This window comes from Nelumbo nucifera, chromosome 5 (assembly GCF_055504915.1).
Source record: "Nelumbo nucifera cultivar China Antique chromosome 5, China Antique-T2T, whole genome shotgun sequence".
In the NCBI taxonomy this organism is placed as follows: Eukaryota; Viridiplantae; Streptophyta; class Magnoliopsida; order Proteales; family Nelumbonaceae; genus Nelumbo; species Nelumbo nucifera.
Window position 1 is genome coordinate 50,212,218 of NC_142653.1, and position 72,083 is coordinate 50,284,300.

General features: G+C 40.1%; 1 protein-coding gene, 1 non-coding gene and 1 pseudogene across 3 annotated transcripts; 2 read left to right on the top strand and 1 right to left on the bottom strand.

The window, feature by feature from the left end:
* Nucleotides 1–3,027: 3,027 nt before the first annotated feature.
* Nucleotides 3,028–3,134, top strand: LOC148791601 (small nucleolar RNA R71). Its single transcript, XR_016076839.1, has one exon. It is a non-coding gene; the product is annotated as a small nucleolar RNA R71 (small nucleolar RNA).
* Nucleotides 3,135–9,195: 6,061 nt separating this feature from the next.
* Nucleotides 9,196–23,895, bottom strand: LOC104588734 (mitogen-activated protein kinase kinase kinase 1-like). Of its 2 annotated transcripts, XM_010246796.3 has the most exons (8): nt 22,361–23,894; nt 21,083–21,164; nt 20,646–20,708; nt 17,669–17,826; nt 15,167–15,239; nt 14,981–15,040; nt 12,707–12,811; nt 9,196–9,882 (listed from the first exon to the last, which is right to left on the bottom strand). In XM_010246796.3, exons 1-8 carry the CDS (start codon nt 23,773–23,775, stop codon nt 9,667–9,669), a joined length of 2,172 nt encoding a protein of 723 aa, XP_010245098.1. In that variant the 5' UTR covers nt 23,776–23,894; the 3' UTR covers nt 9,196–9,666. The 2 variants fall into 2 exon arrangements, with proteins under 2 accessions (XP_010245098.1, XP_010245099.1); XM_010246797.3 differs by lacking the exons at nt 14,981–15,040; nt 15,167–15,239 and having other exon boundaries at nt 22,361–23,895.
* A 26,640-nt stretch (nt 23,896–50,535) lies between these two features.
* LOC148791602 (kunitz trypsin inhibitor 5-like) lies at nt 50,536–51,257 on the top strand (annotated as a pseudogene).
* The last annotated feature ends 20,826 nt before the right edge of the window (nt 51,258–72,083 follow it).

Here is a 72,083-nt window from a genome sequence, read left to right on the forward strand (position 1 = left end):
AAGATGGTCTTGGATTTTTCTCAACAGGGTATTGGTTCTCCCGCATGCCTTGACCAGTATTCATGATCCTTCCCTTCGTCCACTTCTTTTCCTCTTTAACTTGGCAGAGAATAATCTTAAATCGCCAATCCTCATGTCCCCAAGTGAGATCGACAATCAAGGGAAACAAGCATCTCTTCGCATGAATAATTTAGGGCTAGAGTAAGCCCTCCTTGTTTTCATAATCACATGCAGCAAGATTCAAAAAATACCCTCTCATGGTTTTTCAAAACAAAGCAAGGAATATTATTACCATAAGCTTGCTTATGTGTCACATCTCCACCACTTATCATGAGTGCAATGCATCAAAAGGTGAATTAGGGTTTGGGATCTAGGGATGAGTGCATTTTATGCTCCATCTCACACTAGCTCTTTTCTTCTCTCGGTGTGAGTGCATTTTATGCTCCATCTCACACGAGTTTTTTTTTTTTTTTTTGGATAACACGTTCCAATACATGAACTCATTATCGTGGTCTTAACATGCCTAATAAAACGAGTTCTAAAATAATCAACCCATGTTTGTCCGTTAGAAACCAAATGCTCACAAGGGTCAAATCTGTATTGCATCTTGCCCATTGATCATTCAAACTACTGAGATGCCTTCCACAGCCAGAAATTTCAGCTAGATTTGCCTGCATCCTTTCTTATCTATCCTGCATAAGCACATGATTCAAGGTGGTTTGCAATTATTCAAAAACAAGTCTCTAAGGAGCAGAAATTTCAAAAGGAAAGGTTAAAAAGTGATGATCAAAGCATACTAGAGTTCAAAAATTTTATCAACCCCTTAATCCTCCCCCACACTTAAGATATACATTGTCCTCAATGTATGGAATATGCATAACAAGAACAAGGAGAGAGATTTAAGAGGACTTCCCTGAATGCCTCGTTGAGAGCCTACAGATGTGAGATACGAGCAGAGAAGAAAAACACACTCATAAAAAAAACTAAACAAACAAATAACTAAACTTAATGGGTTGCCTCCCATAAGCGCTCGTTTTAAGTCATGAGCTTGACTTTTACCTTTCCTTCATGGCGGTTTCAAGGAGAGAATGGACCCATGGTGGATGGGTTGTTCTCCTTCGATGTAATGCTTCCACCCCTGTCTATTTACCTTGAATGTACTCCCATCATCATTATGTATTTCAATCGCTCCATGAGAGAATACTTTAGCCCCTTTAAAGGGTCCACCCCACTTAGTTTTTAACTTCCGATGTTTCCCCCTTTCATCCTTCATAGGTGGGTTTAAACCTGGAATAGGGACCTGCATAATAGATGGGAGGGGTTTTGTGTGAGATGGAAGTAAAGATGTATTATGAATTGTAATTTCAAAAGAATCTGGCTCAGAAGTCAAATTTCGCAATTCTGATTTTAGTACAAAGTTCTGCTCTGCTTGTTGCAATTGATTAGGACTATTGTTAAGTGCAACTTTTAGCGTGTCTTCTGATTTAGATGTGTCTACTTCGGCTGCACCAACATCAATGCTATCAATTGCATAAATTTCATGTTCAATTGTGTTGGGATGTTCCATGGTTTTAAATACATTGAACACCACTTCTTCACCATTGATTCTAAGGGTAAGTAGACCTTTTCGCACATCAACTAAAGCATCACCAATAACAAGAAAAGGTCTCCCTAGAATCAACGACAGTGTCCTATCTTCCTCCATATCCAACACAACGAAATCAGCAGGAATAATAAAATTGCTCACTTTGACCAAAACATCTACTATTCCCCTAGGATATTTAATGCTTCTATCAGCTAATTGCAGGATAATAGTTGTAGATGTTAGTTCATGCAGTCCAAGTTTTTCAAAAATAGAATAAGGCATTAAATTTATACTAGCACCTAAATCACATAAAGCTTTTTCAAATTCAGTATTCCCTATGGTGCAAGGTATAGAAAAACTCCCTGGATCCTTAAGCTTTGGGGGCAATTTCTTTTGAAGAATTGTTGAACATTCTTCGTTTAGTTTTACCATCTCACCATCCTCCCACTTTCTTTTGTTGGACATTACCTTTTTCAGAAATTTGGCATATTTCGGCATCTGTGAGAAAACATCAAGAAGAAGAAGGTTAATATGAATCTTTTTGAAAACTTCTAAAAATTTTTCAAATTGCTTATCTAATTTAGCTTTCAAGACTCTTCTTGGGTAGGGAATAGGAAGTTTAATTTCATGTAAATTCAGTTTAGGGGTACTTCCCTCATTCTCCTTTTGTAGATCGGCCACTTCAGCTTCCTTGTCCTTTCTTTGAATTTCGCCAACTGTTTTCCCACTTCTTAAAGTTATGGCGTTTACTTGCTCTCTAGGGTTCCTTTCTGTGTCGCTGGGTAGCCTTCCCTCTTTCCTTTCTGATAACATGCTTACAATTTGCCCCACTTGAACCTCTAAGTTTTTAATCGATGCTTCTTGCTCTTAGAACCTTGCTTCAGTGGCATTAATGAACTTAGAGATCATTTCCTCCAGATTGTTCTTTTTTTCTTGTGGGGGCGGCTGTGGTTGGAAACCCATAGGTGCTTTTTGCTGATTGTTACTCCATGAAAAGTTCGGATGATTCCTCCACCCTAGGTTGTATGTATTTGAATATGGGTTATAGTTTGCCTGCCAGCATGAGAGATAAAATTAGCATTCTCATGAGAAATAAAATGACTATTTATTTGACAATCAGAATTGGCATGTCCTATTTGACCACATAAATCGCATGAGATGCTAGATGGTGTACTAATGGCTACAATACTAAAATTATCCAGTCTCTATTCAAATTAGCTATTTGCGCAGATAGGGCTGCAAAGGAATCAATGTGGTGTACTCCCCTCTGATTGGTTTGGTCATTGCTCCACTGGTAGCTGTTTGATGCCATCTCCTCCACTAGGTCATATGCTTCCTCTGGAGTTTTCCTCATGATTGTACCACCTGCGGCTGCATCAATAAAGGATATATTAGAGGGGGTAATACCATTATAAAAAGTCTGTATTTGTCGCCAAATTGGTATCCCATGGTGAGGACACTTCCTAAGCATCTCCTTAAATCTTTCCCATGCTTCATACAAGGATTCCCTCTCAAATTGAGCAAAAGTAGTAATATCATTAATTAGCCTTGCTGTTTTGGAGGGTGGGAAGTATTTAGCCAAAAATTTCTAGGTTAGATCATTCCAAGTGGTGATACTTCCTACAGGGAGTGAGTTGAGCCAATCTTTAGCTCTATCACGCAATGAAAGAGGAAATAATCTAAGCCTAATTGCATCATCACTAACTCCATTGTGTTTAAATGTATCACATATTTCAAGGAAGTTAACAATGTGTGCATTAAGGTCATTACTTGGTAACCCACTAAACTGAATACTAGTTTGGATCATTTGAATTATTGCAGGCTTTATTTCAAAATTATTGGCATGGATGGTAGGCTTGCAAATGCTGGATGTCACCCCATCAATGTTTGGACAAGCATAGTCCAAGAGGGTGTGATTTCCTTCTTCCATCTCTCATTCTATCTCTATGGCTGGTTCGCAAATAACAACTTCTTCTCTTGCTTTTCCTTTGTTGGCCCTTTGTAACAAGCGAAGGGTCATTTCAATCTCAGGATCGAATTCTGCTAATCCTTCCTGTCTAGTGCGTGTCATGCACTAGTAAATCTGAACCAGCAGAATTCGAACAAATAAATAAAAATAATAACAAAAATAAAAACAAATAAAAATAAAATAATAACAGAAATAAAAGGTCCATATTAATCAAGGTTAACAAATTCTAATATTATTTTAGGATTAAATCCCCGGCAACGGCACCAAAAACTTGATAGCTATAAATATATAACCCTAGCAAGTGCACTAGTTATCAAGTAGTATAAAATATCGTTCCCACGGGGATTTAACAAATTAAGTATTAGAACCACATTCTTCCCTAATTATTTGGGCAACCGAAATTCAGAATTGAACAAGGACTATTGAGAATAAAAATTAGCATAAGAAAATAAAAGCGAAGGTGATCACTAATCGAATCTGCAAAGGATGGAATCGCTAGGGCTTTTGGTCTACCTAACCAATGCAATGAATATTTATGGGTTCAATTTACCAAGATTAGTTGTCATTCTCATAAGCTGAAGTCTTTCCAATTTTATTTAATATTCTCTCTTGAGATATAATAAACCTACGGCCATCAGGTAGCCCTTCGATCTCTCGAGTAGAACTTTCAAGATGGAAGTGCATTAAGTCCAAGAAGACGATGAAATTTAAATGAATCATGTATATATATCTCTATATACCATTCAATTCACACTATGAATTATTCATTCGATTATGTGAATTCCTCTCTCGATTCATTCACATAACTCAAATCAATTAAGAGGTGGTCAAGCTCTTAATTGCATTAAGCACAATAATTCATAGACTATATGAAAATCACAATCTTGGATAAATCATAAAGATAAAAATATATTCATTAACATAATTAAGCTTTCCTCAGCCCTAGCAAGAAACAAATCAGTTCATGATAAGAGAATTAAAACAAACAAAGGGAAAGAAAGAACTCTTGAATTCGCCCATGGTGCTGAGATCTCCTCTTCTTGCCGCCACCTTCTTCTTGAAGTTTCTTGAATTCTTGAACCTTTCTTGAACCCTTCTTGACTGATTGCTCCTTGCTTCTTGATTCAAATCAGGAAGTGAGTGATTGAGTGATGCCCTTAGCTGGTCCGCCCCCTCCTTTATATAGATTGAAGGGGAGGGGGGTGGTCTCTTACTTCCTCTTGAAGTTAATCTTACAAGAATGGAAAGTCCTATCCTAATTCTAATCTTATCTCTTTATCTAATGAACTCAATCCCTTTATCTCTCTAAGATTACATCAAGAATTTAGATCTGGAAGGATTCTTCTTAGTTTCTTGTTCTTGGATTCGTAATAGACCTCTTCTGCGAATTGGGCTTTAGCCAAGCTTTTCTGCGAGTTGGGCTTCAGCTGCAGATTGGGCCTTCCTACGAAATTGCCCCGACTTCGGGCCCGGATTTGACTTCGATGCAGGCCGAATCAGTAAAAGCCCAAAATACGAAAGTTGTGGAGTTTTCTCTTATCTTTCTAGTGGGTCTTGAATTAGTATATTCGGAGTTCGGAGACGCGAGTTAGGCCTAGATCACTGAATGATGTCGAAATTGTGAAAAATCATCTGATTTGTCTTTCTTTGCTCTCGATGCTTTCTTTCATGCCCTGAACATAAATATAAGTCCAATTATGTACTAATTTAGTATAAAAGACAGAGTAATTGGGGATAAAAATATGATAAATTCTCCTCTCATCACTACTTTTGCGAAAAATGCCTCTTTTTGGCCTCAAATTGCAATTTTAATATTTTCATAAATAAAAAATTAAAAACTGAGTTAAGAAAACATAAATTAAATATAAAAATACATATAACATAATATAACATATTTATACATTATTTATTGATAAAATAGATATTTATAGACACACACACACACACACATATATATATATATATATATATATATATATATATATATACACACACTTTAAATACAAGTGGGACAGTCTGACCCGTTTGACCCAGACAATTGAATTGGTGACCCACGACCGAGAGGCAAAAACAACCTTTGTGTTGCGACAAATATCCCCTGGTCCGTTAAGTCAGATGATGGAAGGTGTTAAATTACCAAAATGCCTCGCTAAACTTTCTGATCAATTTTTTTTTTCTTTTCCATTTTCTCTTAAAACCTAACTGACCCGAAAACATAGAAGTTGATAAAAATCATTAGTAAGGAAAAAATCTTCCGTAAATTAATTAAAAAGGAACACTGTTTCTTTGCTTATTGTTTTAAGAATTTGCAGGTATCTGTATCTCTGAGCAAGCACGACTGGCCATTCAGTACTCAGTAGATGGAGTTTGCCTTTTCTTCTTGTCTCGCTTCCTTAGCTTTTCCAAACTAAAACCTTTTAATCTTAATTACGTTTGTATCCTCAGTTAAGTGACACAAGAGCTCTGTTGGTTTTCGATTTCTGTGGTTTTTCAGTAGACGAGCATCGCTTTCCCACCTTGGTGTTGTCGCTTGTTTTTGACGGGCTCCCTACTTGATATCTCAATGCCCCATCTTTCTTTTTGTTTAGATAACAAAAAAAAGGTTTTTCAGTAGACAAGCATCGCTTTCCCACCTTGGTTTTCGATTTCTTTTTTGTAGACTATTGGTACTGGCTAAATGAATCAGAAATCCATTCCCAACCAGTTCGTTCAATTAATATATCAAGGAAATTTGAATACAATTCAATGTTAGAACATCTGACAAGAGAACTTTCATTTTTCATTTTGTTTTTGTTTATGTCACTAAAATTGCCCCCGCTTCAATCACGTATTGTATAAGAGACGTAATGTGTTGATTTAACAATGACTATATATCATTCAAAATAATAATGCCAACCAATTGCAATCTCAGCCAAGAACAAAACCTTGAATATAAGCTTTGGATTCAATAAGGATGATGAAGAAGATGACGACTGGGGTGAACCTAATTTATACTCTCCACGTAACTCTGCAGACAACTTGGACAGAAGTTGGGAAGCATATCGTTAGCTTCTTTTAAGTAAGGTTTTAATAAACGATTTGGAATCGGGAATTATTTTGGCCATCAGTTTTCTGGATTGACAGTAATGGATAGTCTGTTCTAACTGAAAAAAATAAAAAAATAATTAAAATAAGAAAACTGTCAAAAATTATTAAACGGGTCAACAGTTTGATCATTTGGATCATCTGGTTGCTAATTAAACCAATGATATTTAGCTGAAGACTGATTTGAGGGTGAAACGGAACCAGTTATCTGAAACGGTCCAACCATCTAGATCAATTGCGGTTCGAAAACACTGCCTTTAAAAATTTTCTTCCTCACCAACACGTCTCCTTTAACACATTGAGCAGTGATCCAAAATACAAAGCAAATACTGTGCATGCGATTGTTATGACAGTGTATAGCATGCTAAAATCAGGTGTAGCAAGAATCACAAGCAAGATTTCTGTATAAGACAGAAGTGGATTCTTTTCCTAGAAATTTGACAATAGGACTGACTTTCTTGAGTTGTCTTTCAGATAATGCATGCTTGCTCGGAAGTCAGGAAATCTAACAACTGATGGAATGTCAAATCCTTGATTAGTAGTATCCGGAGGATATTCATTGATGTGTAAAAATCCTTGTCAAATTCAATTGTTAATGTAGCCACTACATACATTCAAAGCATATTCAGATACATCTCCTAAAACTGCAAGCATTTTTTATACTCTTTATATTTCTACTACTCCAAACCTATTTGGGCCCATTTAAAATCTAATAAATGTTCAACCCAAACGGGCACAAGTAGCATTTATACCTTTCTTGATACAAACCAGAATAGATTAGCATAAATTTAATCTACTGAAAACACAAATATCTTTATAAAATTTGGGGTACAAGTAGCCCCAAATATCTTTATGAAATTTCTACAAGTCTATTGATAACATAAAAAAATGTGATTTTGAATATAAGAAATGTAGATCAATATAAATTTAAACATTCCAGAAAAAAAGAAATCACAAGATATTATAAAAAATTTAAAAAATTAATCAATTTTTGTTATATTTTTTTAAATTTTGAAAAATCTTCAAAAATAATTTACGATTCACACTTGTTTCTTGCAATTTTTTGTAAATCTAACACTCTAGAAATGAGGTTTAGAGTTTTACAAACCAGAATAATCTCTACGGCTCTACCTCTTAGTCATCTGGTTCAAGTGTCTCACTATTCCAGCAGTTCTTTTTTTAAGTTGGAGTAGGATAGCTTTACCAATGGTTTAGTAACCAAGTTAGAGATTGACACGGTAGACGAGGCCCGCAACTATTTATTGGTTATAAAATAGACCGAAACCAAACCAATTCCGATTAGACTCAATCATAATTGACATATGTAGTTACCTATATGATATTACTTCGTTCTTGGTAATATAACCTTAAAATAATATTAAATAATAAACTGTTTATATGTTGACAAAGCATAAATGTTTTTAATCAAGATTCTCTTATATATTGTCTATAAACTTAGCCCTTATAGGCACATAAACATAATAAAAATTACAAAAAAAAAAAAAAACAAAAACAAAGAGACCTTAATAAAATTAATTACGTAATCCATTCGGGTCTTAATACTCGTCAAAAAAAAAAAAAATCGGGTCTTAATACATTCGAAACAGCAAAACACGGTTGCACTTCAATTATAGTAGGATACAACTCAATTTCGTCGGTTCGGTTTTCGCAAATAGACCCAATCCATTGCCAGCTCTATTCCACTGTACCAACCCCCGCCGACATCCAGATCAGACCTATTCATGAACTGCGTATGAGTTGAGTTAGCTACTTAGCTTTCGACAATATTTGAATGGCCTCTGCCCAAATCAATGTAAATTGTTCATCAACCGAGCCCGAAGCCCACCAGGTTAGCTTGGTAGCGAAAATATATGATACTGGAAAGATACGAAACCATAAAATCCATTTGTATATTTATCAAATTAAAAAAAAAAAAGCTATTATAAAAAATTCTGGATATGCAATTTATACTCACCCTATTATTATTATGGAAGAAAATGGATCAAATTCGAATCAAATCAAGTAATATCTAAATTCAATTTGATATCTAACGGATATTGAAAATCAATGTTTAAATTTAACTAAATATTTGAATATTCAATTTAAATTTGACCAATTAATTATTTTAGATAATTAATAAATATATAAATTATTTATGTAACTTAATTATTATATAAATAAATAAAATTAAATACTTAAATATTCTATAATTTATATATAAGAATTAAATTTGAATATTTATCCGATCGAATCAAATTATCCAAATTTGATTCGCTTATGTCAGATCTCAAATTCAAAATCCAATTTTCGAAGCCGCTGACAGCCCTAATTGCTACTTGAATACAACAGTTAAATGACCAAATCAATGGGTTTGTTGGAATTTGACAGCTTTTGGATGAGTATGACCAACTCATTTTCTCCTTCAGGTGATGGGTTGAACGCTCCCACCGTCTGGGTTAAAGACGGGTTAAAAACAATGAATTCGGTTTTTGCATTCCCCCGATGGATAATCATAGGCACTCTCACCTTCACGGCAATATCACAAGATAGAAGCATATTAAGGAATTCTTGTGAAATATTTGATAGTGGTAGAATATATATACACATCCGACTTCCAATTTATACAACCAATCTTTACAAATTTCATCTTTTCTCAAATCCACCTAACTCTATCAAGCTGGAAAATAAAATAGCAATCACAAATACCGAACAAATCACTTCCAATAAATAATTAACCCCAAAAAGAAAATGAAAATACAGATACCTCTCCAATGCAAAAATTTCCCAAGGAAAAACAATACATAAAAAATGAAGGCGCTCAACCATCTAGTTTTCCAGATTATTTACTGGATTCCACTTTCACATTTCCTTGCGGCATCCATCTGAGCCAAGTGAAACACCACAGGCAAGCCTTGCACTGTTTGAGGCTTTGAGCAGTACATTTCAAGGTCTGGGAATGTAAACATCCACCTTTATCTCCGGTAACTGCTACCAGAATAAGATTAAGTATCTATGTCATTGTACTTCACTAAGGCCGTCTAGCACTGGGATGCAAAGGAGATGGAGGGATAGAGGAAGCTAGAAGTGGTCTCTTCACAAATTGATGTTCTAAAAGCTCAGAAGCAGTGGGACGGTGATTTGGGTTAACTTGTAAGCACCGGAAGATGAAATCCCGTGCATCTGGAGATAGAGAATCAGGTACAGGTGGGAGTATACCTCTGCCGATTCTAAATAGTGCTTGCATCTGTGGTCAAAGGCAAAGAAATGGCTGTCAGAATACCAAACCAAGACATGAAGGAGCAGCACACCATTTCTATTAATGGGACAAGATATTAATTCCCCCATAAGCACTCAACATATAGACTTGGCTAAAAGATGTTCAATAACACATGGAATTAACATGGAACAGCTATAACAAAACCAGAAACAATGGTTAGTGTAACCTGTCAGCCTTTGGTAGAGATGCAACTTAGGTTAAGACCAATCGGGCATCTAGCTTTAGGAAGCCATTGAGACTTGCCAAAGGAGTCCCTATTTCTTTCTTTTTTTTTTCGATTGGCAAGTCCCTGATTCTCACCTTGGCACTCAAGTGGAGAAACATTAGTAAGATGCTCACCTTCAAAGTTAAAAGGCACATAGCAGGCCAAAAATTGTTACTCTCCCACATGCAGACACACAACATGCATGGACTTTTTTTTTACATTTCAAAAATCAATAAATCACCAGTAACTTGGCCTAACCAACTTGATTCAACCAGATTATAATTCAAGCCAACACTTGATTCAACCAGTTTGGAATGAGCCGAGTTAATCACAAGAATTCAAGTCGATGGCATTCCAAGATGGAGTTCTTTGGGTTTTAGAATATCTCCCACTACAGAAAAGCAACTCATTAGGAACTTTTCACATTATCAAAGCTGATACCAAGTCCACCTGACAACAGAAATACAACTGAATTTTTAACTGAACTAAAGTTTTACTTTCTTAGGGAAAATAATTAGGTTGCACAATGATCTCAGAATTCTTATATGTGAATTATAACAAGAATTCATCTCAGATTCCTAAAAGAAATCGAGTAAAGATGAGAAGATGGGGGAAACTATATGCAATTAAAGAACTGTTGGAAGGACATTAGTGTATAGGTGGGGATTTTGAAGTAGTTAGATTTTCCCATGAAACCAAAAAATCCAGTCATCAAATAACCACTACCACGATAAACTTCATTCAGTTTATTAGTGACTGAATTGAATGAGATCCCTATGCAATTTTCAAGAAAACCCTATATGCTCACAATTGGATAGGCTTTTGTCACTGTAGATTGGGAAGAACATTGGGAGGAGTCAACATTCTAGAGTTCTGCCTCTTCTTCCCATATTCTGTAGGAAGTTGATTTTTGACAACTGCAATCATTCAAATTAGATTTAACTAGGCTACAAGCAGTCTTTTTTATTTAAATGTTATCTGTTTCACAAGAAAGGATGAAGATGTCACGATAAAAGTGGAGAGGCAAAGAGGAGAAAGAGAGGAAGAAATAGTACAGAAGGAACAGAATAGGTAAGAGATTCAAGACCTATAAACTCCCTTTCTTGGTCTAAAAGCTCCATATATTGGGTTTTCCACCTTGCCTAGGCCTAGCTAAGCCGTCACTGATTTTACATCAAGTTCCCCATGAAGCCTCTCCCCAAAACATTTTAGATCTATTTACCCCTTGCCTAGCTAAACCATCAGCCAAGCTGTTGGCACTTCTAGGGAGCAGGGACCCACTGGAATCTGACCTCCAGTTCTTCCACAAATGACTCAATTATCCTTTATGTGTATCTGTACTTCCACCTCAATTTTTAAATAGAAATATAGGTTTACCCCCAACTTAAGAAGATGACCCATAAGTTAGTTACTTTCCTCTTTCTTTTCTCAAAAAAAAAAGAAAAAGAAGAAGAAAAATAAACCAATATTTTAAAACATAGAGGCGTGACGCGAGGTGTTCCACTACCTAGAGGCATGAGGCATAGTTAAGAATGTAAGAGGCGTAAGCCTCCTTAAGAGGAGGGGGATGAGAAGAAAGGATAAGGAAGGAGAAGAGGAAGGAGGATCTCATTTTTCTTCATTTTTAATAAAATCTTTTATCTTAAAAAGCATGAAGATGCATAGCACTGCTCTAGTTGAAAGGGCGGGGGGTCTTGTCGAAGCGGAGGCGAGTGAGCGAAGCAAGCAAGCTGCTCGCCTCTGCGGCAAGACCCCCCTAACAAAAAATAACCATAATGGGCTGCATTGAAATGGGGGGGGGCCCACTTTCTTTCCCCTCATCTATTCTTCCCTTCCCTTTCTTTTCTGTTCCTTTCCTTTTTTTCTTTTTTCGTTCTTTTTTTTTTGTCTTTTTATATGAGGTGTGCATGAGGCGTACACCTCTAGCACACCTCATGAAAAGGCCGTATGAGGCATACACCTCTACTTGAGGCATATGCCTCAAAGGTGTCAACGCCTTTGGCCTACACCTCAAGGTGTTTTGGGGGCACCTTGCCTAGAGGCACGTCTCCAAGTGTATGCCTCCCACGCCTTTTAAAACACTGAAATACACTAAATAATAAGGTACAAACAGGTCCACTGAATTACTGTAGTCTCATCTCCACAGATAGTTAGGAAAAGCATCTCATTATTAGTGATTAATAATAATCAGCATATTGAAAAATACAATAAATAATTTTGTTCCAATAGTAATCTAATACATACACAATAGAATGACAAAATTCCTACTTTTTATTCTTTCCCCTCACGTATCTCTCTCTCCTCTCTTTCTTCATCTCACCACTGCTAATAGCACTCTATCACAAAGAATAAACAACCAAGTTTCTAAATATATATATGTAAATTCAAAAATAACTTAGAACCAAACAATTTTGAGGAACTAAGTTCATCCAAGTTTCTTACACTAGAACAAATAAAAAAGAATCCAGATCAACATAAAAACAGGAAGGGAGATGGCAAGTAACCTGGAAGAAAAGGAAAAAAAGAAAAGGAAGAACAATGAAAGAATTACCATGCATGAATACAATTAAAAAAAATGTCACTTACCCATTCCAAACTGGAGTAAGGAAGCTGACCAGTTAACATCTCTAAGACAGTGCAACCAAGGCTCCATATGTCAGCTGGAAGTCCATAGCCACTACTCTTAACAACCTAAAATTGCAAAACTTCATAATCAGAAGCACATAACAGAAAATGCACATCATTGGAGCATTCAATCCCATGAAAAGCCCCCCAAATTGGATTTCCAGAAGTGTCAAATTCTAATTCCCCTTCTTTCCCAGCAGCACTACAATGTGTTTGCTTGTTTTGATCATTAAACAATGTTTTACAGCGTCTCAGCATATAAATTATAAAGAACAAAAAATAACTTTACTTAGTAATATTATTCTGATCAAGGTTCAGAATTTTGATACGATACGCCTCATATCAGACGTATTGTATCATATCAGTGGCTTCACAATATGCCCTTTTAAAGAGGATTCGGGAACCACTCTTTTTTTTAATAAAAAATATGCCCAAAAACCAAATTTTGAAAATAAAAACTAAAAAAATATAAAAACGCATTAAATCAAGTACCAATACGCCCCTGCCGATACACAGGGGCGTATCAAAATTTTAAACTATGATTCTGACATCAACTGATATAACTCATTCAAGTACAATACTGTTAAAAATGGATTCATGCATGCAAGGGTACTTATGTCTTTGTAATTAATCTAGTAAGGGAGCAGCTAAATATGGGCATAGCAAATGTGCCTCGCCCCTATTTGCTAATGTTTTCATTCCAATATAATATCTTCTTAAAAGGCAATTAAAGTTATAAAATCATTGATTTTTATGTAAAAAATAAGAATTTAAGACCCTAGCATGGACTTGTTTGGGATTGCCTTGAGGGGCGTGGTCGGGGGTCCGGGGGCAGAGCCCCACAGCCCAGCTGTTAGGCTCAAAAAAAAAGCAAAAAGTGCAGAATTTTAAAAAGGCACACACCTGGAGGCGCAAGGTACATCAGCGCATGCCTAGGCACACCAGTTGTGCTCCTTTTGAAAGGGGTGTGCCTAGGACCTGGGTGAGGCGCATACCCTAAAATGTGCCTTGCCTGTGTGCTTAGGCACGCCTTTTAAATCACTGACACAACCTAAAACCCGATTAAGGCCAACCCAACCCTAACCCAATAGGGTTGGGTCAGTGTGGGTTTACCATTTAACCCGACCCATTGACATCCCTAGTGTTAAGAGATGCATTCATATATTCAGGGGCATTTATGTCTTTATAATTAATATAGTAAGAAGACAGCTAACTATGGGAATATTTGTAATTTCTCAATCTCATATAAATGCTAATAATAGGAGCATGTTAAGTGAGAAAGAACACAGCCTTAGGACTGTCAATGGGGTTGGGCCCGACCCAATGGATCCAAACCGATTGAGTTGGTTCTGATTCCAGGAACTGGAACCGATGGGTCGGTTCCGGCTCCTTATACATTGTCCCGATTATTATCAGTTCAAAACCAGTTCTACCCAGTCCCAAACCAACTCAGACCCAACCCGAGGTCTATAATACAATATTAAATAATTAATATAATATATAATATTTTCAGCAAGTTTATTATAACCGGATCCATCGGATCAGACCCGATTGTCTTGAGAACCAATCAGTTCAGTTTTGGGTCTAAAATAATAGACCCTATTGGGTCTGGTTCGGTTCCAGGTCATCAGTATTTCTTGTCAGGTCGGTTCCAGTTCTACCTGGACCCAACCCGTTGACAGCCCTAGACACCCTATACAAATCACTTCTATTTTCTGTCAGTTTTCGCTACTTTGATTCTCAAATATCGCAACCAATACAATTGAGATAAGTAGACAACCTTTCAATTCTAGACCTGAGTAGAAAGGTTCCATTTGGATTCATACACACAAGAAAATGAATACGGTGTCCCACTGTAAAAAATTCGCCCAAAAAAAAGATTATTTATATTATTAATATTTTCTAAGTTATATTTATATACCCTTTTTTATGAGTAGTTATACTTGTATATACCCTTTAGGGTAAACTTTTATGAAAAATAAGTGAAGGATCAAAAAAGATAATATATACATAAAATGCAAATATACAGAAATAGTAGACTATGTCAGAGATACTGAACTGACACTGGTTCTCTCTATATTGTTTTACAAACCAGCATTTCAACATATAAGGACTTGCAAAATTGGGATTATTATTGCTTCAATGCATCAGATTAACAAGGGATAGTTATTGCTTTAATGTGTCAAACCAAGTAATTAGAACTTAATAAACATAGTTTAAAGAGAATATGCAGACCTCAGGCGCCATCCAGAATGCAGTCCCTTTGCATGATTTCACATCATTCAATTTGGTTGACTGAGAAGGTGCACAACCAGCAAAGTAAGACAAGAGAACTAATACCATATACAAAGGGGGGAAGTCTGCTCGTGTAAGAATATATAGAAAACACACAAGAGACACTATCACGAGGAAGAATGAAACCTTTGCTAATCCAAAATCAGCAAGCTTAACTGATCCATTCGCATCCACCAATATATTTGCACATTTGATATCCCTTGAAGACCCAAAAATGAAAGAATATTACTTAAGTTGAACCAAATCAACATGTCATAAGATCAGAAGTTAGAACTTGCATTCCTTTTTTATTAATAACAGAGAAATTAATTAATGATCAGTGTCTTAGAAGGCATTGGAGGCATATATGCTCAAAACGCCCTGAAGTGTATGCCAGAGATGCTGATACCTCTGAGGTGTACGCAACAGGTGCAAGAGGTGTATGCCTCATACGCCTTTTTCATGAGGCATGCTAGAAGTGTACACCTCACGTGCCTCACATACACCTCATATAAGACAAAAAAAAGAAAAAAGAAAGGAAAGGAAAAGAAAGGGAAGAGAGAAAAAGAAGTAAAGAAAAGGCAAAAGAAAGTAAAGAAAAAAGGGAAGGGAAGGAAAGAGAGGGGGGAAAGAAAGTGGGCCAGGGGCATTGCCCCCAGAACACAAAACAAACTACAAAGCCAATCCAATCTTCCTGACACCTGCCTTAAACCCTAAAAGAAAACCCAACACCCAAAAGCCCGACTCCAAACAGGAATAGCATCAGGATATACCTACCCACTTCCTTAGAGCAAATCCAGTATCTAAAGCAGAAAACTCTTTCCTTTTCTGTATGATTTTCATTGTCGTCTTCATGGTTTTCAAAACCAGACCGGACCGGACCGGATGGTCGGACCGGAAAACCGGAAATTGGTCACCTGACTGGTTCCGTTTTCCCCCAAAACCACTTTTTTCCCCAAAACCGTTGATTTTGGTCAGCAAACCGCTGAACCGGTCGGTTAACCGTTTGAATGGTTTTGACCGTTTTCCAATTTTTTAATTTTTTGTCAGAACGGGCCGGCTGTTTGGGTCGAACGGTCGGACCATTTGAACCGGTAACCGGACCCCTGACCGGTTCGGTCACCGGTTCATTTTTAAAAACCATGGTCTTCTTCACCCTCTTCTTTGGTCAGACCCAAATAAACCTGGCAAAAAATTTTGATACTTGCAGTTTAAAAACCATGGTCTTCTTCACCCTCTTCTTTGGTCAGACCCAAATAAACCTGGCAAAAAATTTTGATACTTGCAGTGTCTGATTACTTTTCTGCCATCTGAATCTTCTAACTGCGTTAGAATATTTCCCAGCAAGATTGAAGCCACATGGTTATCATTGATTCTTTCTAACTCAAAAATTGAATTCTTTTGAAACATCTGATCTGGCTACCAAATCAACTCCCTCAACGGTATCCTCCCCTGCATCTTCAACTGGCCTCAAACCCTCTTGCACTTCAACATTTCGCATACCACAACCAGACTTATCAGGACCTGTCCTAATTTTCTCCCAACAATTCAATTTCAATCTCTATAGTATTCTCTATTTTCTAGCAACTGCATGATGGAACTATCCAACCAGCAAGAGATAAAATGATAAAAAATTTGAGAAGGAACAAAGTAAGGAAGTATTGGTTGAAACTATAAAATTGAGAGTAGCACATTAGGCAAAAAGTTTGAAGCTGTTTTTGGATTTCAAGATTGAAAATTTCTTCAGAGCTTGGGGTATCATTTGCTGCATCCTCAACTACAAAACAAAGATCTGTTGAGCTTTGGTCTCCCCCAATAAATGGTTGGAAGAAACTGAATTTTGATGGGAGCTGTTTGGGTAACCCAGGCCCCTCAGGTATTGGGGGAGCCATTACGGAAGAAGAGGGGAACATAATTGCTTTATACTCTGGCCTTGTGAAACAGGGTGATGTGGCAAGATCAGAGTTTTTGGCTGCAGTTTTTGGGGTTGAGAAGGCAAAAGAAATGGGTATTAGCAGGCTGATTATTGAGGGAGACTCTAAAACTGTGGTTAAGCGGCTGGTAAAAGGGGAGGGGGTGGCATGGCATTTGAGGAATGATTTCAGAAAATTCAAATGGCTGTCACAGGACATGTTAATCCGAGTGAAATGGGTGAGGAGGACTGCTAATAGCTTGGCAGATAGCTTAGCCAAGCAAGGGGTACATAGAGCACATATGTTTTGGGATCAAATATAGTACTGAACTGGGACAGCTTCTAAAGCTGGGTCATTTCACAATCTCTTGTTGTAATCATGTTTTTCTCATAATTAATGAAACTTTTTCTATGCTGCTGATCAAAAAAATAAATAAAATGATAAAAATTAAAAGGACAAAAAGAACAAGACAATCCTGTTAGAGTATCTGTAGTGTATAACAAGTGTGATCATCTAGAAATAGATATCTAGGACAGAACAACATAATTTTCAAGGCCAACTTCCAGGGTGAGCAACCTGGCAAGTGACTGTAGAATGCCAGTTAGACCTAGGTACAACATATTGGCAAAAGTAAACAACAATTAAGCAACAAAGTACATAAGTGAGAGAACATGAGTGTAACAAAAGGGAAATAAAAGAATGGTTAAAAAATAACATAACAGGTCTGCTGTATCACCTGTGAATGACATTTTGACCATGGAGATACTTGAGACCATTCAGTATCTGCCTTGTGTATGCTGAAACTTGGGAATCCCCCAAACAATACTTCTGATAGAGCTTTGCAAGTGAACCTTGTGTTACAAGCTCAAGGAAGATATAGAGTTTTGTGTCATCCTGTGAAGTCCATTAAGTAGAAAATAAATAAATGACATTAGAAGCAGAATACAGTAATACACATTACCTAGTGGCTGTACAAACAAATAACAGCTAGAACAGAAATGGTAACATTGGGCAATAAAAGACTTGGTAACCAAAATGCTGAAGTCGCAAAATCAAGGAGTTGATTGGATATAACAGGCAAGATGGAAAATACGCTGGCCATCCACAAAAACTCAGAGAAGTAGCCCCTTTTCCTTTTTGAGTTCAAATCCTTGCATATAAATCGTACTAATTGTTATTACTTCCTCTACAATTCTTGATCACATCACATATGGCTCCCCATTGTACATGGACATAAATTGTATGTCATTATATCTTTTTTAACATATCAATACAAGTTTACTGTTGTACAAAAGAACAAAGACACTTAATATAGATTCAATAGGCAAACTGAAGAAATGACTGTTTCAAACATCAAAAAGACCTAAAGGAATGAATTAATTCAACAATTTGAAGATTCTTCTTCTTTTTTTTTCTAATGAGTAACAAACATTATAAGCTTTCTACAAAGAAAGGCTAATTAAACCTCTTGCCAGAAACCTATCCCAGGAGCACCCCATTCAAGTTTTGTTCCATTTACACCTTGCAAGTCAGCAATACGAGTGTCAAATCTTGGAGCCTACATGAACAAGATGTTCAACTTCATTGCAAATAACTTAGATGCTCTAATATGGTAAAGCAATACCCAAGGACTTTCAGAATTTACATTCATCCACTCGATAACCATCCTACAGCCACCTTCCACTTCCAAACTCTCTCACCCTGATGAAAAGGCCAACTTCAGAACATGTAAAAGAAATAAAACTGCCCTTAATGACTTCTCATTTCCTACTGGCCTGCAGTACGTTAGGACAATTTTCCTACTGGTATGTGATGAAGCGCAATCCGGCCGGTCTTAGCTGTCAATGACCTTGCCTCTGAATCGAGTAGCGGGGACCTGAAACGTAGGAGACGAAGAAGCTCCGGGGAGAACCCGGTGTAAAGGCTCCGAAGCTTAAGTTAGGATCTTTCAAAGGCAAGATAAACCAGATAGCGCAAGGGTTTGCATACCTCCTCTTTGAGGGTGGAGTGCCTTTTATAACCACCTCGCGCACTCACTCCTAGACTCCTGTCAGGTCGGGAATGAGTGTTTCCGTGCTTCTGCCAGTCCGGGCGTCATCGCCTCTGCTGGGGCAGAACTGTCACTGCTCCTTTTGTCGGAGCCGTCTCTATAACTGGAGGCAGTGGTGACAGGTGACGGTGGCAGGTGGCCGTTGGAAATGCGGCCGTCAAGCGTCAGATCCCAAATCAGTCAGGTGCGTCGCCCCCGGATACGGACTCCCTCGGTGTCAGATACGGCGTGGTTCGTCCAGTTCAATGCTCCGGAAGCGACGTGCCTGGAGTGATGCGTAAGGCGAAGTCTCGAGTTTGGAGAAGGGGAGGCCCCGAATTGCCATAAGACGAGGTCAAAAGGGAGAGTTCGGGCTCCTCGCAGGGAGTCCGATCACTAAGTAGGGAGTTCGGGCCTCTTGCTAGGGAGTTCGAACTCTAGGTAGGGAGCTCGGGCACTAAGTAGGGAGCTCGGGCACTAAATAGGGAGCTCGGGCCTCTTGCTAGGGAGTTCGAGCTCTAAGTAGGGAGCTCGGGCCTCTTGCTAGGGAGTCCGGGCTCTAAGTAGGGAGCTCGGGCCTCTTGCTAGGGAATCCGAGCTCTAAGTGGGGAGTTCGGGCCTCGGGCCTCTTGCTAGGGAGTTCGAGCTCTAGGTAGGGATCTCGGGCCTGCTGGTCCCTTGGGCGTTTGTGCCCTCGGTATGGTCTTGAGTTCCGAGCTGCTTGCCTTTTTTGCCACGTGCCGTGATTTGCGAGGTCGGGCCAAATCTTCCTTCATCAGTATGCAAAAGTTTGTTTCCATTTTTGGAGCAAACTTAGCCCCCATTTTGAATGAAAAAATGACAGAAAAAGAAAAACTTACTTTCATTTTCAGCACAGACATATTCTTACTAAACGACTGCAAAACTAAACCGGAGTACAAATTAGCCTTAATTCTGCATTTGCACTCTTACCAAACACAGCCTACATCTTCCTGCTTCTTGCACAACATTTACATGCTAGGTAACTGGAATCCCCTTGCTTCAGTCTTTTAGATAATTCAATGTAAGAATACAGTCCAAAGATTATAGCCACATGAACATCTATAATAGTAGGATGTAATGAATTTCCCCAAAGTCATTAATTTCGACCTGCCTATCTAATTATAAATTAAGAATCATAGAAGAATTTAACAATGATGTTTGCACCCACACATTACCATTTTGTATCTGCCTTACAATTGTAGTTGGCCTTCGTGCTTTCTAATATAGAGAAAAATAGCACACATTCTCCCAATTCCCTATCAAGTAATGGTTGCCTTGAAGTAGGACATAAAACAATCTGCTTATCCCTTTTCTAAAACATTGACTAACAGTTTCAGAACAAAATTTATGTTATCCTCGACAAATCTCTTACCAAGCATTCCTTCCCCACACCATTCATCTTTCCAAAACCTCACCCTACTACCATTACCCACCACAAATTTCATGAATCTTGCAATTCTGATGCTTTTTACAACCATGAATGCAATTTGAAGGTAGTCAACATTGATAACTTTTTTCCTCATTCTAAACAGTAAAAACTGTAGTTTTAGGGGTGGGAGGAACTAAAAATCTGAATGATAGATTGTTACAAGAAAAAAGAAGGGAAAAAAGCTGATAGTAAAAAGAAAATAGGAAAAATTCGAAAATGGATAAGAAGCAATACCTTTGTTGTACCATAATATTGAACTATATTCTCATGCTCAAACTGACTTAAAAGGGCAACCTCCTGAAGCAATAAGCAGGGAATTAGATAAAAATCCAATGTTACATATTGATAAAAAAAACATAACCTAAATAATGGTCCCAGCCATCTGAAGTCTTGGGAAGGGTGAACAGGATACAGACCTAGCCTTTGGCTTTTTTACCCAAAGTGGCCACTCTCAAACTCGAGAATGCATTCTCATGCTTGTTAAACCCAAGTTTTAAAAATTAAACCAAGAAATGTTCTATGTTAAAGTTAAGTATCAAATAAATGGAGTCTACTATGTGACCCCGAGTCCAAGAGAAGTCAAACAAATTTACCAACACATGGTTTGAAGTGAAAAAAAGAACTGGGCAAAAACTTTTCTTCTTTAATAAGTTGGTACATCACACTCTAACCTGCTCAAGTTGATAAAGGCTTTGATTTCCCTGGTTTCCTTGATCAAGCAAAATTTCTTTAACAGCTATAAAGAATCCATCACTACAAGGAAAATTTACGATAGTGCATTAGCAATGATCAAGTTCAAATCTATATTAATAAGATCAAGTAAGTATTTTGCCCTTTCACCATAATCAATCATATCTCAGTCTGCAATACTATATATAGGCAAATGGTTTTGTAGTTGGGCCTAGTAGGAACCTCTCCTACACGACATACATTTTCCCTGACAAATGGAGTAATGATGCGATATATGATATATCCAAGTTGTCCATTGGATCAGGGACTATCTGGGTCGGCTACACTGAATTGGATTCTTTTCTGAATGATACAACAAAAATTCAATAATTTAATCTAAAAAAAATCTACAAATAATGGCCTATCTTGGTCAAACTCCCCCTTAAATAAAACGGAAAAGTACAGACAGGCCCAATGCAGATTTCTGATTTCCACTACAGAGATATATACATTCAAAATGTCAACAACCCACACTCTATGCACCAATCCCCACCCATGAATTGGCATCAATTCTGAGCTGGCACCTACCCCAACAGTACTTTGGGCCTACAAATTCTGGCCCTGGGCTGAACCGTCATTCTCCCTAAAGAAAATGGGGGCAAGTTAGAAGATATGGATATTTTGGTCACATAAAATCCAGACATTCAAAAGCACATTCAGACTTTTTTAAGTACTAGTTATATGCGGGCAGTTTTGTGAATGGTTATAAGTGGCCAGTTTCTGAAGTGAGAGTAAAGGATATATATGCCCTGATGCCCTCTTTATGCCCGCTGTATGCTTAGACAAAAGGGGTAGAAAATGTCTAGTAAAAATTCCAGAAAAAAGGGCATTTGCTCTTTTATAAACAGTATAGATAGATTATAGTTATAGCAGACCTCCTTGGTTTTAATATTAGATTCAAAAAATGCATAGCAGTGTTTCATGGGGTGTGAAGCGCCAAGATAAATGTTTAGCACCAAGAACATCTCAGTCAGGGGTTCGACTACGATATGGAAAAGATATGATATATAGGAAAAACAATTGACCAATAAATTGGAATCATAAACGTGGTAGCGAATCAGGTGTCATCTATCAAAATTCATAGATTTTCCCCTCAGTAAGAACTATTTCAGAGAACATGAGCAATCCGGTGAACCAAGGACAGGAAGACACATGAAAGTAGTAAGAAATATACCGCAGCCTAACAGACGGACTGACAGAGAATTAAGCATTGTACTTACTCAGCGATCCCTTCATAGACAGTTCCGAAAGAACCACTACCGAGAAGTTCGCCCCGTTGCCACGACATGATGGTACGTCTGGTTCTTAGAGCAGGCGAAATATTATTAGAAGTGGGATCAGTGGTCGTGCTGGAGGAATCGTCATCGTTTGACGTCGTAAACGAACAAGACTCAGATAAACCAGTAGTATCACTCAGTCTCTTCACATGTTCTACTAATTTGGCATCAACTGTCACAACACCCTCATCATCTTCTTCAGATGTTGCATCATCCTTCTCTTCATCAGAGGAGCTCGTTTCTACAAGACTTGACAGTGAAGGACCTCTATCATCAGGTGCAAAAGAGTTAAAAATATCCCAAGTTGACGCAGACTTCATATGATCAACCTTTTGCGACATGGCCGGTGGAGGAGCAAGCACCGGAGGTCGAACCCCCTTAATTCCTCCACCTCCCACACCACCGCCGCCGGGAGAACCATGAGAGCCCAAGGGAACTGAATGCCGGCTGTTAAACAGAGGAGCACTAATCGAACGATCTTCCGTCGATCGATGCAAAGCTTCATCACTAACTTTAACCCTAGTAGACAACCTAATCGGCGAGCCATCTTCCCTCTCTTCTCCCGCTACTGCAGGAGGAGGAACCGAACTATCTTGCATCGACCGGTCGACAGCTTCATTATTAACTCTAACCCTAGCTCTAAACCTAGCCGACAAATCATCTTCCCTCTCTTCTTCCTGTATTTCAGGAGGAACCGAACGAACTGAACGAACCGAACGACCTTTCCTCGACCGATCCACAGCTTCATTGCTAGCTCTAACCCTAGCTGAAACCCTGATTGACCTGCCATCTTCCCTCTCTTCTTCTTCTACTTCAGGAGGAGGTTCTGAGCGAACTGAACGAAATGAACGATCTCCCGTCGACCGGTCCGCATCTTCATCACTAGCTCTAAGCCGATCAGGGGGCCGAAGCCACGAACCATCTTCCCTCTCTTTTTCCTCTTCATCAGCTGGTTCCACTGGCCTCTCATTTACATCAACCACAAACTTACTCAATCGAGACCTTGGCAAGACATCGGACGAGCACCTGGCCTTCCGGGCCTCCCACGCGGCCGTCGGAATCGCGAAGTCATCCGGACCGGAAAGCCCCAAACTCCGACAGAGTTCGTTGATCTCTTCGGCGCCTTCAACTCGGAAGCTAGTCTTGTTACTGATAGAGCCAACGTCGAGTGAGCGACTAGCGCGCAGAGTGGGGGAGAGATCACCGGGAGGCGACGAAGAACTGCCAAAGGGATCGTAGTCGATGTTCTTCACGGCGTTCCTCCGTTCCAGCTTCGGTTTCTGTCGGCTGGGGTTCCGGTCCATCGACTCCTCGTCCTTCTTACTACGGCTACCAAACAATCGAGGTAAGCGATGCATCGGTGACTCCCGCTGTTCTCGATCCCGGCGAGAGCCGAAGAGCACGCGCCATTACCCGAACGACACTTCTCTGACAACCTTTTATCGCTTCTCTCTCCTCTGTATGTGCAACGTTGGATTCTCGTCCTTTTTCTCGAGGTTTAATTTGTATTTTTGATGTGCAGTACGGACGTCCTTATGTAAGGTCTAGATTAAAGAACCATTAGATTTAAAACGTGGGTTTAAAACGTTTGATGAGATTCGGATCTAACGATGTGACCGGAGAACGTATGTGAGGATGAAGTATGGGTGTGGTAAAAAAGGATGACCTTGACTTGAAGCCAAAAAAGGTTCAAAGAGGGACTCAGCGTGGACTAGTAAACGCCGTCGAAGGAGAGAGAAAAAAACGCGGTGCTACGAGGAAATATCATCATTGGACGATGCATGAACTCGTACAGTACAGACACTAGTTACACATCCATGACCGCAAGAAAGGAATAATGTGTGGGACCCAGATATTTGATACTTCTCCCTAATTAATATGAATGTATTGTATGATCCGGGGCGTCTGACAGTAAACGCGTGTGACTAGCATATCATATCGTCATCCGTTCATCAATGCTGAAAGAGATGTAATCATGTAAATTGCAAGTAACATTTTTCAGTAATCCAAGATTCCCTTTTAGCTCGTATACCAGTTGTTTACTTGATGCCCACGTGGAAGATTCTCTTTGGGCCAGTTGATCAATAAACCAATAATCTAGAATTGGAATCAGCCCCAGAACATATTCCCGCCGTGTATTGGAAAATGGAAACATTTCATCATTTCATCAGTTGTGGATGGCGCCCCCTGTGGAGGGCTGATTTGAATTCAATAATATAGGAAAGGTGGGCCGTTATGGGCCCTCTCTCCCAAACCCAACAGAAAGAAAACAAGAAGATTAGCTGTATGTGATGTGAATCGTGCTTTTTTTATGGGACCTTGTTTGTCTCGCTGAATTAGAGATTGGGTCATTGGGTTGGGTTGGTTGTTGGTAGGGATGGACCCTTAATTGAAGATGTACTGGTTTGTTTTGACTTTTGTCGGTGGACCAAAAAATAAATCACTTTAAGTAAAAGTCTTGACAACTGGACTGGACCAGCTTGAATGGTTAAACCCAATCTACCCATCGACATTAAAAGTGGTCAATCAACCCTTTTCGTTGTCATACAAGGACAAGGACAATAGAGGGAATGGGATTGAGTTCGAATCTGCGCCCCACTGGCTTTCGCCCCACACCCGCTGTATGCACCATCTGTCCCTTCGCACGATTCCACGCAATAGCGCGTGCGGGGCTAATGGGACGTCCGTTAGCCCCCTCCATTACCCCCAAAACTCTCCTTTTCTCTCCATTTCATTCGAAAGGCTGAGTTAGGGTATTCTCTTCTCACCTCATCAGTCCGAGTTCTCCCTCTCGAGTTCCTGACCCCGATTCCAAGTTTCTTCTCCGGCACCGGCAACTTACTTCGACAACCGGCGGTACCCTCCAGCCCACCTTTTCACCTCATTTTTTATTTTTCTTTTTTAAGACCATTAGATTTCTTTTTGATCAAAACTAGTGGATTTCTCTCTCTGATGTTATCACTTGATTGGTTCATCTGCTAATTTGGTTTAGAGTTTTTTATTCATTATGGTTTTCTAAATGGTGTTTGATAGTCATGCATAATGTATTTGGGTTTCATTTTGGAGTAGACACCACCGAATGTTTAAGGAGAATAAAAACGATTTCATATTTTTGATCTCAAAGTTACTTTTGTTTCTATTTTTCTAATACTTTCCTGTAATAACTAATAACTCAAAAACTCATTTTGAGATGATAGATTTATCTATTTGAAGACAATGGGAAACTATAATTGAAAATAATTTAGTATGATTACCTGAGACCCTGTTGTTGGTCTGGTCAAGATTTAAAAACTCAAATGATTGTGTTTTCCTACTCTGATGTCCAATAGGTGAGGTAAAGCAAAATCTGTAAATCTTGAGAAATCCACTAGTTTTGATCAAAAAGAAATCTAATGGCCTTGTTTGTTAACTGCTGTAAACTATAAATAATCCAATTAAATCGTGTATGAAACAACCTCTAAATAGCATAACTGTAGGGTTTTTTTTTTTTATCAACCTATGGGGAAATGTGGGTAGAGTTATTGTGAGTAGCAGATCTGGATAGAGCTTATACACAGTCCGGAACCCACCTCAAAAAACCAAAGTAACTGCGCTGAACCCTCCCAAGTCCCAAACGAATCTTAGAATCTTAGACTTTTATTTCTAAAAAAATCCATAGAAGATTGCTCAAATCATCATAGGCGTTCACACTTTAATAGAGCCCGCCCTCCCAAACGGATCTTGGGCTTTTTTCTAAAGGGAAAACTCCTTATCTGTATCCTATACTTTGGCTTGAATGATAATTTCGTCCCCGAAATTTAAAATGTGATAATTTAATATCTGAACTTTTAAAATGTGGCAATTCAGTACCCGAACTTTTAAAATGTGGCAATCCAGTACCTGTCGCTAATTAGTACGTTAATCAGTCGTTAAGTAATATTTGAAAAGTCAAAAATACCTTAAGAATGCCATCTAATTCTCTTTATCAATCATTCAAACATTGACAATAAAATGAACAGTTTCAAATTCTAGATTCTCCTAAACAATCACTAACTTTTTTGAATAGAAGAGGCTAGGATTTGGGACTGATTAGTTTTTTGTAGACGTTTGAATGGTTGATAAAGAGAATTAGATGTCATTTGAAGGGTATTTTTGACTTTTCAAATGTCACTTAACGGCTGATTAACAGACTGGTTAACGAAAGGTACTGAATTGTCACATTTTAAAAGTTCAGATATTAGATTATGACATTTTCAAAGTTCAGATGCTAGATTGTCGCATTTTAAAGTTCAAAAAACCAAATTGTCTCTTAAGCCAAAATACAATCAGGAATTTTTCCCTTTTCTAGAAAAACCATAAAAGATTGTTCAAGCCATCATGAGGCGTTCACACTGTATTAGAGCCAACACTTGGATACCTTCTACGGTAACTTCCAAGTGAAGTTGACTTGTATATTGGACTTGGTTTACTCAAGTTCCTACTGGTGTGGTTCGTGTGAATGGTGCAGAATTCTACTTGCGACTATTACAAGAGCACTCTTGGCTCCATCAGGAATACGAATGGAATTGACATTGTTGTTTCTACAAAGAAGAAGATAGATCATTCATGGCAAGAACGTCTTTTCTTTTTCCTATGTACTTAAATCGGGTATAGTCAATCCCTCAATTAGGGATGCTACGGGATTCTCTACAAGTTAAAATTCAGTACACACTTTGCGAGAAAGGCATCCAGTTATAGATTGAGAATATTTTCCCATAAATTTGACGTATACGAATGGGAGCTTCAATGGATTCTAATGGATTCTGATGAAGGAGAATTTGGCCCGACCTTCTAAAATCATTTTGGGCTAAGATCGTCCCGGTGTCAGAACCAAGTTTGTTACGGATCAAGCCTAGACAGATGTAACCACTTCGGTCAGGACTACTCCGGGATAAATATACCTAGACACAAGCTCGAGAAGTTCGCTACCAATTAGCTCGCTATCAAGCAGCCCGGTATCCTACAAGCAACTCGCTTACCATTTAGACCTCCGCATGGCAACCTCGAGGAACACACCCCCGTACCCTGGATCCCGCAAGACCGTACTTTGTAATGGTAACATTAGTTCACCAACTCTCCGTTCTGACAGGAAGTGACAATGTTACCGTTTGGCAGCGCTTCAACCACCTAGCACATGACAGGTCCCATCACAGCAGGGACTCAGTGACCGTTCCACCAACCCACCTGGACCACAGTGTATAAAGACCCTGCCCCCCAGGGGCGAAGGTACGTTCTATGATTATTGTTGTGCGTGTAATCTTCACTCTACCTCTCTCACTGTTATCTTCAAGCTCTCTACTACCACTATGTTCTAACTTAGCCATCGGAGTATCCACGTCGGGTGAGCCACCCCGGGATTTCTGACTCGTCTCTTTTAGGAACCCGTTCTCATCGTTGCTGATAGCCAAGTCATATCCAGTAGGGAGTAGCTGGATTACACCACATCAATTGGCGCCATCTGTGGGAAACTCATACAAAAAGCCTTTATATCCCCATTCCAAGAACCTAAAAAAAAAAAAAAAACTCAAAAACTAGACCCATGGCTTCCTCCAGCAACGCCGGACAGCATAGAGAAGCAAACCTCTCTATGTAGGCCAGTTCACCATACTGCTCCCAACGGGTGGAATCCCAACGCCTACCGTACCTCAACCATTTGAGCCTGTAAACGCCCCGCTTCCCCCGGTAGTGGGTCCAACCTCCGCTGAACCAGCCATAGTCCCCCCTGGAGTAGGACAAAACCAGCTAAGCGACCCGGTGTACTGCGTACGGGCTATTCAAGCCCAAATGCAGCAGGTCCAGTAGTTCCAATAGTACCAACCACAAGTTCAGCACCACATGCACTAGTAGCAGTTCCTACCGTTGCAGCAGAACCAGCAACCTACCCCACCTCAGTGTCCAATCACCCCGAGCAAGCCTCGCCACCGAAGCATCCGTCCTAACTAGGAGGAGACCATCTGACAGTGTGGAGGTCAACAACACCACTGCAGAACCAGTCGAGTAGCGGCAAAGGAGGCATACTGGAGCACCTCGGGCGGTAAATCCCGGCCATCTCGCGTGATCCATCCGACCTGAGCAGCCTAAAGGTAAAGTGGAGGTAAGCTCGGGAGTCACAAAAAACCGCTCCCCTCCTTTCTGTACCCTCTCCAATGTCCCCCGAGCTCCTAGCCTCCCCGATGCCGACGAACTTCAGGGTCCCCCCTGGCCTCATCTCGCGGGTCGCGGCAGGAGAGAAAGACAATTCCCTACCACTTCTCAACAAGTAAGCAGGTCGAGAGATACTTGGCCCACTAGAATCAGTCCACCTCGGCCTTCACGACCTGAAGGCACTCATGCAGGAAACCGGTTCAAAGTCCTAGCTAAGGACTCCAGGCAGGGCTTCTTAGTCCATAGTAACCGGCAGTCTGAATCATTCCCGACCAAAGCACCATCTGATAGTGTGGAGGTCAACAACACCACTGCAGAACCAGTCGAGTAGCGGCAAAGGAGGCATACTGGAGCACCTCGGGCGGTAAATCCCGGCCATCTTGCGTGATCCATCCGACCTGAGCAGCCTAAAGGTAAAGTGGAGGTAAGCTCGGGAGTCACAAAAACCGCTCCCCTCCTTTCTGTACCCTCTCCAATGTCCCCCGAGCTCCTAGCCTCCCCGATGCCGACGAACTTCAGGGGCCCCCCCTGGACAAGTATGACGAGTCTTTCGACCCAAATGACCATGTAGATTCCTTTCAGTCCCAAATGCATCTCGTTGGGGCTGATGAAGCATGGGCGCAGTTCGTACAGTTGTTCACCTTGCACTTCATCACCAGTAAGAAGTGCCTGAGGTCACAAGAGAGCCTTCTCAATATAGTCTAGAGGGAAGGGGAGTCAATCAGAAGCTACATCAAATGCTTCAACGACACTTGCCTGCTAATCTCGGACTTAGACCCATCCGTGAGACTCACGGCAGCAAAAAAGGGGATCACTCACAGAGAATTTAAGTGGCATGTGGTGGCGAACAAACCCAAGGACATCACGAAGTTCCTTAAGCTCGCTAATCAGTTCATCGGGACTGAGGAAGAGATAAACCAACAGACTGAAGCCCCAGCAGAAAAAAGAAAGAGGGAGAACCACAGCTCGAACAACGGTGGCGGCAAGAGAAAGAAAAGCAAGTCCCCCACTAGGGGAGGGAACAGGTCAGATTTCCATCCCCAAGCTCCCCCGATTGAAAGAACGAGCTTCACCCCCCTCAACGCGAAGCGAGGGGAAATTCTCATGGCAATAAAGGATGCTTCTTTCGTGAAGTGGCCACCCCGGTTGAGAAGCGACCCGACCCATAGAAATAAAAATGTATATTGCCACTTTCACAAAGACCACGGTCATAACACCGAAATTTGTAAAAACCTCCGCGACGAGATTGAAGAGCTCATCCGTCGCAGGTACCTGAGAAACTTTGTATAGAAATATAATAAAGGCCAGACAAATCAGCGGGGGGAGCAAAAGAAAGACACTCCCGAGTTCAACAACAGGCCGAGTGAATAGAGACAACTGCCTGAAGAGAGACCAGTTCGCGGGGTAATCAATGCGATCACCGGCGGGTCAGTTGTCATGGGCTGTTCCACAGCAGCGGGAAAGACTTCAGCCTGCGAACTAGAACATAAGGAGCAGAACCCTCCAAAGCGGCCGCGGACTGAGGACCCTATATTCTTTACCGAGGACGACACGCGCGGGATTCAATACCCCCACGACGACGCGCTGGTCATAAGAATGAAGATCAACGACTTCGAAGTCAGGCGCATCCTGGTAGATTCGGGGAGTTCGACCGATATCTTGTTCAAAAACACCTTCGACAAGCTACAGCTCTGGGAAAGTGACCTCCAGCCTACAAGTACTCCTTTAGTGGGCTTCAGCAGAGAAGAAGTCAGGCCTCTCGGGCGGATCTCTCTACCCGTGAAAGTCGGTACATGGCCCAACATCGTGAGATTCGAGCATGCCTTCCTAGTAGTTGCGACACCTTCCCCGTACAATGCCATTGTGGGGTGGTCCGCCACTCATGTGCTTCGGGCAATGGTATCTACTTACTACCTAGCCATGAAGTTCCCTACGGACTTCGGGGTGGGGGTAGCTCGAGGCAACCAGCTCGAGTCCCGAAAGTGTTACGTCGCCACTCTCAAAGGGAAAGCCAAGCTGGCAGATGACCTCGAGTTAGAGCGACCTGTGGAGTACTTCGAGGAGCGAGCTACGCCTACCGAAGGGACGATCCACATCCCAACCTCAGCAGAAGATCCAGCCAGAACTCTCCAGATCGGAGCCATGATCGAAGAGCCTCTTTGCTCTCGGTTGGTAAGTTTTTTACTTTAGAGTTTAGATGTGCCTGCCTGGTCCGCAGCAGTAATGCCCGGTATAGATGCTAAGGTTATAACTCACAGGTTGAACACTAATCCTTTAGTCAGGGTAGTTAGACAGAAAAAACGCAACCTAGCCCCGGAGCGCTGGAAGATAGTCGATGAGGAGGTCGGGAAACTCCTCGTAGCTGATTTCATCAGGGAGGTCCACTACCCGAGCTGGGTGGCTAACCCCCGTTCTGGTAAAAAAGGCCAACGGTAAATGGCGCATGTGCGTCGATTACACCGATCTGAATCGAGTTTGCTCGAAGGATTGTTTCCCTCTCCCTAAGATCGATTGTCTAGTGGACGCGACCTCAGGGCACGAGTTGCTAAGTTTTTTGGACGCGTACTCGGGCTATAACCAGATCAAGATGGACCCCACCGACGAGGAAAAAACAACATTCATAACTGAGCTAGGACTGTATTGTTATAAGGTTATGCCCTTCGAACTAAAAAATGCCGGGGCAACCTTTCAAAGACTTGTCAACAAACCTTTTGAGTCGTTGATCGGCGATAAGATTGAAATGCTATGTAGACGACATGGTCGTCAAAACCCAATTCTCAAACTGTTTAATAAGTGACTTGCAATGTGTTTTTGAAATTCTACGCAAGTATAGTATGAAGTTGAATCCTAGTAAGTGTGTCTTTGGTGTCACACCGGGTAAATTCCTGGGTTACATTGTTAACTGGCGTGGAATCGAGGCAAACCCCGAAAAAATCAAGGCTATCCTAGAAATGAAGCCACCTCGCAAGTTGAAAGAGGTCCAAAGGTTGAATTGCCACATGGATGCCTTAAGTCGCTTCATGTCCAAGTCGGCAAATCGCTGCCTGCCTTTCTTTAAGGCAATTAAGAAAAGCAAAGACTTTGAGTGGACAAAAGAGTGCCAGTTCACCTTCAACGAGCTGAAGAAGTACCTAATTAGTATCCCGGTTCTAACCTGACCCGAGGAGGGCGATATTTTGAAGTTGTACCTCTCCGCGAGTGACGAGGTAGTCAGCTCGGTACTAATAAAAGAAGTAGGTCGGGTTCAACAACCTATCTACTATGTGAGTAAAGTTTTGCAGGATGCAGAAACCAGGTACCCAGAGATCGAGAAGCTGGCATAAGTACTGGTCATGGCAGCTTGGAAGCTTCGCCCATATTTCCAAGCCCACACTGTTGTAGTGAATACGATCGAACTCAGCGAATACGATCTCTCGTACGAGCCTCGGACAAAGATTAAGGCCCAAGCCTTAGTTGACTTTGTAGCAGAATGTACCTTCAGCACCGCAGTCCCCGAGCTGACAGAGCTCGAACACAGAGGAGAGGCTTCAACCAGTACGGCACCGGTCCCGGTTAAAGCAAGGCCAACTTGGGACGAAGAACCCTGGATCTTCCATGTGGACGGCTCGTCCAATCGACAAGAAAGCAGAGCCAACGCTGTTCTACACGGACCGAGTGGGGTGAAACCGGAATATGCACTTCGTTTTGAGTTCAGGGCATCCAACAACGAAGCAAAGTACGAAGCACTACAGGCCGGGCACACATTGGCAAAAGAAGTATGAGCAAAACACATCGTCATCTGCAGTGATTCCCAGCTCGTGGTCAACCAGGTCACTGGAGATTACGAAGCTCGCGACCCCACCGTGGCCGCTTATTTGACCACAAGGAAGTTCTATAAAGCTTCCAGTCGTACTTTATCAGGCAGATTCCAAGGTCTGAGAATGTTGAGGCTGATGCCCTGTCCCGGTTAGCCTACACGAGCGGCAACACCATGAGGACCGTGCACATAGAGAACCTACCTTGGCTCAGCGTTCTTAGGGGGGCAGAAGAGGTCGCTCCTATTGCACAAACAAAACTGAGTTGGATTGACCCACTCGCAAGCTACCTACTTCACAGAACCCGACCTACAGATCACAATGCAGCCAAAAGGGTAGAACGATAGGCAACCAAGTACGTCATGATAGACGGACGATTGTATCGAAGATCCTACATGCTCTCCTACTTGCGCTGTTTGCGACCTTCAGAAGCTAAGCTCGTCCTCCATGACACCCATGAAGGCCTATGCAGTGGACAATTGGGGGGCAGGGCTCTCGCCCAGAAAGCACTATGGCAAGGATACTACTGGCCCACGATGAAGTCAGACGCGCTCGAGCTCGTCAAGAAATGCGACCTGAAGTACCTCACCAGCCCATGGCCCTTCGCACAGTGGGGGATCGACATCCTTGGACCATTCCCGCCAGCGACAGGACAGAGGAGATTTTTGGTAGTAGCAGTAGATTACTTTACAAAGTGGGTAGAAGCGGAAACCCTAGCAACAATCACAACTCGAATTGTGCAGAACTTCTTTTGGAAGAGCGAAGTATGCCGCTTCGGACTGCCTCAAGTGCTCATTTCTAACAATGGCAAGCAGTTCGAAAATATCAAGTTCCAGAACTAGTGTGCTGAAATGGGGATACAACAAAACATCACTTCGGTAGCACACCCCCAGGAGAGCGGACAGACAGAAGTCACTTATAGAACCATACTTCGCGGACTGAAAGCTCGCTTATCTCGAGCTAAGGGGCTATGAATAGAAGAGTTGCCCAGCGTACTATGGTCCTACCGAACTAACGTTAAGACCGCCACAGGAGAAACCCCCTTCAACCTTACCTATGGCACGAAAATGGTAATCCTAGTCGAGATCGAGGTACCAATGCTACGTCTAGAAGCCTATGACGAAGAAGGAAACGGTGACGAGCTCCGCACCAACCTCGACCTAGTAGAAGTACGGGATCTCGCATACATCCGGACTACAGCCTACCAGCAAAAAGTAGCCCGGTATTATAACGCCTGAGTTAGGAAGTGACACTTCCATGTTGAAGACTTGGTCCTCCAGAAAGTTAGGGTACCCGAGCCTGGTGTAGGTAAGCTCGGACCAAACTGGGAAGGCCCCTATCAAGTAAAAAGGATGCTCGGGGAAGGTACATACGAGCTCGAAACCCTAGAAGAAAAGCAAGTACCTTGGGCATGAAACATCAGCAACCTAAGGCGATACTACCTCTGATTACGGATTGAAAAGGCACCAGCCTCAGAAACAAGTAAGCAAGCTCTAACTCTCAGATTGTGATTTCTAGCTCGCAGTCTACCAGGAGAGTACTAACCTTGCCATCAGAGCGACTTCACCGGGTTAGCCACCCCGGGTCCTCTGACATTTAGTTCCTTACAGGTCTCCAAGGAGCAACGAAATCCAAGAGCGGACTACGGGTCCCTTCCAAAGCCTAAGGGCCATAAGAAAACCTAGTTGCCACTTCGGCATGGGTGAAATCCAGGAGAGGACTACGGGTCCCTCCCAAAGCCTAAGGAACATAAGAAGACCCAGTTGCCACTTCGGCATGGGTGAAATCCAGGAGCGGACTACGAGTCCCTCCCAAAACCTAAGGGCCAAAAGAAGACCTAGTTGCCACTTAGGCATGGGCGAAATCCAAGAGAAAACTATGGGTCCCTCCCAAAGCCTAAGGGCCATAAGAAAACCCAGTTGCCACTTCGGCATGGGTGAAATTCAGGAGCGGACTACGGGTCCCTCCCAAAGCCTAAGGACCATAAAAGGCCAAACTGACGAGAACCTAGGCGCTACGCAAGACTTCGTTGCCTCGCTGGCATTAGTAAGTTACTTCTAACACCTAAGGAAAAGACAACTCGGGTATAAATCCTACGATGTCTATTCCGCCCCTGTTACCCTTACTCGTTACCAAGCTCGGTAACTCAATAGTTCGGGGTAACCTGCACACTCGGAAGTAAAACAATTTATACTTACGGTTATCCTTACTCGCTACTGGCTCGATAGCTCGACAGTTCAGGTAACCTATACATTAGATTGCCCAACTAGGAACTCACTCGCACTTAAAACTATTTTGCACTCAGGAGTACTCAAAAGACCATATATTTCATTAATAGAAAAAGTTCGGATACAAGAATTTTACTAAAACCCGAGCTCAAAGGCCCGGGAGAGTACATCCATAGTTCAAAAAAGAAAAAGGGCAAGAAGCCATCACGCAGAAGGGTTCACCACTTCAACCTCGGTGTCACTCTCCTCCCTTGAGGAGTCAGGCTCCTCATCCGCTGCCTTGGCCACCTCGGGGTCCAAGCCGGTCATCGTGATGCCGCTAAGATCAAGATCGGGGAATCTCTGACGGATCAGGTACCGACACAACATGAACCCAGAGCGATAGGAGCCTGAGCCGTATTCGACCTGCAGGACCTCGAACCCGGGGACTCCTTAAAGCTCTCAATGGCCTAATTTCTCTCTTCTACGATGGAGGCCTCAAGGTTCGCAATCTCTCGCTCAATCCGCACCTTCTCCTCAGTCAGTGAGGACATCTGCCCTTCCTAGGTCAAAATCAGCTCCTTCTGGGCCTCAGCCCCCTTCTTGGCTCTAAGTATCTTGCCCCGAGCCAGGTCTAGTTCACGGTGGAGTTGTTGCGCCTACTTCTTGGCATCGCAGGCCTCCTTTGTACAGACCGCCGCTTAGCAGGCCAACGCATGACCAGCAGAATTAGCCTACCAAAAAGAAAACTAAGATCAGTTGGTCACAACAAAAGGGAATCGTATGGACGCCCGAATCTTGTAGAATAGAATGGGCGAATTTCAAAAATTTCTCTCCATCCTACTAGTAATCGTATTCCCTATTTTAGAAAATTCATATTTTTCAAGGATCAATCTTGAACCAAGAACTGAACCAGATCTGAACAAAAGCAGTAAGAGAGGGATATACCTGATATGGAGAAATAGTATCTCCCAATGGAGGTGTTTACGCCCAAGGAAGGAACCAAAAACTGCTCCCACTGAATATGACGCAGTGCAGGATGGAGCAGAATCAGCAGTGTTCTTCCCAAGAACCTAATCATTTGCAACAATCAACAGGACGGCATGTGAGCACAGCTTCCTATCAGTCCCTTCACAAGAAACTAATATCAATATCAAATCTTGATTTTTCCACCAAACTAGAGATCGAAGTGGCAGGTGAGGCGGCGGCGGCAAGAAAGAATTTCGCAGGGTTGCTAAATCCTTCCTTTTGTGGTTTCAGCTCTGAAGAGGATGTGAATATGTGTGTCTTCTAAAGGTTGCCGCCCCCTCCTCCTTTTATAAGCTTAAAAGTATCAACTTTGCTTATCCAAATCATATTTGGATCAGAATTCCCCTTAAGTGATAAGGGTAAATCTTTATCTTATCTGCAGATTGGATCAGCCTTCTCCTAATCTCATTAGGAGGTTTGCAGATCTGAATCACATTTAGATCTGGACTCTCTGAGTGGATAGGGTTAAGGCCCAATCCTATCTGCTAATCCAATATCAGAATTCACCCCTTATTTAACTAATTAAATCAGCCCAGTTCGAAATGGGCTTTAGGCCCAATAAGGTTATGTGCTCACTTAGCCTTCCAAACTACTACCCAGTTGGGCTTCATTGTATGGCGTGGGACCCAAACATTGATCTACACATTAGCCACAAGGGTTCAGCCCAACTTTTGTTACAAGGCCTAGCCGAATACACAGTTATGGACAGTGCACCCCCTGAAACCCATCACATGGGCTCTATGGGCCCAACACTTACACTAAGTGGTCCCTGGGCCAAGCCACCTTGTAACACCCAGGGACTGTGGGCAGATGCAAGATTAGCCCATCAGGTATTACATTCAATGGTCTTACACTTAACCTCTCAGCCCATAATGATCAAACACTACCCGACAAGGGAGAACCTCTCCCTCGGCTACAAGGAACAGTGTTGCACTCTCCCCTCACATGGATCCCAGGATTAAAACCTTTTTGCAAATGTTTAGAAATCGTAATATATATACTTTTATATCTCATATAAAATATATTTTGCAAAACAAATCTCAACGATTGAAATCGACTGCCGGCAGTCTTGGTTTCCATCAGAGAGAGTGCATCCCCGATCATTACCTTTGTCCGACAAAGGGGTTGATCCTGTCACTATGATCACCCACTCAGATGAGTTCTCAGACTGCCCCAACATACCCAGGTTTTGACCCAACTAAGGATCTCACTGATTGGCATATCAAAGATAGCCCAATCCGACACCTAGTGCAGTATCATAATCGAGTCTTGGGGTCAGGTGTAACTTTCCAGTTTTGCCCATCAATCTCCAAGGTCTAGGGCAATGCTGGAAATCTGGTTCAGTTCAAAGGTTTAATTAATCCTACACTGCATGTACCTCGGGTCTCACCCTGGTGGCAGAGACAGGCCACCCCAACCGACTTGGCGACACATCAGTGTCAGCCTTGTCAGGATAGGTCTCCCCAGACCAACCCATTGGTTGTGAACGTTCTAAACCAACACAAGTCTCATAAGTGTCCGGTTTAAGGGTATTACAAAGAAACACACCACAGGAACATGAATCAAATATGCACTTTATTCATTTACAATAAATGTTATAAGTACATTAAACTGATTGGAGCTAAGGGCATACAAAAACTGTCTAACAACTCCCACTTGCACTTAGGTCCAATCTAGAATAAGCCGGAGTCCCATACTTTCCATGTGTTTCTCAAACACTTTTTGTGTGAGTGGCATAGTCAATGGGTCTGCAACATTCTCCGCTGAAGCTACCTTTTGAATCAGGACGTCCCCTCTACCAACAATCTCCCACAGTATGTGGTACCTCCTCTCGATGTGCTTGGACTTCGAGTGGACTCGTGGCTCCTTGGCCTGAGCAATGGCCCCATTGTTGTCGCACAGCAACGGGATGGGTGATGTGCTGGATGGAACTACTCCCAACTCTTGGATGAACTTCTTCACCCACATGGCTTCCTTGGCAGCCTCATTTGCGGCAATGTATTCGGCTTCGGTTGTGGAATCCGCCGTTGACCCCTGTTTGCTGCTTTTCCAACAAACAACATACGATCCTATCATGAATACGTAACCATATCATATGGATCCGATTGGAAATCGACATCAGTATACCCTTGGATTTGTAGTGATGCACTATCGAATACTAGAAAAATCTCTTTTGTCCTTCGAAGGTACTTAAGTATGCATTTCACAGCGGTCCAATGCTCCTACCCTAGGTTGGCCTGAAATCTGCTTACTATACTCACCGCGTGAGCAATACCGAGGCGAGTGCACAGTATGGCATAGATGATGCTCCCCACGGCAAAGGCATAGGGAACTTTTTTCATGTCCTCGATCTCCTCAGACGTCTTGGGAGACATCTTCTTGGAGAGAGCAACTCCATGCCTGGAAGAAACGTTTCCCTTCTTGGAGTTTTCCATGCTGTACCTTTTGACGATTTTGTCAATATAAGCAGATTGGGATAATCCTATTATCCGCTTCGATCTTCTCTATAGAGTCGAAGACCTAGTATATAAGACGCTTCTCCAAGATCTTTCATGGAGAATTGCTGTGAAAGCCATACTTTGACCGAGGTCAACATTCCCACATCATTCTTAATGAGTAGGATATCGTCCACATACAGAACCAAGAACGTAACCTTATCTCCACTGGTCTTTCTGTAAACACAGGGCTCATCCGGATTCTGCTCAAAGTCAAACGTTTTGACAGTAGAGTCAAATCGGATGTTCCAACTCCTAGAAGCTTGCTTAAGTCCATATATGGATCTATTTAGTTCACATACCATGTGTTCCATTCAGGAACACAGTTTTGATATCCATTTCCCAAATCTCATAGTCATGATATGCTGCTACAACTAACAGGATCCTAATGGATTTAAGCATGGCCACAGGCGAAAATGTTTCCTCATAATCGATGCCCTCTTTCTGAGTATACCCTTTCACCACCAGATGAGCTTTGTAGGTCTCAACCCTACCATCGGGGCCCTTCTTCCTCTTATAGATCCATTTGCAACCAATTGCTTTTACCCCAAGGGGCGGATCTACTAAAGTCCAGACTTCATTGGTCTCCAATGAGTCAATCTCAGCTCCCATGGCATCTACCCACTTAAGGGAGTCTCCAATATAGCTTTCGTGTAAGTTACGGGATCCTCCTCACTAGTCAAGGTTTCCACCAGGTAACTATCCTAGTCATAACCATAACGGACTAGTGGCCTGAATACCTGGGTAGATCTTCTAGGTTGGTCACTACTTGGAACATGTGGGACATCTCCCACTACTCCTGAGCTCTCCTCATCAAGAACAATTTCCTGACAATGATTGTTTAGGATGTAATCATCTTCCAAGAAATGGGCATTCCGACTACAGAACACCTTCTATTCTCCTGGGTCATAGAATAGATAGCCCATAGAGCTTTTGGGGTAGCCTACAAATAGGCAACGGCTGGTTCGGGATTCCAATTTGTTCGAGCTTGTTCTTTTAACGTGTGCTGGACAACCCCAATTCTTCAAGTGTCTGACACTTGGTTTCTTTCCGCTCCAAAGTTCATATGGAGTGCTCGGAACCGATTTGGTTGGAACCGTATTCACCACATAAATCGCAGTCTCTAATGCGTATCCCCAAAAGGATGTGGGTAACTCCGAGTGTACGAGAAGTGACCGGACCATATCAAGTAAGGTCCTATTCCTCCTCTCTGAAACACCGTTAAGTTGTGGTGTAGCAGGAGGAGCTAACTGCGATACTATCCTGTTGACCTATAGGTAGTTCCTGAATTCGTCAAAGAGATACCCGTCACCTCGATCGGATCAAAGGGTCTTAATTTCTCTCCCCAACAGTTTATCGACCTCTTGTCTAAAATCTTTGAACTTTTCAAATGATTCAGACTTGTGTCTCATTAGGTACATGTAACCATATCGCGAATAATCATCGGTGAAGGTGATGAAGTATACGTGTTGGTTACAACTCCTAACATTCAAGGGCCTGCATACATCACTATGTATAAGGTCAAGCGTGCATGTACATCTTTCAGGCTTGCCGCCGAATGGCCGTTTTGTCATCTTACCACGAAGGCAAGGTTCACAGGTGGGAAGATCTTCTATAGTTAGAAAATCTAAAAAACCATCCTTTACCAACCTTATGATTCAGTCAATACCGATATGGCCAAAACGGTAATGCCACAGGCACGTGGGACTAACGGTATCACGAGTTCTCTTGGGAACGTTAACCGCCGTAGTTTCGGCTATGTTGGATTTTAGAGAAGGATGCAGAACATAGAGACCATTCTCCAGTTCCCCGCATGCGATGAATTTGTTGTTTCTTTTAATAGTAATCGTATTACTAAAGAAAACAAAATATCCATCAGCACACAATTTTGAGACAAAAATCAAATTTCTTCTTAAATTCTATACATAAAGACAATCTTTAAGTACAAGTGATCATTCTCTATAGAACAATTCTACGTTGTCGATGGCCATAGCTGCAATGCTTGCAGAAGTTCCCAAGAAGAGCATCACCTCTCCCTTACTCAGTCTTCTCCTTATTCTGAAACCCTGCAATGTGTTACATGCATGAGTCGAAGCCCTAGAGTCAATACACCAGGATGTAGAAGTAGCCGACAAATTGGTTTCTATGACACAAGATTCGGGATTACCTTTTTTGGATTCCAGGTAGGTAGGACAGTTCCTTCTCCAGTGGCCGGTCTGGTGACAATGGTGACAGGCATCTGATGCCTTGTCCTTCTTTTGTTTCTTGGATTTGTTGCCCTTTTCTAGGGCCTCTTCTTAAACTTCCTCTTCTTGCCACGCTTCCCTGCTTCCATAAGCATGGCGACGGGCTCATCCTTACGAATCAGTTCCTCAGCTCGTTGCAACATATTGTTGAGCTCTTGTAAGCTGACGTTCAGCTTATTCATGTTATAATTCATGACAAACTGATTGTAGAACGGAGGTAAAGAATTCAGAATGGCATCTACATTGGTGACGTGGTCTAGCCCGGACCCTAGGGGTTCCAGCTCGTTTATGTATCCCATCATCCGAAGACAATGGTCATGCACTTGCTGTCCCTTGGTCATTTGAGCGGTCATGAACTTTTTCAAGACCTTTTGCCGAGTAGAACGATTCTGCTCTTCGTACATAGTTTTCAGACTGTCCAATATGTTCTTGGCCAATTCGATTTGATCAAATTGCCTCTGTATTGGATTGTCCAGAGAAGCTATGATATAGCAACGGGCTAGGGAGTTCTTTTCCTCCCAGTCTAGGTAGTCCCTTCTGCGAGCCTCAGAAGCCCGATCACCCGGACGCTCCGGGGTGAGGTTTTTGGCAACTTTGTCCAATTTTTCAGAAGTCAGTACCAGCATGAGGTTACGGTACTAGTTAGCATAATTAGGGCCTTTAAGTTTGTTGTCATCAAGAAGCTTGGCGAATTGTCCATTAGCCATTTTCTGGTAAAATAACAAACATTAGTCCACAACCTAATTTGATTCATGTTCATTACATAGATATGACTTTTAATCTATGTTCCATTCTCATTTGTTCATCTCTGAGATTTCCCTCCTATCTCAGTGACGGAGACAGCGACTTGTCTCTGAAAATGTGGGAAACCACATAGGGTGCATGGAGCCAACTGTTTCAGCTGCAAAACCCCACCACCTTTCTGTGAATGATCATATCCACTCATCATATGAGTTTTCCCTTTGGCCTCTGTTAGACAAGGTTCATAGACGTTTTCAAGTAAACCTTTTTGTCCAGTGAGTGCTCACCCATCATATTCATGAACGCCAAGGTACCGTGAGAAAGTTCCCATTTTCTAGTGAAGCCCCTCCCACATCGGTCTATGACGCCCCTATCATCTTATGAAACACTCAGACAAGCCCAACAGCAAATGGATAGCCCATTTTTTGGTGTGTTTCCTCATTACCGAAGGACCCATCCTCATGCTAATGATGGAAGGCCTTTAGAGAGTTCATCACATGAATCTCCCTATCACATGCACTCATATTTGTAGGAGGGAACGGAAAATTACGCCCTAGTTGATTTAGGTCAAACCAAAGTGGCTCCCACTAGTGGGAGGAATAGGGTTGACATTCAGCCTTGATCAAACCCTAGATTTGGTCCAACCAGTTTGGACCAATCTGGTTCAAATGGGTCTAGGGTTTGATCTTTTAATTAAAGATTTAATTCAAGAAATTAATCTGAAATTAAATACTGATAAAAGAAAAACAAGAATCAATCAGATAGGGCTGTTCGCACAATCCATCCTGCAAAACAGAGGTTAGATCACAGTTTACAGTTTCATAAACTACAAATTCTGTCTACGAAATCTTTTTCCTTGCGCCACCATCTTCGACCCAAAATAAAAATAAATAGAAAACCTAATTACTATTATAATTACATCAGATCAAATACCTATATATTCAGTCTAAAAATAAAAAAAATTATTTTACAGACCAAATGTAATAAAATAAATCAAGAAACTGCAAAATCGTCGCAGGTTCCTTACGCCAATCAAGATTTCGATCTCCAAGTGTACGAACAGCCCATAAATCAAGAAAATTATAAAGAACAATTCTAAATAATAATCAGATTTATAAAATTTAATTTTAGATTAATCGCCCATTAACTGGAAACAAAATTTCCAGAAAACCTTATATCTGTGCAAATCGGGTAGAACGCCTTCTGCCCATTTGCGCAAGTTCAGATTTTATCCAATTCGGTTCAAGATTTGAATCTGGCTCTGATACCAACGAACGGATGAGATATCCATCGTATGGACGCCCGAATCTTGTGGAATAGAATGGGCGAATTTCAAAAATTTCTCTCCATCCTACTGGGAATCGTATTCCCTATTTTAGAAAAATCATATTTTTCAATGATCAATCTTGAACCAAGAACTGAACTAGATCTGAACAAAAGCAGTAGGAGAGGGATATACCTAATATGGAGAAATAGTATCTCCCAATGGAGGTGTTCACGCCCAAGGAAGGAACCAAATACTGCTCCCACTAAATATGATGCAGTGCAAGATGGAGCAGAATCAACAGTGTTCTTCCCAAGAACCTGATCCGTCGCAAGAATCAGCAGGACGGCACATGAGCACAGCTTCCTATCAGTCCCTTCATAAGAAACTAATATCAATATCAAATCTTGATTTTTCCTACCTAACTGGAGATTGAACTGGCAGGTGAGGCGGCAGCAAGAATGAGGCGACAAGAAAGAATTTCGCAGGGTTGCTAAATCCTTCATTCTGTGGTTTCAGCTTTGAAGAGGATGTGAATATGTGTGTCTTCTAAAGGCTGCCACCTCCTCCTCCTTTTATAAGCTTAAAGGGATCAACTCCTAATCCCATTAGGAGTTGCTGATCCAAATCATATTTGGATCAGAATTCCCCTTAAGTGATAAGGGTAAATCTTTATCTTATCTGCAGATTGGATCAGCCTTCTCCTAATCTCATTAGGAGGTTTGCAAATCTGAATCACATTTAGATCTGGACTCTCTGAGTGGATAGGGTTAAGGCCCAATCCTATCTACTAATCCAATCTCAGAATTCGCCCCTTATTTAACTGATCAAATCTGCCCTGTTCGAAATGGGCTTTACGCCCAATAAGGTTATGTGCTCACTTAGCCTTCCAAACTGCTGCTCAGTTGGGCTTCCTTGTATGGCATGGGACCCAAACATTGATCTACACATCAGCCACAAGGGTTCAGCCCAACCTTTGTTACAAGGTCTGGCCAAATACACTGTTATGGACAGTGCACCCCCTGAAACCCATCACATGGGCTCTATGGGCCCAACACTTACCCTAAGTGGTCCCTGGGCCAAGCCACCTTGGGTCAAGGTTATGTGCTCAATCCGCGCCTTCTCCTCAGTTAGTGAGGAGATCAACCCTTCCTGGGTCAAGATCAGCTCCTTCTGGGCCTCAGCCCCCTTCTTGGCTCTAAGTATCTCGCCCCGAGCCAGGTCTAGTTCGCGGTGGAGTTGTTGCGCCTCCTTCTTGGCATCACGGGCCTCCTTTGTACGAACCGCCGCTTGGCAGGCCAGCGCATGACCAGCAGAGTTAGCCTACCAAAAAGAAAACTAGGATCAGTCGGTCACAAAAAAAGGGGGGGGGGGGGAAGAGAAGAAGAAAAAGGCAAAATGCTTACCACCATACTATGGCTGGCGACTAGTCCCAGAAGACGGCCTGTAGACATCTCTGCCCACTTCACGACCTCGTCCTCAAAACTAGCACCAAGACACTTACGCATGGCCTACATGTGATCCATGATGCTATCTCTCATAGGCAGAAGATAACCCTCTGATCCATCCACAGGTACGGATGAACTTCCCAGCTCTTGAGGGCGAACTCCCTCACACTAGACCTCAGCTGAAGTCGCCTAAGGAGCAGCAGGTCGGGCCTCCTTCTGGGGAGATGCAGTGGAGACCGGCTCCACAGTTGGGACTTTGGGTGAAAGATCGGCCTCTTGGTGCGGTCTCTTTGCAGCCTTCTTCTTCCCCTTCTGGGAGCTCCTCAAAAGGCTTTCGGCGTTGATCGGCATGGTAGCTGCAAAAATAAAAGATAAGATTAACCACAAACTAATCATAATCTTAAAAAGATAAAAGCCTAGGGCAACCTACCAGGACTCAAGACGGCTTGCGCGAGCTTGTCTTCTGCAAGATAGTCCGAGCAGAGGAAGCCAAGCTCCGCCCAAGACTTGAGCATCTCTCTCGTCTTCAGGCCCAGTCTAACACTGGGAACCTGAATTGTCGGCCTCCAATGGGTTGGGAAAGGATATTGTACTATCAATCTAGGGCCTGAAACCGGTGCAAAGTCATTGTCGAAGGACCGAAGTTGTCTGGCACCCGACCTTGGTGAGAAGTGGATGCCTAACTATCCAAGGCCTCTCGAGCCTCTCGGGGTGCCTGTACCGATGTGGGCTGAGGTACCCGCCTCGGCCTCATCAAGAAGACTATCGAAACTAGAAGAAGACATGGGACTGAACAGAACTAAAATAAAAAGTGAAGGGAGACTCACCAACGAGAGACGACTTGATTAGAAGAAAATGACGAACTGGAAAACCCGAGCTAAAGAAGCAAGCGCAACCTCATATCGAAGACTAATAAGCTTGTGGCGAAGGAAATGAGTCTAGGGTCTCACTATTTATAGCCACTGTGTTAGAGAAGCAACGATCAAGATTAAAGCAATCTGACGGCTCCTGAGAAAACTGAATGCACGACCCTCGAGATCGAAAATAATTTAGCATGTTTTTTGGCGTCCGCGGAGCCTATAGATTGCTTGACGTCCGTGCGTAAACCGCACGCGATCCTTCTGACAGTAGCCAGACTTCGAGCCAAATCCACTTGGCACACCGTGAACTTCTCAAACCAGGTCAAGACCCCTAACTCGAGGAGTGGGGGGCAATTGATGAAGGAGAATTTGGCCCGACATTCTAACAGGGAGACACATGGACGTGACCCCACGTAAGCGACAACTCGATGAGATCAGATCGGCATGTGGACGTGACTCAACACAGGTGACAGCTCAGCATAAGTCAGCTCGCTACAAAGCGAGCTCGGGTACGCTAGTGCCCCGAACTAAAGTCACTTCTGGCTAAGATCGTCCCGATGTTAGAACCAAGTTCGTTACGGATCAAGCCTGGACAGATGTAACCACTTCGGTCAGGACTACTCCGGGATAAATATACCTAGGCACGAGCTCGAGAAGCTCGCTATTAAGCAGCCCGGTATCCTACAAGCAACTCGCCTACCATTCATACCTCCGCATGGCAACCTCGAGGAACACACCCTCGTACCCTGGATTCCGTAGGACCGTACTTTGTAACAGTAACATTAGTTCACCAACTCCCCGTTCTGACGGGAAGTGATAGTGTTACCGTTTGGCAGCGCTTCAACCACCTAACATGCGACAGGTCCCATCACAACAGGGACTCAGTGACCGTTCCACCAACCCACCTGGACCACAGTGTATAAAGACCCCGCCCCCCAAGGGCGAAGGTACGTTCTATGATTATTGTTGTGCGTGTAATCTTCACTCTAGCTTTCTCACTGTTATTTTCAAGCTCTCTACTACCATTGTGTTCTAACTTAGCCATTGGAGTATCCACACCGGGTGAGCCACCCTGGGATCTCTGACTCAACTCTTTCAGGAATCCGTTCTCATCATTACTGATAGTCAAGTCATATCCAGCAGAGAGTAGCCGAATTACGCCACATCAGATTTCATATGTACAAATTGCCTATAGAAGATTTGGACTTATTAGGGATATGGAAATACAACAGATAGATTTAGTGAGATTTTGGATCAATCTAAATGCATCTCGTCTTTTCCATGTATACTCAACCAAATATCATATCTTGTGTTAATGTTTAATTAATTATAAATTTATAATAGAGTTAAATAAGAATCAAACACTAGACTACTTAAACAATGTCTCTATACCAAGTTAAGAAACTGTTACAATGTAAAAAGATTAAACTATTAGGTGAGGTCTCTAATAAATTTTTTATTTGCTTACAGTCGGGTCAATGTGAATCAACCGCTTAACCCATCAACTGACATCTCCGTTATGCTTAGGCTTTATGACTATTGTGCAATACAGGACTATATGCTTTATTTATTGCCAAGGTACACTATCTCCAGGTTGGATCCGCATTCCTTTCTTTAAGAAATAAAATACCAGTTTGGAGCTTACTTTCAAGAAGAAGCCGGGATAAGTTGGTAGCAACTGATCTACCAAAGATTTGGCAGGACTTTGACAAGGGTATAGATTTAAACCAAAAGGGAAATCATATTTTAACAAGATTTGATATTTTGAGTCAAGCTTAAGTAGCTAACCAACCTTGTACGAAGAAAATTGCTTATCATAGAAAATCAGAAGGAATACCGTTTTCCTCCACCTATTACTTTTTGAAAATAAATGTGTGTTCATTTTACATGCAAACTGAGGGAAAATTTATGATTCCAAAAACATACTGTATCGGAAGAGCTTTGATCAATCAAAATCCACTCTTGAATTTTGATAAATACCACTTAATTGATTAATATGTTTATGATACCAGATGATAAGTCACAATTTTTTTAGATATCATATCTTATTAGTATCGTAGAACCCGTAAACTAATCGTGAAATAATTTCTTAAGTGGGAACAATTCTTATTAGTATCGTAGAACCCGTAAACTAATCGTGAAATAATTTCTTACGTGGGAACAATTCTTTTTCTTTCATTCTGCTTGCATCCGAGGAAATTTGGTCAAATTCCCAGTCTGATCAATTCAATTATTTTGTTGATTAATTCAATTAGGAGTGTTTAATGATTGGTTCAATTTGGTTGTAGGTTGTTTCGCCAACCAAATTGAGTTATTTAGGTTGGGAGTTTGTCACCTGAAACGATTGGCCATTTGTGAAACCCTGTCGACTCGGGTTGTATTAATTTGGGTCTATTTTCGGTTTGGTTTGTTTGTTCAAAAGATTTAAACTTAAAAGTTAAATTTAAATTTAATAAAATACAATGGGTATTATTAAAAAATTTAAATTTATGATATAAAATATCTAAGAAATATAGATATATATATATATATATATATATGGTTAGTTCAGTTCAGTTTTGGTCAGCTTACTAATGGCCAAATTGAAACTAACCTAACTTGGTTGAATTGAAAAATTGCTAAACCAAATTGATCGAAAATACTAAAAAACTGACCAACTTTAGTCGAATTCGATTGGATTAGTTATTAAAATGTTAAAGTATAAAACAATTATATACTCCTATGTATTTCTATTGTTTAACTTTCACTTAACAAAGCCCGTACATCGCACGGGTCCTCGCTAATACTATGTAATGTATCTCAACACATGGGGTCCATATTGTATGTTATACCTATAAACAATTCAAGTTGTATCTCTATCTTTTCCTTAAGATGTCTCTCTCTTATCTCTTATTGACCCATGTAAATGAATATATACTATATATTAAAACAAGGTTGTCCATGTCAGCAGCCCTATTCTTGCTCCATTACCCCAAAGCAGATATTTTAAAGGGGGTGCAAGATTCCTTCTAAGGAGTTGCCACCTCAATAACTTTTTTCTATTACCTTTCCCCATCTCTTTTGTTAAGGAAGCTCTCCCTTTTATTAATAAATTCTCTCAAAACGATTACAATTCATATCTCAATCTATATTTTCAAAGTGCTTTTTTGGATGCAATCATGAATATCTTCATTCCTTGGATTTTTTATACTCTTCTAACCTTCCAATTTTTCTGCTTCTTGAATACATTTCTCATATGTTTAGATCCAAATTTTAGAGAATGCACATCACTTATGCATATTTTTCTACCTCTTCTCATCAAAATACCTATCGAATTAGCGTCTCCACTGCCTCCATCAACAAACCAACAGGTACAATGTCTAGTATCAATAAGTGGAGACAAATCGGTAAATATCAAATCTCCATCATTATTTTTCTTTGTTTATATTAAGAATGGTCATCATGTAATCAAAGGGTGGAATATGTGCGAGAATGCTTATTTTTCTTGTTGGTCTTTTTATCGATCAGAACTGTAGAAGTCAAGTGGATAGATGCCACATCATCCTTCCATTAAATTTCACCTAACTAAAATGAAAAGCGTACCTTCACCTTCATATGCACCATTAAAAATACCTTCTCCTCCCAGGGGACAAATTTTATAAACAGAAAAATTAATTATAAATATATGATGAGAAATAATGATAAAAGGAACAAAATCCCAATTTGATCAATTATATAAAATTTATAGCATTCAACTTTTATAGAAATTTACTAAAACATAATGTTCCTTTTTAAATTCCATCTATATATTGATGCAATTGGATAAGGGATTTTCCAAGTCCATTGAATTTGTGACAAGTGGACAAGGTCTACTATTAGCCAAACCTCTAACCAGATAGCTCTCTAACAAAAATCAAGAGAAGAGCAATATTTTAAAAACCAACCTAAAGGAAGAACCATTTTTGCCTCTAAGTTGCATGTCAGTTCAACCATCCTAGTCGAACATGTCAGACCGTTCCATGTTATTATGAGGGTAAAAATGTAATTTAAATCATTACTTTTATTACTTCATTCTAATTAAGGTACATTAAATATACAAGCTTTGTAGACTTTTTCTTAACTAAAACACCCATACTTTTGAATTTGGTCCCTCTTTGACTATTAGGGCAAAAAATATAGTTTGAACTACTACTTTTCACATCATTCAATTCCATCTCATCAAGTCATAAATTTAAGGTGTTAACTCCCTTTCCCTATGACCGGATACTTTATTTGAGATATTTTTATTTCTCACTAATAAATTATACTAATTAAATTAATACCAAATATTTTTAACAATGCAAAACCTTTGTGTTTAGTACTGACATGAAACAAAATTGCCCTTCAATCCAAATGGCAGGTAAGTAGTTAAATCATTCGATCAAATGAGTCAACCCATGGTGTCATAGTTAAATAATAAAAATAAAGAGAAATAAAAATAAATATTATAAGAAATACAGAAAATTGAAAAACTTGAGCACATCTCTAATATTATATATTTATCATATTTAAACATAAGTATGACAAATAAGAAAAAATTTATTAATGATCAAAATGAAATACGAAATTTAAAAACTACCTAGAAACATAGCCATTTTCCTATTCGAGTGGTGGGTCAATGGTTCAACCTTTTGAGTGAAATGGGTAAGCCCATGATGTCATAATTAAATAATAAAAATTTTAAAAAAGATAAAAGCACAAAATTACTAAAAAATACAGGAATTTGAATAAAAAATATGTATTCATCGTGTTAAAAAGAATAGGTGTCATAAATAAAAGTTCTTTGAGTTAATGATGAAAATAGAAAAGAAAGTTAAAGCAACTGAAAAAAATATATATATATATATGTTTGCCATCTAAGTAGTGGTCATAGTCTATAGGGTCTACTTGGATGTGCCCAACTTAAGCCTAGACCAACCTAGCTCACAAGTTTTAAGACAAGCTGGGCCTGGATTTTTGGTCCTCAGATTGGGTGGGACCAAAAGTTTGTCTTTTTCAATTTTTTGGGTTTTGTACACACACGTTTTCATAAATACATACATATATGCATACATAAACAAAGCCTGAATGATTACACCATTATGGTGAAAATCAAATGGGTTGGGTTGAGTTTAAGCTCAACCTAGGCCCAACCCTATGCATTGGGCATAAAGCTTTAATGGGACAAAACCATTCTTGCCACCATATCAGAACATGCCAAAGCTTGAAAAAAAAAATAGTAGATGTGATGCCTTGAATTCATTGCATATGCTAGCATTTTTTGCATTTTATTAAGGGTTCTCTAGATTGTCCAAAAACCATGATCGTGGTAAATGTGAGCTTGGAAAATGGGGATTAATTGCTTTTTCAGCCTTGTCCATCTCCAATTCCGCGAGGCTACGGAATGATGAGTCTTATTTTAAATGGGATAGCAAGTGCCCTCTTTGCAACAAATTGGTTGATCAATCTACACATCCATGGCACTTGTCCACATTGGTTTAGTTTTAGTTTTTTTTTTTCCTTTACTCTTCCTTTTACAGGGAATTCACATTGACTACATCCTACCGATAATGCCACTTGTTATGTGGTACATGAATATCTCATATATCAAAGTCGGATAAATTCAACCAAAGCTAAATTAAAATGAGGTTTGTTATATAATGGAGATTTTAGTATCAGTTGACACTTTCTCCAACAAAAATTCATTTGTTTTAGGAGGGGATTCAATAGACTGTTGTGACAAAAAGAAAGCAACCTAGCTATAAAAGGGAGGGTTCCCTCTCATCCTCTCTCAAATCTCAATAACTCTGAGATAACCTCTAAGCATCCTAGTGAATTATTAATTCTAGCTACCAACAATATCTTCACTCTGGCCATGGGGACTACATTCTTGATTTCATCTCTCTTTATTGTGTTATCATCAGTTATCCAATCTAAGGCCATAGCATCATCTCATGAGTCTCAGCATCACCAGCCAGTGTTGGATACAGATGGCAATGAGATCCAAGCAGGACAACCCTACTACATTGTCACAGCCATCTGAGGTGGTGGAGGCGGTGTGTCACTCGATAGAAGGGAGAGGTCTCGCTCATCAGTTGTGAGGTAGCATGGTTCTGAAATGAACTTTGGCATGCCTATATCTTTCTCTCTAGCATCAGCTTCAATGGAAGGAAGAATTGTCTCACTCCCCAAAGAGCGAGCCATTGGGAGGATGCTTCTTGGAGTGAGAACCCCATCATCATCTAGGGCAAGAACTATCCTTGAATCGACAAATGTGAACATTAGATTCTCGGAGATGCCTGTAGTTTGGCAGGTTCAAGAATCACAGGGATCATGTTCGCCGAACACAAGAAGGTATGTTACAATCGGTGGACAACAAGGACATCCTAGTTCCCCAACTGTGAGAAATGGTTCAAGATTGAGCGGATTAGCCGCTCTAGCCCAGAGTACGGCATTGCATACTGCCTTAGTGTGTGCGAGTCATGCGAGGTTATGCGTAGGAATGTGGGCATATCATCTGAGAGTGGGAGAAAGTGGCTTTCTGTGTCTGAGCATAGAGAATTCCCATTTGTTTTCATTAAGGCCAAGCAAAACTAAGTGCATGGCATGGAAAATGATGAATTCAATAAGGGAATACATCCTCTCTAACATGCACTATGATTCATAACAACCCACAATTTTGTTTGCTTTAGTGTTTTTTTGTTTGGATTTTTTCTTTTCCAAAATCGATTAAGTATTTATAAAAAAAGGAATTAATGAATTTGCAATGGATTTACTAAAATCTACCCTATAGTTAAAATTTTACTAAAACACCACTTATAATTTACAATAGATTTAATCAATCTTCCATTAGATGATAGTGGAAAATGACAATGTTGACCTTAATGTTCATTTAAATAAATTGAATCTAAAGAAAATAAGAATAAAAGTACCATTTTTGCCCTTTATAAGACACGGGCAACCACTTTATTGGCTATATTTTGTTAATTTTGTTTTCTGTACAAAAAAAAAGTGTTAATGATATCTTTAGAATAAAAAATCATGGGCATAATGGCAAAACAAACACTCCTTAATGAAAGGTTGATTAAGTAAATAAGTTGTAAAATATATGGAATGTTATAATACAATGAAAACTATAAGGTAGGTTTAAGTAAATATGTAAAAGTATAAGATGTGTTCTAGTAAATGACCCTAATAGAATCACATAAGAGTATACAATTGTTTTATATTTTCAACTTTTTAAATAATCAATAATTATTCATATTTTATATACTACTTTTAATAAATCTTTTATAATACAAAAATAACAATAATTAATTTCATTTAGGTTTATTCATCAAAATGATGAAACCAACCAACCTGATCAACTTGACCTGAGTTGGTCGGTTTTCTAGTATTTTAAGTCAGCTTCGGTTCAAAAATTTTCCAATTCAACTAAGTTGGATCAATTTCACTTTGGCCATTTGTAAACCAACCAAAATTGAATGACCTAACCAAGGATATATATATATATATTTTAAATAAAATTTTTAATATGGAAAAGCGGGAAATTTCCCATATTTCTTAGTCTAAAATGTTTTTGTTAGACAGTTTTGTATGCCCTTAGCTTCAATCATTTTGATGTACTTTTGTTATTTAGTGGAAATAAATAAAGTGCATGTTTGATTCATGTTGTTTGGTTTAATTCTGTGTAAAACCCTAAAACTGGACATTTGTAGAGACTCATGTTAGTTTTAAATGTTCACAGCCGTTGGATAAGTCTGGGGAGATTTATCCTGCCAAGGCTGATACTGGTGTGCCACCAAGTGTTGGGATGGCCTGTCTCAGCCATCAGGGTAAGACCCGAGGCACATACAGCATGGGATTACTTGAATCCTTGAACCGGACCAGATTTCCAGTCTTGCCCTGGACCTTGGAGATAGATGGGCAAAACTGGAAAGTTACACCTGACCCCTAGACTCGATTATGACACTTCACTAGGTGCTGGATCAGGCTGCCTTTGATATGCCAATCAGTGAGATCCTTAGTGGGGATCAAAACCTGGGTATGTTGGGGCAGTTTGAGAATTCATCTGAGTGGGTGGTCATAGTGACAGAATCAGCCACTTTGTCGGACAAAGGGTAATGATTGGGAATGCACTCTCTCTGATGGAAACCAAACTGCCGGCAGTTGATTTCAATCGTTGGAATTTTGTTTTTTGCAAAATTAATATATTTACATATATATGTACGGTTTCAAAATGTTTGCAAATGGTTTTAATTCCCGGGATCCATGTGAGAGGAGAGTGCGGCACTGTTCCTTGCAGCCGAGGGAGAGGTCCTCTCTTGTCGGGCAGTGCTTGATCATTAAGGGCTGAGAGGTTAAGTGTAAGACCATTTAGGATAATACCTGATGGGCTAATCTTGCACCTGCCCACAGTCCCTGGGTTTTTATAAGATGGCTTGGCCCAGGGACCACTTAATGTAAGTGTTGGGCCCATAGGGTTCATACGATGGACTCAAGGGGTTCATTGAGATTTTCAGTGAATTCGGCTGGGCCTTGTATTAAAGGCTGGGCCGAACCCATGTGGCTGGTGTGTAGATCAATGCTTGGGTCCCACGCCATACAAAGAAGCCCAACTGGGCAGCAGATTGGAAACTAATTAAACACTGAATACTTAATGGGCCAAAAGCCCATTTCGAGGTGGGCTGATATGATCACCCATCAATGGGGCGAATTTGAGATTGAAGTTAGCAAAAAGGATTGGGCTCTTAGCCTTATCCACTCTTAGAGACCAAATTCAAATCAGATTTGAATCTGGTAACCTCCTGATAAGATCAGGAGTAAGCTAACTCTATCTGGGAAAGGGATTAAGATTATCCCCTATCCAAATACTGATTTGGATTGGGATAACTCCTAATTAGGAGATTTCTTAATCAAGAAGAAAGGGAGGAGATTTCGAATGAACCAAGAGGGAGAGAAATCAGATTTCGATCCAAGGGGTTTTGGTAAGCAAGAAGGGTTCCTGCGATTTGAGATTAGATCTCATTCTCTCCAGAAAGGAAAACAGTTCAGCCTTTTCGTTTCTGGAAATCTCCTCCTGCCGCCGCCATCTGCATTGTTGCAAGATTTGATCTTTGCAGAAAAGAAAGTCAAGAAACCAGTTCTTGACATCAGTCTTGCAAGAAAGACTGAAAGAATTCAGTGTTTAGTACATCCAGGGGATTCTTGTGAAGGATCCAGTGTGTAGGACGCACCCTGCTGGTTCTGTTCCATCCATAGCTGTGTCATCTTCAGCAGGGACAGATCTTGGAGCATTCTTTGGGCGTGAACACTAACTTTGGGAGATACTGCTTCTCTGGATCAGGTATAATCCTCCCATTTATCTTTTGGTACAGATCTGGTTTGATTAGGGTTCAAGTAGATCCTTGAATATTGTATTTTAAATTCAGGGAATATGATTCCCAGTTGGGAGAAGGTAGGAAATTTTTGAAATTCGCCCCACCCATTCCGCAACCTTTATGGCGTCCATTAGATGGATCCTACCATTCTTTCAGTGGTATCAGAGCCAGGTTCGAATCTTGAACCAAAAGAAAATCAGATCTGACCCTGCGCAGATGGATAGGTGTTCTTTCAAGATTTGCGCAGATTGTTTTCTTTTTTTTCAAGAAACTGTTTCTTGTTAAGGGCGATTGATCTGAAATTAATTTCTATTAAATCCAAAATTTATTTGGAATTGTTCTTTATTTATTTTGATTTAATGGACTGTTCAAACCTGGAGATCGCAGTGCAGTTTTAGCGCAGATGGTCTGCGCACCCTTTTTTCTTTTCCATTTATTTATTTCATTCAATTCGGTCTGTAAATAATTTTTTTTTATTTTTAGACTGAATGTATAGGATTTGATCAAGAATGTAATTAATAGAAATAGGATTTCTGTTATTTTTCTTGATTAAAGAAGATGGAAGGAGATGGTGGCGCTGGAGATTTGCAGATGGAGAAATCGTTTTCTGCGATTTGCAGTTTATGAAACTGCAACCCTTGTGATTAACCTCTGTTTTGCAGGTGGTGCGAACAGTCCATAATTGTTTTGTGTTTGCTAGAAATCAAAACTATTAATTTCAGATCATTCAATAATTAATTCTTGAATTGAAAATCAGTTTTGGACCATTTCGGACTAGATCGGACCAAAACTGTTTGGACCGAATCTGGGTTTCGAAAGGGGCTGTTCTCAGTCCAATTGTCTCACACTTTTGTTCCAAATCTGATGTTCAATTACAGGGATTAATTCGGCCCACCTGTAAAGCCCAGTTTTAAAGGGTTAAAACTGCAAAAGCCCATTATTGTGAGATAAGCTGTATGGGACGAACTGCTATCTGCGATTCAGCCCATACACCTAGTGGACATTAATCGTTAATGACTTGGTTTTTAAATGGACCGTTGAATGGGCTTTACAACAATTAATTGATTGGATCAATTCCTCCTTTACATGTGATGTTTGGATGTTTGATGTGCTGCGACCATGGGCCTTAAGTACTTGGCCCGTGATGACTCGTTAGTGGCTCTTGCGCACACCATGGCTGAATGCACATCATTGCCATGGTGTTCCTGAAGGTCATTGGATGACCCCCTCTTTGCCTGGTGGGCCCCACAACCCTGAAAAGGGATGCGTACGGAACCCCTAGCCGATTAAGGCCCACCAGAAATCTGACTTTATGAAAGTCAGTGGGAGCCACTTTGGTTTGACCTAAATTAGAACTAGGGCGTAATTTTGTTCCCTCCAGCAAATATGAATGCAAGTGATAGGGAGATCCATATGATGGACTCTCTAAAGGCCTTCCGTCATTAGCACAATGATGGGTCCATCAGTAATGAGGAAACGCACCATAAAATTGGGCTATCCATTTGCTGTTGGATCTGTTAGAGTGTTTCATAAGATGATAGGGGCGTCATAGACCGATGTGGGAGGGGCTTCACCAGAAAATGGGAACTCTCTCACGGTACCTTGGCGTAACCTGAATATGATGGGTGTGCACTCACTGGACAGAAGGGTTTACCTGAAAACGGCTCTGAACCTTGTCTGACAGAGGCCAAAGGGAAACTCATTTGATGAGTGGATATGATCCGTCACAGAAAGGTGGTGGGGTTATGCAGCTGAAACAGTTGGCTTCACGCACCCCATGTGATTTCCCACATTTCCAGAGACATTTCGTCGTCTCCGTCACTGAGATAGGAGGGAAATCTCAGAGATGAACAAATGGGAATGGAACATAGATTAAAAGCCATATCTATGTAGGTAAACATGAATCAAACTAAGGTTGTGGACTAATGATTTTGCTGTTTTATCAGAAAATGGCAAACGGTCAATTTGCAAAGCTTCTAGACGATAACAAGCTTAAGGGCCCAAACTATGCCGACTGGTACAGAAATCTTATGCTGGTCCTAACTTCTGAAAAGTTAGACAAGGTAGTGAAAAATCCTGCCCCGGAACGTCCGGGTGATAGGGCTTCTGAGGCCCGTAGGAGGGACTACCAAGATTGGGAGGATAAGAACTCCCTAGCCCGCTGCTTTGTCATTGCCTCATTAGACAACTCAATACAGAGGCAGTTCGATCAGATCGAACTTGCCAAGGACATATTGGACAGTCTAAGGACAATGTATGAGGAGCAGAACCGTTCTACTCGGCAGAAGGTCCTGAAATTGTTCATGACCGCGCAAATGACCAAAGGGCAGAAAGTTCATGACCATTGTCTTCGGATGATGGGATACATCAACGAACTTGAAGCTCTTGGATCCGGGCTAGATCTTGGCACGCAAGTGGATGCCATCCTAAATTCTTTGCCCTCTTCCTTCAATGCGTTCACTATGAACTACAATATGAATAAGCTGAATGTCAGCGTCCAGGAACTCAGCAATATGTTGCAGAGGGCCGAGGATTTACTCAAGAAGGATGAGCCTGTGGTTATGCTTGCTGAAGCTAACAAATCGGGCAAGAGAAAGAGAAAGGCAAAGAAGCCCCAGAAGAAGACTACCAAACCCAAGAAGCAGAAGAAGAACAAGGCATCTGATGTCTGTCACTTCTGCAAGCAGACCGGCCACTGGAAGAGGAACTGTCCTACCTACCTGGAATCTAAGAAAGGTAATATCGAAACTTGTGTCATAGAAACTAATATGTTAGTTACTTCTGTGTCCTGGTGTGTTGACTCCGGGGCTTCAACTCATGCGTGTAACTCACTACAGGGGTTCAAAGTTAGCAGAAGGTTGAGTGAAGGTGAAGTGACACTGTTCTTGGGAACAACTGCAAGTGTCGCAGCTGCGGCAATAGGAACCGTAGAATTAGTTTTTAAAGAAGGAGTCCTTGTACTTAAAGATTGTCTTTATGTACAGAACTTGAGAAGGAATTTAATTTCTGTTTCAAAATTGTGTGCTGATGGATATACTGTTTACTTTAGTAATATGATTACTGTTAAACGGAATAATAAATTCATCGCATGCGGGGAACTAGAGAACGGTCTCTATGTTCTGCATCCTTCTTTGGAAACTAACTTAACCGAAACTACGTCGGTTGAAAATCCCAAGAAAAGGACTCGTGATACAGTAAATCCCACGTGCCTCTGGCATTACCGACTTGGCCACATCGGTGTCGACCGAATCACAAGACTGGTAAAGGATGGTCCTTTGGATTTTCTAACCGTAGAAAATCTTCCCACTTGTGAACCTTGCCTCCAAGGTAAGATGACTAAGCGGCCATTTGACGGTAAGCCTGAAAGATGTGCAGGCACACTTGACCTAATACATACTGATGTATGTGGTCCCCTAAGTGTTAGGACACGGAATCAACACGTGTACTTCATCACCTTTACAGATGATTTTTCACGATATGGTTACGTGTACCTAATGAGACATAAGTCTGAATCATTTGAAAAGTTCAAAGAGTTCAGACAGGAAGTCGAGAAACAGTTAGGGAGAGAAATTAAGGCCCTTCGATCAGATCGAGGTGGCGAGTATCTCTCTGACGAATTCAGGGACTACTTAAAGGCCAATGGGATAGTGTCACAACTAGCTCCTCCTGCTACACCTCAACTCAACGGTGTTTCAGAGAGGAGAAATAGGACCTTGTTGGACATGGTCCGGTCACTTCTCGTACGCTCAGAATTACCCACATCCTTTTGGGGATACGCATTAGAGACTGCTATCTACGTGCTGAATAGCGTTCCAACCAAATCAGTTCCAAAAACTCCATATGAGCTTTGGACCGGAAGGAAGCCAAGTGTGAGACACTTGAAGATTTGGGGTTGTCCTGCACACGTTAAAAGAACAAGTGCGGACAAGTTGGAATCTAAAACCAGCCATTGCCTGTTTATAGGCTACCCAAAGGATTCGGTGGGTTATCTATTCTCTGACCCAAGTGAGCAGAAAGTGTTCTGCAGTCGAAACGCCCGATTCTTAGAATCCGATTACATCCTGGACACCCATCGTCAGGAAATAGTTCTTGATGAGGAGAGCTCAGGAGCAGTGGGAGATGTCCCACAAGTTCCAGGTAATGACCAACCTAGAAGGTCCACCCGGGTATCCAGACCACCAGTCCGATATGGTTATGACCAGGATAGTTACCTGGTGGAAGCCTTGACTAGTGAAGAGGATCCCGTGACTTACGCGGAAGCTATGTTAGACATAGACTCCCAGAAGTGGGTGGAGGCCATGAGAGCCGAGATGGACTCAATGGAGACCAATGGAGTCTGGACTCTAGTGGATCCGCCCTCCGGGGTAAAAGCAATTGGTTGCAAATGGATCTACAAGAGGAAGAAGGGCCCCGATGGCAGGATTGAGACCTATAAAGCTCGTTTGGTGGCGAAAGGGTATACTCAGAAAGAAGGCATCGACTATGAGGAAACCTTTTCACCGGTGGCCATGCTTAAATCCATTAGGATCCTGCTAGCTGTAGCAGCGTACCATGATTACGAGATTTGGCAAATGGATGTCAAAACAGCGTTCCTGAATGGAGATCTTAGTGAAGATATCTACATGCAGCAGCCGCAAGGCTTCATTGCTGCTGGTCAGGAACACATGGTATGTAAACTTAATAGATCCATATATGGACTTAAGCAGGCTTCTAGGAGTTGGAACATCCGTTTTGATTCTGCAGTCAAAACGTTTGACTTTGAGCAGAATCCGGATGAGCCCTGTGTTTACAGGAAATCCAGTGGGGATAAGATCACCTTTTTAGTCTTGTATGTGGACGATATCCAACTCATTGGGAATGATGTAGGAATGTTGACTTCGGTCAAGGTATGGCTATCACAGCAGTTCTCCATGAAAGATCTTGGAGAAGCTTCATACATACTGGGTCTTCGACTCTATAGAGATAGATCGAAGCGGATAATTGGATTATCCCAGGTTGCTTACATTGACAAAATTGTCAAAAGATACAGCATGGAAAACTCCAAGAAAGGAAACGTTCCTTTCAGGCACGGAGTCACTCTCTCCAAGAAGATGTCTCCCAAGACTTCTGAGGAGATTGAGAGCATGAGAGACGTTCCCTATGCCTCAGCTGTGGGGAGCATCATGTATGCCATGTTGTGCACTCGCCCGGACATAGCTCAGGCGGTGAGTGTGGTAAGCAGATTCCAGGCAAACCCAGGACAGGAGCATTGGACAGCTATGAAGAACATACTCAAATACCTTCGAAGGACGAAAGAGTTTTGTCTGGTATTCGATGGTAGTTCACTGCAAGTTCTAGGGTATACCGATGCCGATTTCCAGTCGGATCCAGATGATAGAAAGTCTACATCTGGGTATGTTTTCACGATAGGATCGTGTGCTGTTTGCTGGAAAAGCAGCAAACAGGGGTCCACTGCAGACTCCACAACCGAGGCCGAGTACATTGCCGCAAGTGAAGCTGCCAAGGAAGCCGTGTGGATGAAGAAATTCATACACGAATTGGGAGCGATTCCATCCAGCACATCACCCATCCCGTTGTTGTGTGACAACAATGGAGCGATCGCCCAGGCTAAAGAGCCTCGGGCCCACTCGAAGTCAAAGCACATCGAGAGGAAGTACCATGTACTGCGGGAGATCGTTGGTAGAGGGGACGTCCTAATTCAAAAGGTAGCATCAGCGGATAATGTGGCAGACCCATTGACTAAGCCACTGACACAGAAGGTGTTTGAGAAACACGTGGAAAGTATGGGACTCTGGCTTGTACCAGATTGGACCTAAGTGCAAGTGGGAGTTGTTAGACAGTTTTGTATGCCCTTAGCTTCAATCATTTTGATGTACTTTTGTTATTTAGTGGAAATAAATAAAGTGCATGTTTGATTCATGTTGTTTGGTTTAATTCTGTGTAAAACCCTAAAACTGGACATTTGTAGAGACTCATGTTAGTTTTAAATGTTCACAGCCGTTGGATAAGTCTGGGGAGATTTATCCTGCCAAGGCTGATACTGGTGTGCCACCAAGTGTTGGGATGGCCTGTCTCAGCCATCAGGGTAAGACCCGAGGCACATACAGCATGGGATTACTTGAATCCTTGAACCGGACCAGATTTCCAGTCTTGCCCTGGACCTTGGAGATAGATGGGCAAAACTGGAAAGTTACACCTGACCCCTAGACTCGATTATGACACTTCACTAGGTGCTGGATCAGGCTGCCTTTGATATGCCAATCAGTGAGATCCTTAGTGGGGATCAAAACCTGGGTATGTTGGGGCAGTTTGAGAATTCATCTGAGTGGGTGGTCATAGTGACAGAATCAGCCACTTTGTCGGACAAAGGGTAATGATTGGGAATGCACTCTCTCTGATGGAAACCAAACTGCCGGCAGTTGATTTCAATCGTTGGAATTTTGTTTTTTGCAAAATTAATATATTTACATATATATGTACGGTTTCAAAATGTTTGCAAATGGTTTTAATTCCCGGGATCCATGTGAGAGGAGAGTGCGGCACTGTTCCTTGCAGCCGAGGGAGAGGTCCTCTCTTGTCGGGCAGTGCTTGATCATTAAGGGCTGAGAGGTTAAGTGTAAGACCATTTAGGATAATACCTGATGGGCTAATCTTGCACCTGCCCACAGTCCCTGGGTTTTTATAAGATGGCTTGGCCCAGGGACCACTTAATGTAAGTGTTGGGCCCATAGGGTTCATACGATGGACTCAAGGGGTTCATTGAGATTTTCAGTGAATTCGGCTGGGCCTTGTATTAAAGGCTGGGCCGAACCCATGTGGCTGGTGTGTAGATCAATGCTTGGGTCCCACGCCATACAAAGAAGCCCAACTGGGCAGCAGATTGGAAACTAATTAAACACTGAATACTTAATGGGCCAAAAGCCCATTTCGAGGTGGGCTGATATGATCACCCATCAATGGGGCGAATTTGAGATTGAAGTTAGCAAAAAGGATTGGGCTCTTAGCCTTATCCACTCTTAGAGACCAAATTCAAATCAGATTTGAATCTGGTAACCTCCTGATAAGATCAGGAGTAAGCTAACTCTATCTGGGAAAGGGATTAAGATTATCCCCTATCCAAATACTGATTTGGATTGGGATAACTCCTAATTAGGAGATTTCTTAATCAAGAAGAAAGGGAGGAGATTTCGAATGAACCAAGAGGGAGAGAAATCAGATTTCGATCCAAGGGGTTTTGGTAAGCAAGAAGGGTTCCTGCGATTTGAGATTAGATCTCATTCTCTCCAGAAAAGAAAACAGTTCAGCCTTTTCGTTTCTGGAAATCTCCTCCTGCCGCCGCCATCTGCATTGTTGCAAGATTTGATCTTTGCAGAAAAGAAAGTCAAGAAACCAGTTCTTGACATCAGTCTTGCAAGAAAGACTGAAAGAATTCAGTGTTTAGTACATCCAGGGGATTCTTGTGAAGGATCCAGTGTGTAGGACGCACCCTGCTGGTTCTGTTCCATCCACAGCTGTGTCATCTTCAGCAGGGACAGATCTTGGAGCATTCTTTGGGCGTGAACACTAACTTTGGGAGATACTGCTTCTCCGGATCAGGTATAATCCTCCCATTTATCTTTTGGTACAGATCTGATTTGATTAGGGTTCAAGTAGATCCTTGAATATTGTATTCTAAATTCAGGGAATATGATTCCCAGTTGGGAGAAGGTAGGAAATTTTTGAAATTCGCCCCACCCATTCCGCAACCTTTATGGCGTCCATTAGATGGATCCTACCATTCTTTCAGTTTTATATCATAAATTTATTTTTTAATAGTTGCACAATAATTTTTAAAATTTAATTTAATTTTTAAGTTTAAATCTTTTGAACCGATTGACCCAACCAAAAAATCGACCCACACCGACTTGAGTGGGTCGTTTTTCACAAAAGGTCATTCAGTTTTAGTTGACCAACTCCCCAACTTGACCAGGTCAATTTGGTTGGCCAAATAACCTATGATCGAACCGAACCAACTCATGAACACTCATAATTTCAGCTAAATTAATAGTCTCATCTCTGATAAATAACAATATTTTAATCTCCAATAATTATTGAAAATTTAGAGCAAAAATACACAATTATTGAAAATATATTAATAACGAAAAAATTCTAATAATTACAAAAATACAATAAGTAATAAAAATATATTAGCTTAGTTAATAAATAGTATAATCTCAAATAATAGTTTAATCTCTAATAAATATTAATCAATAAGTTATAACAAAAATACAATAAATTAAATTTAAAAATTTCACTGATAGTAGTTTAATCTCCAATAATTATTAAAAATTTTCTATTAAATAACAGAACAAAATAAATTTATACATAATCATTGAAAATACATTTATCACAAAAACAATAAATAATTACTAAAATACAATAAATATTAATTTTAGTATATATAATTATATAATAAATATAGATTAAGAGTTTAAAATTATTAATAATAAATAATTTTTTTGAAAGTTATTTTCTCAAATTATTACTTGATATAAGTGAAATTAGTTATTTACAATATTATGTAAAAATATTAAATTATTATTAATTTCAATATTATATTATAATTATTTTTCTGCTTTTCCAAATTTTTTAAATTTATTATATAATTTCTTTGTTTTAACTATTTAAATTCTAGCTATGTTAAATATTTTGTTATTTAAAATACCCAAATATTTAAATACTTAAATAATATGTAAAATATTTAAATTTTAAAATATTATTTATTTATGGAATTTAATTATCCATAAAATCATAATTTGTACTATCATTACATAATTTCATTATTAATTATTTTATATATTAAATTATTATTAATTTCAATATTATGTTATAATTGTTTTTTTCTTCAAAGAAATTTTTTAATTTTTTTTCACAATTTCGTTATTTTAACTATTTAAAATCTAGTTATGATAAATATCTAGTTATTTAAATATTTAAATCATCTATTAAATATTTAATTTTTTTTTGTTATTTGAATTTTATTTATTTAAAGTTATTACATATTATTAAATATTTGAAAAACATTTAAGGGAGTGTTTTGTAGTGTGGATGGGAAATTAGTGGGTGTGGACTGGTCCACACCACACCCTATGGTGGGGACCAATCCACACCACAACATAGCCCACAACTATTTTGAACTTTAGACAAATTGTGTGGACTGCACCAGTCCACACCCACAGTGGTGTTCTATAGGCGTGGTGTGGACCAATCCACACCACACTTTTTGATTCTATGTATCTCATATACATTTATGAATGAGCTACACCAACATTTTAAAAAATGACCCAAAAACGGAACCATTCTAGCCACTAGTTTTTAGGTTGACGGTCCAACCATTCGATTCGAACGGATGGCCCGTTCTAACAAACAAATTAAAAATAAAAACAATAAAAAACCATTGAATGGGTCGACGGTTCGGCCACTCGGGTCAATAGGGTGTTGACTTTTTCAACAGTTTTTTGCCAAAAACCAGGTTTGGGGTAAAACAGAACCGCTTGCCTAGACGGTTCCTGGGCTGAACGGTTTGACCATCCGAGTAAACTGTGGTTCGAAAACATTGATCTACACAGTTAATCATAAATATCTATTTTTTGCATTTTATATGATAAATATATTGAAAATGCATTAAAGAATTAATATTAACCAATAAATATTATTTTTTTATTAAAAATTTAAAAAATATATTTTAAATATTTTAAAGATTTTAAATATTATTTTATTGATAAAACATTAAAATTAAAAAAATAAAATTAAGTAAAATAATTAATATTTTATTGACAAATATTAAAATGTGAAACAGATAATAGGGTTCCATTGTTTTAGGGAAAGTGTAAAGTAGGGGATCAAAAATCAAATGTGGACGTTCCCTAACCACGAGATTTTGCCGTGGATGAGAAATTGGGGTGTCGATGTGGACCGGTCCCGTCCATAGCCTACAGAACGGGTGTTCATCCCATGGATGGGACCATCCATGAGATGTACACAGTGTCGAACACCGCCTAAATTGATGATCCGAAAAAACATAATTTAAATTGTTAGTACATAACTCCATGATATATTTTGTAAAAATATAAAATTATTTATTAGATAATTTCATTATTTTAACTATTTAAAATATAGTTATGATAAATAGTTAGTTATTTAAATATTTAAATAATCTATAAAATATTAATTTTTTTTTGTTATTTGAATTTTATTTATTTAAAGCTATTACATATTATTAAATATTTGAAAAGCATTTAAATTGATAATTCAAAAAAAACATAATTTAAATTGTTAGTATATAATTTCATGATATATTTTGTAAAAATATAAAATTATTTTTTGTGTTTTTAATATTTAAGTTATTATATGATTTTGTTAGAATATTTAAATAATTCTTAAATTTTTTTAATCCAAACTTTCTTTAGATAGATATAGATAAAAAGTAGGGGAGAGGATAAATAGGAATTAGAGATAATTCTAGAGAAAGTGGGGGAGGTAATTTAGGATAAATTTTAGGAGAATAAATTATTTAGGTTATTGGGAAAGTGCATCTCATTGGTTGTTTCAAAATGACATGGAATAAAAAAAACAAAAAATTAAAAAAAATGAGAAACTTATATATATATTTGGGAAATTGTCAAAACTCACCATGAGTTTTCAGCATTTCTCTTAAACTCACCACAACTTTTCAAAATGTCTAAAACTCACCATGTCACTAGACGTTAAAGAGACTAACGGTAGTTAATATATTACCATTTTAACCTTCCTAGAAAAATATAAAATATATACATATATACATATATTTTAATATTTAGACATGAAAAAAAGGAAAAAGTTCAAAAAATATTTTCAAATATAAAATACATATAAAAACACAGAAATTACAAAAAATATAAAAATTATAGAAATTGCACAGAAAATAAAAAAATATTTTCAAATTATAGAAACTATAGAAATTGAAAAACAAAATCAGAAAATAAAAATTGTAGAAAAAACACCAAAATTATAGAAAAACACATAAATTGCAAATAAATAAAAAATTACAAGAAATTTTATAGATGGTAGAAAATAAAAAAATGTTAAAAAACAGAATTATGAAAAACATTAGAAATTATAACAAAACACTAAAAATGTAAAAGAAAAAGAAAAATGAAAAATGAAAAAACCATTTTCCTCTAACTCGCTATTCAAGGGTGATTTAGTCATAAAAATTGTTATTTATGCTGATGTGGATACTTCTGTTAAGAAACATTAATGGTGCACTAACGGAAGGTGAGTTTTGGAAAATAAAAACTTACTGATATGGTGAGTTTTAGACATTTTGAAAAGTTGTGGTGAGTTTAAGAGAAATGCTGAAAAGTCATGGTGAGTTTTAGACAATTTTCCTTTCTATTTTATTATTTTATTTATGGCAATATTGTTAGATTAATTTGAACCCTCTAAAAACCCATTGGACAAGGTTGTATTGATTAACCAAAAAGAAAAAAAAAGGCCTCAATCCAAGCTGAATATAGTTGAAACTTGAATACATGGAGTCAGGATATGTTGCAACAAGCCAAAGGTACGAGCACACGCTGAGAGCAAGACATCCTGCGCCAGCTACACATTGGAAACGTCTCCCCATGAATGCAAAATATATGTATCTATATTAAAATGAAATGTGCCAAGTTGGCACTTTCCTGCGCTTTGGTTATGAGAGCCTTTCTTCGGTGCTAGGTTAGTTTAATTTAGACCTGTTTAGGAATTAACATCAAATAATATTAGTTATTGATTAATAATAATAATAATAATAACATATGATTAGATATAAAATTGAATTGAAATATTTAATTAGTGTAAATAATAAAACATGTTACTACTTAATTAATTTAAAATATAGGAAAATTAAAAGTATAATTAATTAATATAAATATATTAATAAAATGAGATATAAGTTAGTTAGCATTTCATCAATAACTTAAGAAAATTATAATTATAATTAAGTATTATATAACTCAACTAAACGTTAAAATGTTAGTAATTCAAAATTAATTGTTATTGATCTAAAATCCATTCAAATACCATTTATAATAGTTAAATGCAATTTAAATTTAAAATAAAAAATAGTTTAAATTAATCATAGACAAGTCACCTAAAAACATTGTTTGGATTGGATAGGAGCCATCTCTACCCAAATGAGAATGCCATAAGATCCTACTTCAATTTGGTTTAACAAAACCTGTGCATCACATGGGTCCCAACTAGTGTAAATAAAAATACATACATTTATATCAAATTTTAGGTGAATTGATTGACCAACACGAGCTTGGTTTGAGCCCAGGTCTAACCTGAGTGCATCAAATTTCAGCAATTTAAACTTGAACTTGGATGTAGGTTAGTCCAACTCTCAGGATTGGACTTAGGTTGAACAAACACCCAACCCAACTCTTGCACCACTAATTAAGGTTTATTCATAAATGAATGTTCATTTATTTATTAGCATTAGTTAAATAGGTTTAGAGACTAAACAAACTTAATTAATTAATTAAGAAATAAAGGCAAATAAATTAAATACATTTTTACCTCTTATTAATTTAATTATATTAATGAAGTAATTAAATCAAGTAATTGAGCTAAGTAAAACAAGTAAATTAAATAAATGAAATAATGGGCACCCCTCTCCTCAAAGAGGCGTACATTAGTTAAACCAAATTACTTAATAAATATAGTAAATTAAAGTTAACTAAATTACATGAATGGGCACCTCTCCTATGGTCCACTCTACATTAGTTAATTTAGTTACATTAATTGTTTTGTAAGAAAATGCAATGACAAATAGTGACAAAAATGGGTCACCTTTGACCCATTTTCGTTGTTTACGTCACCTGATACAAAAATAGTTTCGTCAAAATGAAAGAATGGTAGGATCCATCTAATGGACGCCATAAATGTTGCGGAATGGGTGGGCAAATTTCAAAAAAATTTCCTACCTTCTCCCAACTGGGAATCGCATTCCCTAAATTTAGAATACAACATTCAAGGATCCTACTTGAACCATAATCGAACCAGATCTGAACCAAAAAGTAAAAGGGAGGATTATACTTGATCCGGAGAAACAGTATCTCCCAAAGTTGGTGTTCACGCCCAAAGAAGACACCAAGATCCACTCCTGCTGAAGATGACACAGCGGTGGGTGGAACAGAACCAGTAGGGTGTGTCCTACACAGTGGATCCTTTGCAAGAACCCTCTGGAAACTCTGAACACCGAATCTTTTCCAGTCTTTCCTGCAAGACTAATGTCAAGAACTGATTTCTTGACTTCTTTCTTCTTCAAAGATCGAATATTGTAAGAAGCAATGGCGGCGACGGCTGGATGAGAACTCCAAGGATGAAGATAGCAGAATTGCTTCTCTTCTCTCTGGAGTGTGAATGAGATCAAATCTCTGTTCGCATGAAATGGGTGATGGGTGATCATATCAGATGGGTGATCATATCAGCCCAGCTCGAAATGGGCTTTTGGCCCATTAAGTGTTCAGTGTTTAACTAGTTTCCAATCTGCTGCCCAGTTGGGCTTCTTTGTATGGCGTGGGACCTAACCATTGATCTACACACAAGCCACATGGGTTCGGCCCAGCCTTTATGACAAGGCCCAGCCGAATTCACTAAAAAACTCAGTGAACCCCTGAGCCCATCACATGGACCCTATGGACCCAACACTTACATTAAGTGGTCCCTGGGCCAAGCCATCTTATAAAAACCCAGGGACTGTGGGCAGGTGCAAGATTATCCCATCAGGTATTATCCTAAATGGTCTTACACTTAACCTCTCAGCCCTTAATGATCAAGCACTGCCCGACAAGAGAGGTCATCTCCCTCGGCTGCAAGGAACAGTGCCGCACTCTCTACTCACATGGACCCTGGGAATTAAAACCATTTGCAAACATTTTGAAACCGTACATATACATATATATATTTTAATTTTGCAAAACAAAATTCCAACGATTGAAATCAACTGCTGGCAGTTTGGTTTCCATTAGAGAGAGTGCCTTTCCTGACCATTACCCTTGTCCGACAAAGGGGCTGATCCTGTCACTATGATCACCCACTCAGATGAATTCTCAGACTGTCTCAACATACCCAGGTTTTAATCCCCGCTAAGGATCTCACTGATTGACATATCAAAGACAGCCTGATCTGACACCTAGTGGAGTGTCATAATCGAGTCTAGAGGTCAGGTGTAACTTTCCAGTGTTGCCCATCTGTCTCCAAGGTCCAGGGCAATACTGGAAATCTAGTCCAATTCAAGGATTCGAGTAATCCCATACTGCATGTGCCTTGGGTCTTACCCTGGTGGCCGAGACAGGCCATCCCAACACTTGGCGGCACACCAGTATCAGCCTTGGTAGGATAAATCTCCCCAGACTTATCAAATGGCTGTGAACATTTAAAACTAACACGAGTCTCTATAAGTGTCTAGTTTTAGGGTCTTACACAGAAATATACCAAACAACATGAATCAAACATGCACTTTATTTATTTACACTAAATGTCAAAAGTACATCAAATCGGATTGAAGCTAAGGGCATACAAAACTGTCTAACACAAAAACCCATATTGTATCCATTGTTTTTTCTCCACTATTCCAGGTTGGCCCGAACCCAACCCTAATACAACCCAAAAAAGTTGGGTTGGGTTAGGGTCGATCCATTGGGCACCCAATCCAACTATATAGTATATGTTATATATAAATATATGCTATATATATTATATATCATACACTGATTTGTTTGGATGTATGATGTATAGCCCTCACAACATACTATTGTGTCTTTCTTTTAAGATAATTACTTCACTTAATCCCAAATGAAAAGACTAAAACCTTAATAAGATATTTTATGTTTTTCGAATATTTTATTCTACATCTCCTCTCTAATGTTTGCCTCCCATAAAAGATTTATCATAAGTCATAACTCAAAATAAACAAGAGTCATATCAAACACTTATTTTTTCTGAATTTTGTACTAAAAGAACCAATAAAAACATCAAAAAGCAAATTAAGGTTTGAGATTAAATAGTTTTATGAGATTTTAAGGGATGGAAAAAAGGTTGGGTTGGGTTGGGTTAGGGTTGAAGGAATTTAGTTAGGGGTAGGGTTAGGGTTGGGTAGATCGGGTTGGGTTAGGGTTGGGGGTTTAGAACTTTGGGTTGGCCTCAGCCCGACTTGTAGGCTTAGTGGATGCTATCTAAATGCAAGAAAAAAAAATATCAAACCTTTTTCTTGAAGGGATGAGAGATCCATCCTATGGACGCCCAAAGATTGCGGAATAAGGGGCGAATTTCAAAAATTTTATCTCTCCCTTCAACTGGGAATCGTATTCCCCATTTAGAAAATCATATTTTCAAGGATCAATCTTGAACCATAAACTGAACCAGATCTGAACCAAAAGGAGTGGGAGAGGATTATACCTGATACGGAGAAATACTATCTCCCAATGGAGGTGTTCACGCCCAAGGAAGGATCCAAAATCTGCTCCCACTGAAGATGGCGCAGTGCAGGGTGGAGCAGAATCAGCAACGTTCTTCTAAAGAACTTGATCCTTCGTAAGGATCAACTGGACGACTTGAGTACAGCTCCAACCAATCTTTTCACAAAAGATTGAAATCAAGATCCAATCTTGATTGCTCCCAAGAACTGGAGATCGAACTGAAGGAATGGCAAAAGCAGGAAGGTGGCAGCAGGAGAGAATTCGCAGTATGCAGGAAATCTCTCAATCTCTCTTTCTTCAAAGAGAAGAATGCTATGGATGTTGTTGTGTAGTAGGCTGCCGCCCCCTTCCCCTTTTATAATCTCAAAAGGGATCAGCTCCTAATCAGATTAGGAGCTGCTAATCCAAATCATATTTGGGTTAGAAGTCCCTTAGTGATAAGGGATAACCCTTATCTTATCTGCAGATAAGATCAGCTGTCTCCTAATCTAATTAGGAGGTTTCCAGATCTAAATCCCATTTAGATCTTGGACTCTCTGAGTGAATAGGGTCTAAGCCCAATCCTTTCAGCTGACCCTCTTTAGAATTCGCCCCCTTTAAATGACTGATCAAATCAGCCCAGTTCGAAATGGGCTTAAGGCCCATTAAGGTTATGTACTCAAAAAACCTTCCAAATTGCTGCCCAGTTGGGCTTCCTTGTATGGCGTGGGACCCAAGCATTGATCTACACATCAGCCACATGGGTTCGGCCCAGCCTTTGCTACAAGGCCTGGCCGAATACACTGTTAATGACAGTGCACCCCTTGAAACCCATCAAATGAGCTCTATGGGCCCAACACTTACACTAAGTGGTCCCTGGGCCAAGCCACCTTGTAACACCCAGGGACTGTGGGCAGATGTAAGATTAGCCCATCAGGTATTATCCTCAATGGTCTTACACTTAACCTCTCAGCCCATAATGATCATACACTGCCCGACAAGAGAGGACCTCTCCCTCGGCTGCAAGGAACAGTGTTGCACTCTCCACTTATATGGATCCCGGGAATTAAAACCTTCTTGCAAACAATTTAGAAACCATACATATATACTTTTATATAAAATATATTTTGCAAAACAAATCTCAACGGTTGAAATCGCCTGCCGGCAGTCTTGGTTTCCATCAGTGAGAGTGCATCCCTGATCATTACCTTTGTCCGACAAAGGGGCTGATCCTGTCACTATGATCACCCACTCAGATGAATTCTCGGACTGTCCCAACATACCCAGGTTTTGACCCCCGCTAAGGATCTCACTGATTAGTAAATCAAAGACAGCCCAATCCGACACCTAGTGTAGTATCATAATCGAGTCTAGGGGTAGGGTGTAACTTTCCAGTTTTGCCCATCAATCTCCAAGGTCCAGGGCAATACTGGAAATCTGGTCCAGTTCAAAGATTCAATTAATCCTACACTGTATGTGCCTAGGGTCTCACCCTGGCAGCTGAGACAGGCCACCCCAACCGACTTGGTGGCACCACAGTGTCAGCCTTGTCAAGATAGGTCTCCCCAGACCGACCCACTGGCTGTGAACATTCTAAACTAACACGAGTCTCATTAAGTGTCCAGTTTAAGGGTATTACACAGAAACATACCAAGGGAACATGAATCAAATATTTATCTTTATTCATTTACAATAAACTCATAAAGTACATCATTCTGATTGAAGCTAAGGGCATACAAAACTGTCTAACATTTCTGTTAGATAGCATATGCCCTTAGCTCTAATCAAATTAATGTACACAATATTTGTATATAAATAATATAAGTACATTATTGTTTTATATTCAGATTGGTGTGTTTCTATGAATTATTCCTTAAACTGGACACTTATAAGACTTATGTTAGTTTAGAATGTTTTTATCCATTTGATAGACTTGGGAGTTTATCCTAACAAAGCTAACACTAATGTGTTACCAAATTGGTGAAGCAGTTTTTCTCAACTTTTAGGGTTAAACCCCAAGCATAGTCAGTAGGTGTTTGAAAGAAACACTGAAGCTGAACCAATCTCTAGTTATGCCATGGACCTTGAAAATAGATGGGCAAAATCGAAAAGTTTCTTTAACCTCAGACTTGATTACGATACTGTACTAGGTCTTGGATTGAGTTACTTTAGATATGCCAACTAGTAAGACCCATCAAGGGTCAAATACCTAGGCATGCTAGAGTAGTTTAGGAAATTACCTGAGTTAGCGGTCATAATGGTAAAATTGGCCCCTTTGTTAAACAAAGTGAATATCCGTGTTTACACTCTCTCTGATAGAAACCTAAAACTATTGATAAAGGATTTTGTCCATATTTGAAATCAAACTTGTAAAATTTGTTTATATATATATATATATTATGTTATTTTCTAAAAAAGGTTTTAATACTAGAATCCATTTGACCAGAAAGTGTGGCATTGCATTTTGTAGTCAAGAAAGAGGTCCTTTCCTGTGAGTAGTGTTTTGACCATTAAGGGCTGAAGAGGTTTAGGGAAACAAACCATTAGAGGGCTAATAACTTGATAACTTGATGGGT

Excerpts from the sequence above, each read along its gene's own strand:
- LOC104588734 (XM_010246796.3), bottom strand. The coding sequence starts at position 23,775 with ATGCATCGCTTACCTCGATTGTTTGGTAGCCGTAGTAAGAAGGACGAG. Across the intron at positions 17,827-20,645 it reads AATATTATGGTACAACAAAG|GATGACACAAAACTCTATAT; the intron begins GTATTGCTTCTT and ends TGGACTTCACAG. Across the intron at positions 15,240-17,668 it reads GGTCAAAATGTCATTCACAG|GGATATCAAATGTGCAAATA; the intron begins GTGATACAGCAG and ends TGGGTCTTCAAG.